A 72,089-nucleotide genomic window follows, 5' to 3' on the forward strand; every position below is an offset into this window, starting at 1 on the left:
TTTACACAGTGATAACAAAGCAAATGTTGCTTACTGCTGTTCAAAGTTTAGAATCAGTTATAGACAAAACATTGCATATGTATTTATAGCTACAGAACAGAGTGTAGTTGTCGTTAACCTCAATGTCATAAAACTAAAGAAAGCAAAAGTGAAGCTGACAGAGGCTGGGTGGAAGAAGAGAAAACAAAAGGTGGGTGTGATAATGGTTTCATCTTACATATAGGGGAGACAAGAGCTATTTTTTTTTTAAGCTGATAAAACAAGACATGGGAGTTTATCTCAAATTATAAAGACTTCCAGTAGAATAACTAAAGATAATATAACTACTAAAAAGGGAGAGAAGGAAGAGTAGCTTAAGTAAAGTCCTTATCTTTCAAAGGGAGGGGTATATATGTCTACAACTGATACAGTGAGAAATACTGACATAGGAATATTATTCAGAGTTATAAAGAATACTACCTGGAAAACAAAACAAAATGAATTGCCCCAGAAAAGTAATACTGGGATGAGTGGTGAAGGAATGGCAGAGAGGGCTGTGACATTTCATTATAAGTCCTCTCAACTGGTTAATTTTTTTAACTAAATAGCATAAGAGATTTGCACAGAACGTGAACCATTAACAAGCTGAATGCTTAACCATGTTTTTAATAGTTTTTTTGTTTTTGATGAGATTTCCTAATAAATGTCATTACACTTAAAATCCTTTCATAATTTGTATAGAAGCTACACAAATTGGTTCTCTTTCATATTCAATCTCTACTGAATACTAACTTTTGTCCATTTTCCTATAATCTAGTGTATCTATAATCTTGTATAAAAAAATCTCTCATTTGCTATATTATGAAACAAGGATGGGATGTTTATGAAGCAGACAGTAACAAAGTTCTGGTCCAGTTTTTGTGCCTACAAACTCTAAGGGAAAACCATAAAAAGACTCATAGAATAGATTGCATAAACAAATATATATTGAGTACATATTAACTCCCAGGTACAAGGCTAGCTAATAATATACTGTATCAAGACAAGGCCAGGAGCATTACTCTTATTATCACTTTATCTGAAATTTTAGAAAATGTGTTCATTTAGTGCAGGATTTCTCAACTTTGGCACTATTGACATGTTGGACTACACAATTTGTTGTTGAGTGTCTGTCCTGTGCTTTGTAGATATTTAGCAGCATCCCTGGTTTCTACCATTAGAGGTCAATAATATGTCCTCCCCTCTCCCCTTCTTCCAATACTCACAACCAAAACTGTCTCCAGATTTTGTACCTGGTTAAGAATCATTGGGTGTGATCATATTTTTAAAGAACTAAAATTTAATTTTAGAGATACTACTACTGTGTCAACCTTATTTCTTTTGTGATGAATTTGTCTTACATATTGTCTCATTACATTTGACTTGAGAAATATAGCCACAATGGACTTTGATTCTTAGATGAGATAAATGTAATCTTTAACACTGCAGTTGAGCGGCATTTTCAACTAACTTATGAATAGCAAAACAAATATGACTTGCTATTTTTAGCTTAGGGAGTCTATCTTAAACCATACATGCTGGTACAACTGTGAAATCTAAGCTTTTAGGATTTCTCCTGAGTTAACCAGATGGCATGCTTATGGTCTGCCTACAAAATCTTTCCTTTCTTTTCAAATAAGCTATTTTTCACTTTCCACTTTAAGATCATATGCTTTTAGATTCTTTCCAAGTGAGAAAAAAAGTCCAGGCTACATTAGACACTAAAGTAAATTATCATAAGTCCTGAGATTCCTGGGACTTAGAAATCCAAATGTCACCTATCTCCATGTATTTTACCCTCACCTTGTTGTATCTTCATGTAACCTTAGCTTCTAATCTATCCTTACAGTAACAGCAAATGCATATATACTCCTTATTTGCCAGGCATCATTCTAAGCTCCTTCACATTTATTTAAATTGCTTTTCACTTTATTGAGGCATAACTGATATACAAAACTGCACATATTTAAAGTATATGATTCGGTAAGTTTGCACATGCATACAACCGTGAAACCATCACCACAATCAAAGCAATAAACATATCTATCGAAGTAAAATGTTTTATTTTGACTTAATTTCAGACAGAAAAACTACAAGAATAGTACAAAGAGCTACTGGATATCTTTCACCAAGATTCAGCGGTTGTTCCCACCTTACTACATTTGATTCTCTCTTCCCTCCTCTATATGTATGTGTGTCTATAGTATGTAATTTTTTCCTCAACCACTTCAGAATATTACATTATGCCATTTTACCTCTAAATACCTCAGTGTAGTGTTTTTCCTAAAACCAAGGAAATTGACATTATTATGACATTATCTAATTTACATTCAGACCTCACCATTTGTCCTAAAAATGTCCTTTAAACCAGAAGAAAATCCAAGATGAATATGTGCATTCAATTGCTATGCTTCTTTGTCATCCTTTAGTCTGGCACAGTCTCAGTCTTTCTCTGCAGAGAATGACATTGACATTTTGGACAACTAAAGGCCACTGGTGTTGTGGACTGTTCCTGTTTGAATTTGTGTGATAATTCCTCATGAAAGAGATTCAGGCTATGCAATGTGGCAAGACCACCACAGAAGTGATGGTGAGTTCTTGTCAGTGCTTCAAAAGATATATGATACTGGTTTTTCCCAATGTGAGTGATACTATCTTTGACATTGGTTAAGGCATGATCAGCCAGATTTCCCCACTGTGTTTTGTAGTTAATAGGTATCTTGTAGAGAGATACTGAGATTATGTAAATATTTTTTCTCAAACTTTCACCCACCAGTTTTAGCACCCATAATTATTACTGTGATGATTGCCAAATAACGATTTTCTAATTTTATCATCTCTTCTACATGGCTTTCTACTTAAAAAAAATAAACTCTTTACCTATCTACCTATGTATCTACCTATCTATATGTCTGTCTAGTTCTATCAGTGTGGTCCTACTCTTTACTCAATTAGTTATATTCCTTTGCTTTCTTTCATTTTTATTTTGATGTCAGACTGTTAGATTCGGCCAAATCAGAGCTCCTTCAAACACGTTTCTGTGATTGACATAGCTCAAAAAGATGTCTCAGCCCTGGAATCAAGTCTTGGTTGTTTTGAATGGTATTTAAAAGCATCTGCATGCTGTGTGTTTATTGCTATTGGGCTCTGTGAGCAGACAAATGGGAATTGGATGTATTTATAGACATTTATGGAGAAGGCAATGGCAACCCACTCCAGTACTCTTGCCTGGAAAATCCCATGGATGGAGGAGCCTGGTAGGCTGCAGTCCATGGAGTTGCTAGGAGTCGGACACAACTGAGAGACTTCACTTTCCCTTTTCACTTTCATGCGTTGGAGAAGGAAATGGCAACCCACTCCAGTGTTCTTGCCTGGAGAATCCCAAGGATGGGGGAGCCTGGTGGGCTGCCATCTATGGGGTCGCACAGAGTCGGACATGACTGAAGCAACTTAGCAGCAGCAGCAGCAGCATAGACATTTATACATACATATCTGTGTGCATATACATACATGTATACATATACCTTATTGCACTTTATTGTGCTTCACAGATAATACATCAAATTGAAAACTGAATCAATAATACATCAAATTTGAAAGTTTGTGGGAACACTGCAGCAAGCAAATCTATCACCATCATTTTTCCAAAACCATTTGTTTACTTCATGTCTCTGTGCCACATTTTGATAATTCTCATAACATTCCAAATACTTCCATTATTATTGTATTTGTTATGGTGATATTTGATCAGTGATCTTTGATGTTACTATTGTAAAATTATTACAACTTGCTGAAGACTCGAATGATGATTAGCATTTCTTCCAAGAAAGTATTTTTAAATTAAAGTATGTGTATTGTTTAGAGACATAATACTATTGCACACAATAGGCTGCATTATAGGGTAAACATAACTTTTATATGCACTGGGACACAAAAAAATTTGTGTGGATCGCTTTATTGCAGTCTTCACTTTATTGTGGTGGTCTAGAATCAAACTTGCAGTATTCCCAAGGTCTGTATTAATTCCCAATGTCTGTATTAATATTTATTCATTGTTACAATCCTATGAAGCATCTACAACTTTTATGATTTTCATTCTACAGCTAAAGAAACTAAGGCACAGAAAACATTAAATAACTTGCTAAGGATCTTCCAGTCAAGTTAGAATGCTGAGATCGGAACTTAGGCAGTCTGGTTGCAGGCTTACCCTCTAAGCATAACTATTCAAAGACAAAAGTTTTTCCTCTTTTGCGGAAAACACAATGCCAAGGAAATTGACATTATTATGACATTATCTAATTTACATTCAGACCTCACCATTTGCCCTAAAAATGTCCTTTAAATCAGAAGAAAATCCAAGATGAATATGTGCATTCAATTGCTATGCTTCTTTGTCATTCTTCAGTCTGGCAGTTTCAGTCTTTCTCAGGGTTGAGAAGAAAGTTTATCCAACATGGTCTAAAATTTTTACTGAGTTCTTTGACTTTAATGTCATATCCCATTTATTACTTGGGGAAAAGTAAAGGATGTCCTACTCATCTGGGAATCAAATCCGAGCAATAGACTTGACACACAATTGCTTCTTCACTCAGAAAACTAAAGGTGTGCAACTGCTTCCTATGCGTGGTTCTCTTTCCTAAAGCTGAGTCTAGCCCTTCAAGAATTTTTAGACCTTCATGGAAACAGGCTTCTGGTGAGCCTACCCAGCTATCCAGTGGATGTGATCAGACTTCCTTTCAGGCTAAGATGAGGTTCCACCTCCTGCTACTTATTCACATTTTAAAGTACTCATGCAAACCAAGGAAATTAGTGTGTTATTTCAACAGAGGATGAAGATGACTGTGGGGCTTTTCCTTTTATATGGTCAAAGGAAATTTATTACTTTAAAAGTAATCAAGAAATACCTCATGGTGGGATACTGGAACGTTTTAAAAACCTATCCAGAGAAAACTGCTTTGCTCAAGATTATGTTGCTCTGAAGGAAGCAAAAATTCTGCGAATGACTTTAAAAAAGACAAATTTAAGACTGTAATGATACCAGTATCAATTTATCCTTGGAAGATTTTGTAAAAGCAACAAGAAGGTTGAATATAAATTTAACATATACATTATGTCTAATTTTGGGAGTGGTATCATGAAAATTTTAAAAATTCATGTGATACCAAGGCCAGTGATTCTTAAAGGAAATACAAAAGTATAGGGAAGCTTTTATAAATATATTCTAACAAAGTAAGTGCCAGTGATTCCATAAAGCAGCCAAAGTGCCATGAATGGAGCTCGCAGATGAACTCAGACAAACTCAAAACTCAAGGATGAATAAAAAATACAAGATAAACCCTCAGGATACTGTAGTAGGGCACACCACGAATGATCTCTGTATAGATGTATACATACCTTGAAACTGGACACATTGCAGGTGAGTGGGGATATGTTGAATTATCTACTAAATATTGCTTGGACAATAAGTTATCTATATAGAAAATAATATTTGTTCCTACTTCACACCATAAGCAAAAATAATTACCAGGACAATTAAAGCCCTCGTATGAAAAGCAGAAATTTTACACAGAGGTATGCTGAGGTTAGGGAGAATATCCTTCTGACTTAAGGACAGAAGAGCTGTTTGTTGTTGGTTTTTTTCTTTAAACAAAATTAAAGCATACATGCAAGAAAATGACATTTGATCAGGTTAAACTTCAGAAACTGTACATCTTTAAAACATTCCCAAAGTAAAAAAAAAAAACAAGCTGAAGATTGGAAGACTATTTGCAAATGCAAATGAATGACAAGGAATTAAGTTTCTTGAATACATAAAGAACTTGCACAAATTAACACAAGAAAGACAACCCAATACTGTAAAATAGTAACATCGAGAATGATGACATGGTATTAACACATAAGAGTTTTACAGAAAGCTGAATAGTCAACAAATATATGGAAAGATGCTCCACTTCAGTGGTAATCAGGGATGTTCAAACCATGATCAGGTACAATTAGATTGGAAGGTTAAGAATTCTGAGAATGAAAACACAAAATATTCTGAGAATGTTAAACATTAATGAAGATGGGAAGCAAGAGAAAAGTTCTAAGAGATTATGGTGCTGTATTCACTTTGGAGAGCAATATGGCAGCTTATATTGAGCTAGAAGATGCATGGCCCTGTCAGTCAGTTCAGTTGTTCAGTCGTGTCCAATTCATTGCGACCCCATGGACTGCAGCATGCCAAGCTTCCCTGTCCATCACCAACTCCTGGAGTCTACTCAAACTCACATCCATTGCGTCGGTGATGCCATCCAACCATCTCATTCTTTGTCGTCCCCTTCACCAGCCTTCAATATTTCCCAGAATCAGGGACTTTTCAAATGAGTTGGTCTTCACATCAGGTGGCCAAAGTACTGGAGTTTCAGCTTCAGCATCAGGACTGATTTCCTTTAAGATGGATGGGTTGGATCTCCTTGTAGTCCATGGGACTCTCAAGAGTCTTCAACACCACAGTTCAAAAGCATCAATTCTTCGGTGCTCAGCCTTCTTTATAGTCCAATTCTCACATCCATACATGACTACTGGAAAAACCACAGGTTTGACTAGATGGACCTTTGTTGGCAAAGTAATGTCTCTGCTTTTTAATATGCTGTCTAGGTTGGTCATAGTTTTTCTTCCAAGGAGCAAGCATCTTTTAATTTCATGGCTGCAGTCACCATCTGTAGTGATCTTGGACCCCCCCCCAAAATAAAGCCTCTCACTGTTTCCATTCTTTCCCCATCTATTTGCCATGAAGTGATGGGACTGAATGCCATCATCTTAGTTTTCTGAATGTTGAGCTTTAAGCCAACTTTTTCACTCTCCTCTTTCACTTTCATCAAGAGGTTCTTTACTAGTTCTTCACTTTCTGCCAGAAGGGTGGTGTCATCTGCATATCTGAAGTTATTGTTATTTCTCCTGGCAATCTTGATTCCAGCTTGTGCTTCCTCCAGCCTGGAATTTCACATGATGTACTCTGCATATAAGTGAAATAAGCAGGGTGACTGACATTATATAGCCTTGATGTACTCCTTTTCTGACTTGGAACCAGTCTCTGTTGTTCTATGTCCAGTTCTAACTGTTACTTCTTGACCTACATACAGATTTCTCAGGAGCCAGCTCAGGTGGTCTGGTATTCCCATCTCTCGGAGAATTTTCCAAAGTCTGTTGTGATCCACACAGTCAAAAGATTTGGTGTAGTCAATAAAGCAAAAGTAGATATTTTCCTGGAATTCTCTTGCTTTTCCAATGATTCAAGTGATGTTGGCAATTTGATCTCTGGTTCCTCTGCCTTTTCTAAAACCAGCTTGAACATCTGGAAGTTCACAGTTCATGTACTGTTGAAGCCTGGCTTGGAGAATTTTGAGCGTTACTTTACTAGCATGTGAGATGAGTGCAATTGTGTGGTAGTTTGAGCATTCTTTGGCATTGCCTTTCTTTGGGATTGGAATGAAAACTGACCTTTTCCAGTCCTGTGGCCACTGCTGAGTTTTCCAAATTTGCTGGCATATTGAGTGCAGCACTTTCATAGCATCATCTTTCAGGATTTGAAATAGCTCAACTGGAATTCCATCACCTCCACTAGCTCTGTTCGTAGTGATGCTTCCTAAGGCCCACTTGACTTCACATTCCAGGATGTCTGGCTCTAGGTGAGTGATCACACCATCGTGGTTATCTAGGTCATGAAGATCTTTTTTGTATAGTTCTTCTGTGTATTCTTGCCACTTCTTAATATTTCCTGCTTCTGTTAGGTCCATATCATTTCTGTCCTTTATTAAGCCCATCTTTGCATGAAATCTTACCTTGGTATCTCTAATTTTCTTGAAGAGATCTCTAGTCTTTCCCACTGTGCCCTAGGACCTCCTAATTCTACTCCTAGTTAAAAATTTCCTTTAGAAAAATGTTACATGCACAATGCACTGGGAGAAAGAATGTGCATAGCACATTGTAATAGCAAATATTTGGCAACAACCTAAAGGCCCCATCCACCGGAGAATGGGAAATAAATACTGTATGGTATATTCAGTTGAACAAATTCTCTAAGCTGGGGAAATGAGTAAAATTTACAGCTATCTGAATCTCCACATATGGAGGATGCAAAAGAATATATAAATGCTCCATTGACATAAAAATTTTAAACATACAAGGAAATCCTACATATACTGCTTAAGAATACACACACATACACACGTAGTTAAATTATAAGAAAAGACACGGAAATCAAAAATCACCAAATTTAGGAGTTGGCATTTTTGTTGGGATGAAATAAATTATTCATTTTATTTAAGTTCTTTAACACAGGGGCTGATTTTATTAATCTTCATTCTTTTTATTAGTTTGAAATGTTTTGTAGTATATTTAAAGATGAATCACCTTGGTCTTATTTTCCTGACTGTAGACACACCATGATAGAAACGTAGTTCATCATGATAAAAATGTATTACTCCTTTTCCAATCAAGCTTTTTTTTTAAAAAAAGAATTTTTTATTTTAATTGGAAGCTAATTACTTTACAATATTGCAGTGGTTTTTTGCCATACATTGACATCAATCAGCCATGGGTGTACATGTGTTTCCCATCCTGAACCTCCCTCCCACCTCCTTCCCCACCCATCCCTCAGGGTCATCCCAGTGCACCAGCCCTGAGCACCCTGTCTCTTGCATGGAACCTGGACTGGTGATCCATTTCATGTATGATAATATACATGTTTGAATGTTATTCTCTCAAATCATCCCACCCTCACCTTCTCCCACGAAGTCCAAAAGTCTGTTCTTTACACCTGTGTCTCTTTCGCTGTCTCGCATATAGGATCATCATTACCATCTTTCTAAATTCCATATATATGCATTAATATACTGTATTGGTGTTTTTCTTTCTGACTTTCTTCACTCTGTATAACAGGTTCCAGTTTCATCTATCTTATTAGAACTGACTCAAATGCATTCATTTTTATAGCTGAGTAATATTCTATTGTGTATATGTACCACAGCTCTCTTATCCATTCATCTGCTGATGGACATCTAGGTTGCTTCCATGTCCTAGCTATTGTTATCAGTGCTGCGATCAACATTGAGGTACACGTCTCTATCGTTTCCTCGCTGTGTATGCCCAGCAGTGATTGCTGGGTCATATGGCAGTTCTATTTCCAGTTTTTAAAGGAATCTCCACACTGCTCTCCATAGTGGCTATACTAGTTTGCATTCCCACCAACAGTGTAAGAGGGTTCCTTTTTCTCTGCTTCCTCTCCAGCATTTGTTTGTAGCCTTTTTGATAGTAGCCATTCTGACCAGAATGAGATGGTACCTCATTGTGGTTTCGATTTGCATGTCTCTGATAATGAGTGATGTTGAGCATTTTTTCATATGTTAGCCATCTGTATGTCTTCTTTGGAGAAATGTCCGTTTAGTTCTTTGGCCCGTTTTTTTGATTGGGTCGTTTATTTTTCTGGTATTGAGCTGCATGAGCTGCTTGTGTATTTTTCAGATTATCAGTTGCTTCATTTGCTATTTTTCCCTCCCATTCTGAAGGCTGTCTTTTCACCTTATAGTTTCCTTCATTGTGCAAAGCTTTTTATGTTTAATTAGGTTCCATTTGCTTATTTTTGCTTTTATTTCCATTACTCTAGGAGGTGGGTCACAGAGGATCTTGCTGTGATTTATGTCAGTGTTTTGCTTATGTTTTCCTATAGGAGTTTTCTAGTTTCTGGTCTTAACTTTAGATCTTTAATCCAGTTTATTTTTGTGTATGGTGTTAGAAAGTGTTCTAGTTTCATTCTTTTCCAGGTGGTTGACCAGTTTTCCCAGCACCACTTGTTAGAGAGATGGTCTTTTCTCCATTGTGTCTTTTTGCCTCATCTGTCAAAAATAAGGTGTCCATAGGTGCATGGATTTATCGCTGGGCTATTTTGTTAGGTTGATCTATATTTGTCTTTGTGCCAGTACAATACTGTCTTGATGACTGTAGCTTTGCAGCAGTCTGAAGTCAGGCAGGTTGATTTCTCCAGTTCCAGTCTTCTCAAGATTGCTTTGGCTATTCGAGGTTTTTTGTATTTCTATACAAATTGTGAAATTGTTTGTTCTAGGTCTGTGAAAAATACTGTTGGTAGCCTGACAGGGACTGCATTGAATCTGAAGATTGCTTTGGGTAGTATACTTGTTTCCATAATATTGATTCTTCCAAGTCTTCCAAACCATGAACATGGCATATTTCTCCATCTATTTGTGTTCTCTTTCATCAGTGTTCTATAATTTTCTATATATAGTTATTTCATTATATAGATTTATTCCTAAGTGTTTTATTCTTTTCATCGCAGTGATGAATGGGATTGTTTTCTTAATTTGTTTTCTCATTATCAGTGTGTAGGAAAGGATTTCTGTGTATTAACTTTATATCCTGAAACTTTATTATATTCATTGATTAGCTCTAGTAATTTTCTGGTGGTGTCTTTAGGGTCTTCTATGTATAAGATCATGTCATCTGCAAACAGATGATCATGTCATCTACCTCTTTTTTTTCCAATCTGATTCCTTTTCTTCTCTGATTGCTGTAGCTAAAACTTCCAAAACTATGTTGAATAGTAATGGTGAGAGTTGGCACCCTTGTCTTGTTCCTGACTTTAGGGGAAATGCTTTCAATTTTTCACCACTGAGGATGTTTGTTTGCATTTATCATATACGGCTTTTATCATGTTGAGGTATTCCAATCAAGCCTTTATGTTCTAGAATGTGGACTCTTCTGCACTAGGGTGTGTGCAGGAAGTGGGGAGGGTCTGTTGTGGCTCCTTTGGTGGCTGTCACGGAAAAAAAAATTCTTCCAGGGTTTTGTTGCAAAGGAATTAATCTGGGTTGGGAAGATCTCCTGGAGAAGGAAATGGCAACCCACTTCAATATTCTTGCCTGGAAAATCCCATAGACGGAGGAGCCTGGTAGGCTACAGTCCATGGGGTCACAGAGTCAGACACGACTGAGTGACTTCACTTTCACTTTCAAGAATTGAAGAAGGATGTGGGAGATACTGGTACTGGGATGGAAAAGAAGCAGTCTGATTAGAGAAAATGGAGGTGTCCTGGGGACTAGGTTTGGGGGATTTTCTTAAGACATTTAGATGAATCTCTCTTGGGTAGTCATACCAGGATGGTCAAGGCTAGTGTAACTGCAGGGACCTTGAGAGCAAAGCATAAGTCTATGTTGTGTCAGCCTATGATTAGAACGGAAATGGCAGTGAGGGCATCTCAGTGGCCCTCACAGAGCAACAGGGCCTACTAGAGAAAGGTATGCCATCCCCAGCCAGCAACAGCATCCTCTAGAAGGTGTGGAAACAATGAAGCACACCCAACCTTGGCATGAGGTAAGGCCAAGGGTTCTTTCAGGATTCAATGAAGGGGTTAGGGAACCCAGTTTCTGACCCACATTGGAAGTTCTTTAGCTAGCCCTGAGGAATCTCAGGTTAGATTTAACTTATTTTAGAAAAACAGAAAAATGTGATGTTTCTTGTAACTGAAAGATTACACATTAATGTCAGAAAGCTACCACACAGAATAAGCAAAGGCTAGAGACTATTAGGAACAGGTCCAAATTCAAAGAAGAGTGTTCGTTGTCAGTAGATAATTTGAAGCAAACAGCTAGGAGTCTCTTTTTCCCTTCTTCTCAAGGGAAAAAAACAACCTTCAAACTAATGGGCCAAAACAATGTAAAACAAGGAAACTCAGGTTCCCCAATAAGTGAGTAACAGAAGCATTAGATGAACCAACTTGGGTCATCAGTGTGATTCAGCTTCCAAGAAAGCAAACCCCAGAGCAGACTGCACTGTCAGCTTGGAGGGTCAGATCATCAGAGGGAGAAAAATCCCACCGACTGCCAATTAGACCACAGCCAGATTTGAGGAGCAGCCCGAAACTACTCATAAGTGAGTGAAATTAGCTTTCAGGTAACCATCTTTTTTTTTTTTTTTTTTCCACTGTGCAGCACATGGGATCTCAGTTCCCCAACCAGGGACGGAAACTGCGCCCTCTATATTAGAAGTATGGAGGATTAACCATTGGACTTCAAGGGAAGTCCCAGGTAACCATATACTGTAACAAGTTGTTTATATATATGACAACTCATCTACAGAAAACCTTTCATTCCTTATGCTTTAAAACTAAGTATTATAAAACTATTTTCTCTTATATAGGTTTCTGAAATTCAATGAGCACTAAAGTATACTTAGAATAAGATTACACAACATTTATTACATAAAATGTCCGTGTTTTAAGACTATGTATAAGGAACAAAAAATAAAGTGTATTAGGTTTCTCCAGAGAAACAGAAAATAGGAAGTGTGTGTTTGTATATATTTTGCTCTTAATAAAAATAGATGCCAGAGTGTTCTCTAGTCCCTTCAGCCACGTGAAGGTACAATGTGAAGTCTGACACCAAGAAACAACAGTTCTTAGGGACAAACACTTTAAAAAGCATACCTATGGTCCTAAGAAACCCAGAGTCTAGGGATACTTACTAACTGCAAAAAACTGAATACATCTTAATGACCTCTGAGAAAGGGCTAACTTATATTGTAAATTCTACGATTCTAATGGCAGCAATAATAAAATTCCTCTACAAATATTTTTCTTTTAAAATGTGAGGCCTAAATTCTCATTGACATATACATTTATATATATATATATATATATATATATATATTTAAGTAGATTTATTAAAAGGAATTAGCTCACAAGCCTATAAAGGCTGACAAGTCCCAAGATATGGAGGGTAAGCAGGCGAGTTGGAGACCCAGGGAAGACAAAGGTGCACCTCCAGTCCAAAGGCTAGCAGGCTCAATCGAGGAGTTGTGAATCGAAGGTCAGGAAAAAAAGATGTCCTAACCAGAGGCAGTTGGGCAGGAGGAATTCTTACGGTGGCCAGGGTGAAGAGCGGCAGCCCTTTTGCCCTCCTCAGGCCTTTAAGTCCACCCACCTTGCTGTGTTAAGTCGCTTCAGTCGTGTCCATCTCTTTGTGACACTATGGACTGTGGACTGCCAGGCTCCTCTGTCCATGAGATTCTCCAGGCAAGAATACTGAGTGGGTTGCCATGCCCTCCTCCAGGGGATCTTCCCAACCCAGGGGTTGAGCCTGAGTCTCTTGCGTTGCAGGCGGATTCTTTACCACTGGGCCATCAGGGAAGCACCCCACCCACCTTAGGGAAGGCAATCTATTTACTCAGTCTGTATTTAAACGTTAATCTCATCGAAAAAACATTCTCACAGAAACACCCTAGTATCTGGGCTCCTCGTGGCCCAGACAAGTTTACATATAAAGTTAACCATCACAGAAGGGAATACATCAATATGTTATCAATTAATTGGGCAGTAATACTTTCACTTGCACTGTCCTTCTATGTTGTTATTTCAAATAGCATATTTCTATATTTTAATTATTTTAAAAAATTTTACTGAGTTATAATTAACAATCAAGAGACTTCTCTGGTGGTCCAGGGTTAAGAATCTGCCTTCTAAGGCAGGAGATGTGGGTTCAATCCCTGGTCAGGGAACTAAGATGCTACAGGGCAACTAAGTCCACACACACTACTACTAAGCCAAGTAGAGAGAAGCCCACAATGCCACAGAAACGATTCTACCTGACAAAACTAAGACTTGATGCAACCAAAAAGACATAAATATTAAAAAACAATTAACAATCAGTATCATATATATTTCCATATTTCAAATAATCTCTGCTTCTTTTTCATGTTTTTAGCTTCAAGCACGTTTAGTTACTGTCAAATTAATTTATAAACCTCAATTAATAAAACACTGCTCTCTGGAGAACCTAAATAAAGAACTGATATCTTCACTAAATAATTCTAGTAAGGACAAGTTTCTAAAAATATTTTCATATTCTAAATGTTTGTTCTGGTATCAAAATCTCTAATGAAGAAAATATACAAGGCTTGATAAAATTTCCGAATTACTTTTGTAGTTCTAGCACTACAGGTTGCTACTGAAACCAGAATATAATTCCAATTCTCATTATCACCATTTATCACAAATTCTAAGCTCTTCGGGTATTTCTCAGAAAATTTTTACATTTGCTATCACACATTTATCACAAAATTACATTTCACTGGGGAAATACTTAAAAATGATTCATTTATTTACATATTTATATCATTTGGAGATATTTTAGTGTCTTTGGGCCAAATTAAAACATCTGGAAATCTAAAACTTTGGCTAAATTTCCAGATTTTTTCCCCAAGCTTTCCACAGTACTGGCTGTTCAAAACCCAGTAAAGTTTCTATATAGTTCTTATTGGAATTATTTTCCTTGAACATCTGTAATAAATTTTGGTATCTCCCCCCAGATAATACCTTTAGGTCCACAGCATTTTAAGTTATGATATTTTGCCTAAGTAAATTATGAAGACACTTTCATGTGTAACAACTGCAGCTGTGCAGTAATGACTGAATTTTTTCTCTTCTGTTTTTGTCAGATATGTTTTACAAGTGAGACCATAAATCTAAATTCCAACAAGTCTGCATTAATTATGTTTTATTAATAATGTTTTACTGGAGAAGGAAATGGCAACCTACTCCAGTGTTCTTGCCTGGAGAATCCCAGGGACAGGGTAGCCTGGTGGGCTGCTGGCTATGGGGTCACACATAGTTGGACCCAACTGAAGCAACTTAGCAGCAGTGGCAATACTTAACAACATAGCAGATGATGTTAACAATTTGAAGGGTATTTAAAAACATTTTTTATTTGAGCAATTGAAACTCTTAGATAAAAATTTTAGAACATCACTTGCAATAAATCATGTTTTCATTTCAGAAATGAAAATCACTTATTTTATATTAATTCTTAGGCAATATCAAAAGATGTTTCAGGATGTTTTCAAGAAACATTTCAAGCTATAGTTCATTATCATGTTCTTCCACAGTTTTAGAATATGAACACTTACAGCATTTAAAAGGAATGTTAAGAAGCTTATCAACATTTTGCTAACACTCATTCTGGGTGTTTTTTCTCCCTCCAATTCACAACTGTATACTCAAACACAATAACTTCACAGAAAGGTATAAATGTTACATATGTATAGTTTGATAAATTTTCATAAACTGCACACACACACAATTAGCACCCAAATAAAGAAATAGATCATAGAACATACCAGCATCCCAAAGTCTCAATTCCCATACCTTCTTTCAGTTATTTCCTTCCCACTTAAGAGTAACCAACATCCTGTTTTTGTACTTCATATAAACAGAATCACAAAGTATGTATTCTTTTGTGCCTGGTTTCTTTTGTTAAACATTAGCTATTTGAGATAATCCATAATCTTACACATGGTTATACATCTTTCAATATTATTGTATTCTATTGTGTGACAACACCATAATTTGTAAATCCGGGTTGTTTCCAAGTCTGCATATTAGTAATGTCACTGCTGTGGACACTCATTGCTTAGACCAATATGGTAGGTACTAGCCAAATGCAAAGTCAGCTCCTCAGTTGCACTAAGCATGTTTCAAATGGTCAGTAGCTACATGGCTAGCAGCTACTGTATGGATAGCATAGAATAGAGCACTTTCATCACTGCAGCAAGCTCCACTGCATAGTGCTGAATCCACAAGTTGGTGAACATATGAAAATGCTGGGTCAGAAGCTATGCGTATGTTCCACATTAACAGAAGATAGCATCAAATAGTTTTAGAGTGTCCATTACTATTTTGTTACAAGTTCTTCTATTTTAAAATATTAAAACACTGTATTTACTTTTCACCTAATAATCATAATACACTAAATAGGAAAACCACAACAGGCACTGTTAGAACATGGAATGATTCACAGGTAATGAACACGGCAGGAACATTATTTACCATAACACAGTTCAAGTTAACAGATGTTCCAAATGTTTCTCAGATGTCATTACAACAAAAGGTCCATTATCAACGGCTGTCAAAAAAGAACTAATGGACTTATATCTATTGATTTCAGTGCTACTGCAGTTAGAGTAAATTCATCTACCACTGGTATAAATTTCAGTATTTTAACTCAGACAGACATGCTGGTGTCTATCAGCTAAACCTCACATCTCCTCATAATCCCAACCAATTAACACCAAATATTACCAATCCTCTCAAGTTTTGGCAAACGGAGGCCAATGTTGTTTAAACTGTATTTAACCACGAATGAATTTGTGCACCTGTACATATATATGTTGGTCTTTATCATTTCTCCCCTCTTGAGTTGCTCATTTATATTCCTTGTCCATTTTAAACTATCAATTTATAAATTCTTTTACTATTACACATTATATACTATGATTGCTCATGTATATCCTTTGCTCACTCAAAGTTACTAATTTCCACGTTATTTTTATATTAAGGAAATTAGCCCTCTGTACACATAAGTATTAAAAATATTTTCCTCCAAATAGTAGTTTATCTTTTTCCTATAAAATTGTTTTAAATGCTAGGTAGTCAAGTTTAATTTTTTTTAGATTTTGTGTTTTACGTCATGTTTGAAAGCCTTATCTTCTCAAATAGCATATGAAAAGTCAGTTTTTCTCCTGCCTATTTAAAAAAATACTTGATGTATCTGTATCTTACATACTCCAGCCTAAGAAGTAGAACCATCCTTGCATTTTTTAAAGTGGCCTATAATGTTTTTGTTAGACACTGCTAGTTACCTACCTGGCACCGTTCTTCCTTACTAACAGACGTGACTTTGTTTAGGGCAGTAAACATGCCCAGCTTAAAATACTTTACCAGACTCTCTTACAGCAAGGGGTGGCCAAGTGTTTCTGTTCTCTGCTGGGATGTAAGAGGAAGTCACTGAATGTGGCTTCCAGAGAGATTTTTAAAGGCAACTTTGACTGACATGCTCCATTTGGCCTCTTAACCTTCCCTTTCTTCCTGATTGGAATCTAGATGTACTACCTAGAGGTGAAACAGCTATCTTGAGACAACATGGATGAAAGCCACCAACCAAAAAAAATAGCAGAGTACAAAGATAAAAGGAACCTGAGTTCCTGGCGACATTAAGTTGCTGTTAGTCCTAGATTATACACCCTTGGATTGCTTATGTGAGAAAAAGAAACTCTTTGTTTACTGAAGGATCATAGGGTACAATTATCCAGTATGACCATACTGATCATAGGACTGTTTCTTGCAAACAAATACATTTCTATCTGATGCATTATCTCATGTACACCAATTTGGCATGCGACCTTTCTCATACTTTCTGTATATAATTGAGTATATTTCTGGAAACCTTCGTTTCACTGATCTAAATAAATTCAGTTTAATAGCTTTTATTGAATATGGGACACTTTTATATGCTTTATATTAACTAGCTCACTTAAGCCTCACAACAGCCGTTTGAACCTTCACTATTTAATATTAATGTGTAGTACTTGTAAACCTAACGCTAATGGTAGATTTTTTTTTTTAATGAAATGGAAAAAGATCAAAAAGGAAAGAGAAAGATGTTTCAATTATCTATATAACGGACTGCAGCAGAAGGCAACCATCTATGCTACCCTCTATCTGGCAACACTGGTGTTCCACACTGTAATGGAAAAAGCAGCAGACGGACGGTTTGAAGACATAAACTCTTATTCCAATTCTGTTGGTCAAGGTTGTTTGACAACCCTTCCTTAGACTTTAGTTTCCTCATCTGTACAATGAGGTATGATTACACTCAGTAGATGATCACTAAAGCTTTCCCTAACTTTAATAATCTATGAAAAACTAATAATTAAGCTGTTGGTTTTGAAATTCACTGGATCCAAATCTGAATTTGGGATTCAATGACCAGGCTGCTGTATTCATTCAACAAAGTACTGGGAATACATTAACAAACATGTCAGAAAATGTCCCTGCCCCAGTGGAGCTTACATAATAGTGGAACACTTAAAAAAAAGAAATCTAGACACTTACCAAGTGGTAGTACTACAAATGAAATAAGCAATGATGTAATAAAGATTTAACTGGGGCATACAGCCGGAGAGTTACAAGATTCAGGGAAGATTCCTCTGCAGTATGGTTATGAAGTCTGTAGAACATGAAGATAGTTATGGCATAATACATGAAAAAGAGTAAAATGTGAAGTGGCAATTTAACTACTTTAAAACAATTACAAAAATTAAGGATGCCCTGTAACACACATACAGAAAAGCACATAAACCATAGAGCTTAATTATTAAGTCCTCCTTAAGATTTTTTCCGAATACAACTCTTCTCCCTCCTCAATAAGGGTAAAGCATTAAAACATTTTGGTGGTCACTTTCCTGCACATGGCACTAATTATTTTCATTGCATAAAATCCCACTGTATACTTGTACCTATTTTATGTTGATGGACATGCTATGTCCAATTTTTTGCTATTACCAATCATATTACTATGCTCCTGTTTTTGTGGCATATGTACATGCATTTCTGTTGGGGATATATCAAGAGTAGGACTACAGACCTTGGCCTTGGTATTAAAAGCACCATTATATCTAATCAAAAGCTCTGACGAATACTAACTTCCGCCAAATGAGTTTTCATTTCCTTCTACTCACCTGCTATTCCCTCTGTCTGTATTAGTGTTCCCTTCCTTCTTTGCTTAGTTAACTTTTACTTACCCGAGGATTTCAGCTTAAACATCATTGCCTCCGGAAGGCTTTTCTTGTCTAATTCCTCTGTCATATACTGTCTTATTACCACAAGCCCCTCTTTCATTTGTTGCAACTGTTTTTACAATTTGTTAAACTAATTGTTTTCTCTCTCAAAAATACTGGCTCATTAGGGTGCCGTGTGTGGTCTCTGTTGTGCATCAGAGACCACACAAGTGCATTTATTCCTAAACCTAGGGCAGAACCTGGCACATAGAAAGGGGTCAATAAACACTTGATGGATATCTGTTCTCTTCTCACATTCACGGTACCCAATTCAAATGCCAGTTCTTCTGAATGCTTCATTCCTGAAGCTACAACCAGTACCATTCTTTGAAAATAAATCTATATTAGGCAAAAGTTTCCTAGGTCTCATTTAGCAAAAAAATTGAGTATGAAGCACTTAGCATGTAGGCCCATCATCAACAACAAAAATATTTTCACTGTTTTCTAGGGCGACTCTACAGTTATCAGAGTGTAATTTAGCATAAGGATTACAAAACATATGGGTTGTTTCATTATCAAATGCTACACACAATTTAAGTGATATTTATACAGCAACTGATTAATTTTCACAAAAGTAGAAAGAATCACTATAAAATCAAGAAAAATGTAGAATTTCAATCATTTATCACTGAGCATTTATGAAGAGCAGCAATCTTTTATACCAGCTTTTCCTCTTTATTACCAGATGACAAATTTCTCCCATAATCAGTCACTCATTGTAATTTCATTTGATCCTGTCTAAATACTTTGGTAAGCTGTTTTTACTTGCTTGGTTTTTAATAAAAATTGCTCTGTGGCAACTATTATAGAAAAACTAGTGCCTCCATTCTTGATAAATCAAATTTACTTATATTCCAAGTATTAATTTAACAAGCTTATTACAGGTAGGAGAGTGTACTTTCCCTGCCCCATAAGCATTAATAATCTTTATATACTCGAATTACAAGTTAAATTCAAAATATTTCATTTAAATGTTTTTCATATTAATATCTAACTTAAATCTCAGTGACAGTATTAGTATATCACTGAACTGTTCAGAAAGGATGTTTAAAGAATTTTTTCCAAGCATTTGCAAGTTGTAAACTAAACACCTTCAAAGTAAAAACTTATAGATATCTTGCTGAAAGTCAGAAAAGTTGAAACCAGGGTAATCACCAATACAGAATGTAAAATAGGGAGTTATTTTACTAATGCCATCTTAATCATTCCAACATTCTTTACCTAAATTAACCTCCAAGGTGTAACTTCAGCATATCGAGGGAATTCAAATGAGCAACCTAACCCTGTAAAGTGTCTGACTCTTTGCAAGTCCATGGACAGCAGCCTGCTAGGCTCCATGGTCCACAAATACTCCAAGCAAGAATACTGGATGGGTAGCCATTCCCTCCTCCAGGGGATCTTCCCAACCCAGGGATCGGACACGAGTCTCTGGCACTACAGACAGATTCTTTACCAACAGGGAAGCTCCAACCTAACCCTAAGCTTTATGTTTAATAATATACACTTTGCACAGGGAATATTCTCTTAACCATTTCTCTTTAGACAACTATACCCACTAAGACATAGCAGAACCTAAAACTGTCATAAAGTATATTGAAAGTCTGTTATAAAGAAAATGTATTTCACAAACAGAACTTTCTTCAGAACTATAATGATTTCTAGTGAAAAGATATAAGAATGTCAATATTGAGTAATGTAAAAATCATATTTTAGAATTTATTTAAAAAGTGACAGCAGATTCTCAAACACACAAACTACTGTCAGATTATACAAAACAGGAACAGAACACTTGTAATTCTGTTTCTAAAGGGAAATTACCACGTGGTACTAGGTAAAGCCCAAGATGTAACACAAGGGTTCAATTAAAGAAACTTTTTATGAAAGAGGATAGTAACTTATTTTATGTGACTAAAATATCAGAGAAGAGAGAATCTGAGGATGATTTTTAGCTCTATTAAGACTTATTTCTGACTGCCATGAATTGTATTAACTCAAGTCTAAATCCTGTAATAGGGCCTTTTAAACACTCTGAGACTCTACAGTTCTCCATGATGTGTGGTGTTCTCCTTTGCAGCAAAGAACAAAACAAGAAACCCCACTTGTATATTATATATATAAAACAAAACTTTGTGGAAGTAAGACATTTTAACAAAAATTATCAAATGTGTCACAATTTCCTAAAACTTAACACTAGCTAAAATACATATTACTGAAAAGGTAAAAGGTAAGTAACAATCATCTTAAAATATTCAGTTTGTTGAATTTGAAAAACATTATTTTTATTAGTTTGTAGAAGGATTATTTTATTCAATGTTTTACTACATCAGAATTTTTTAAATTAACTAAATTTTAAACAATATATAAACAAAAATATCTATCTCACATTTTAAGTCAATGTAAATTTTCACTAATTTAGAAATATATTAATATTTAGGGAATTTTTGGAAACAGATTATATATAAAATTGCCTTACAGACCTTAGAAATTAGCAAGTTTAGTAATGGTTCATAAAACTTTATAAATCTTCCTAGACTGTATTTTAATATAAACAAAATTATATATATAGATTTTGATTTATAATCAATTTAAAACAGAAATAAATGTCTCTAATTCTTTTTTTTTTTGAGGATTAACATTCATCAGGATTACTACGACGGGAAACACTTTAAACACTTATACACACATAAAACTAGGAGAGATCATCTGGGTAATTCTGTTTTAAAAGTACTAATGAACTAATAATTAGACTGGAAATCATTATTTTAAATCAATATGACATAAAATATTTTTATATATAAATTCAAGCAGAGGACATTAGGGTCAACTTACCATTATCAGCTGTAACAGTACTGTATCTTGTACACATTTACAAACCATGTTTCAAACTGACAATCCTTTTTAAGTGCTTTGCTCATTAGCCCATGAAGACAGTGGCTGAGCTTGAAACATTATGAAACATTATAAATTGTTTTTATATATACCTTAAACTGGACTAGTCCCAAGATTAAATGCTATTATTTTTAAATACTTTTTTGGAACATAAGTACTTCATTTTATCTTACATCAATAATAAACAAGATTCATACAAGTGAATTTTTCATTCACATCTTAAAAAAATGGTAGCTTAAAAAAAAATTTAAACCACCTTTGGATGGAGTTGGTCCTAAAATCACTTGACTTACTACTTAGTAAAATTCTACTGCCTGGTACAGACCCCCAAGCTTTTAGGAGAAGATTCCAGGGTCAGCGCTATGAACATCAAATATAATATTCAACCAAAACAAAGTATTGCTCTCAGAAATCCCTACAGTATGATAAACATTTACTTTGTAGTTACTGCTTCTGTAGCTATAGATCCTTCCTTACTATTCCAAATTATTTTAGGTTTTAGAAGTTTTATCCCTCTGTTGCTTCTAGTCTGTTTTCCTAAGCTTGTTTAAATTATCAGCATCATGTAATTTTCCCACATTATTCTGGCCCAAAGATAGCTCTATACTTCTCACTTCTGCAGCTTAAAGTTTTTTTTTTTTTTTTTTTCTATTTTAGGGGGAGAGGAGAAAAGAATGAGAGATGGGCTTGATATCTTGTTAACTTGTAGGCTTTTTTCAGAGTTGCTGGATATTTCCTGACACATTAGAGTGCTCAAGGAATATATCCCAAGAGGTGGCCACATTATCATATTGAAGACAGCAGTTAATTCTTCCAGTTGAGACCAGAAAGGACAATATAATAATTTGCTAATAGTTCTTAGGCATTTGGTATTTTATGGATTTCAAATATTTCACCTACTTTACAAACTAGCTGGAATTTCTTAGCATCTCTCACCAAATATTGTATGTTTGTTAAAGAGTACCTGATACTTGTTAAAATATCAGGTAATACAAGACAAGGTGTTATAAAACAAAACACACAGCTGGGAAGCATTTTATTTTTTTCTACTTCATATAACATTGCTCGGGACCACAAGACTCTAAAGGTCTCTTTTCAGCAAATTTTACGGCTTAGAAGTGCCACTTAAAATATTTATTGATGCTATAAATAATATTGTTTTTCTACATACTGACAGTTTTAATAAATGCCATATCCGTCATCAAATGCCATAAGCAGAAACTTTAAATCAGATATTTAGACATTCAAAAGTGGTTTGTAAAAAATAGCACACTCAAACAAACCGAATCTACATCAGCAATTGTTATAATTAGTTTTAGTTGTTATTATTGAGAATTCTGATGTATGGCAGAAACCAGCACAATATTGTAAAGCAAATATCTTGCAATAAAAAAGTAAAAAAAAAAAAAAAAAAAGAATTCTTAACAAGGACATATTGCCAGAAGCATGTACGAGACTTTAAAATTTATACATAATTTAAGAGCAAATTTAATTTCATAAATAAAAACATTAAAGGCCAAATTAAAGAAAGTGTAAGCATCGGATTTAAAATATCTTAATTTTTAGGCTATTCAGAAATATATTTTGTGAATAAGAATTACTTCATAAATATATATGTATAAATATAAATATATATCTACAGGATCTGCAATGCAGGAGAAAACTCTTTAAAGGAAAAAATTGCACTTTTAGATGATCAGAATGTTATTATATTTACCCTTCAAGTGAAATATAATTACCATTCCAGGTGCTTTTGGCACAGATTTTTAGGTGAATATTGACACAATCTGAAAAACACAATGCTTTTATATTTTATTCACTGGAATATGAAGAATCAAACAGAATTCAGAATTCTGACCAAAAATATTCAGATAACTCCAATTGCTTAAATACACAAAAAAACTGTTTTAAAAAGACCTGAAACTGCCTTTACATCTGAACATGTAAAATTTTACCGTCAACAGGGTTTTTTTAATATCCTCAAGCAAGAATTTCCAGCCTACACAGAAATGTAACATTGTCTTTTTCTACTTATATATGATTTAGATCACACCCCAGTATATAAGGACAAAAAATAAATGTATAATAAAAAGATTGGATAAATCAGGAGAGGCTTTTTGGTCTTGAATTCTTCACCCACTAACAATGAAGCAGCACTGTAGGCAGCCCAAAACACACCAAAGAGCTTAAAAAAAAAAAAAAAAGACAAAAGGCAGCATATTAGCAAGTCAATTAACATTTTAAGTGTCATAGAGTAAAAATAACATTTGCAGTATTTTTTTTAAAAAACAACCCTGGCAACCAATTAGAGAAACAGCAAAATTTATTGAGAATGTTGAAACCTTATTAAGAATATTCATCCTTGCTCTGTTTCTTGACATCTGGAAATGACTCAGGTTTTACGTTATCAAACTTGTCTAATTATAAGAATCACCTGGGGTGACTATTAGCTTCCTGGGATTCATTCTAGTTCTACTGAATCAGAATCTCTAACAGAAGAAGGGTCTAATTATAAGTCATTTTAACAACTGTCTTGGAAGACAAGGCAACTTTTGGAAAAACTATTACTGGGATGAGATGCTGAAAGATATTTGTTTCCTAAGAAAACTAACTGATTCTGTAGAATATATTCTTTTTTTCCAAGAGGTAGAAAAACAGATTAAGTGAAAATTTCACACAATCTTACAAGTATCGAGTCATTTTCCCAGGACTAGGTAGAAATATAGTGTTACAAGGGAAGGAGGAAAAATGTAACATTTTGGTTTAGAGTATTCTGACTATGCACCTACTTAATTTTAAATTACATCCACTAGAAATTTATGTAATACTTCTTAGTGTAGTCACTGAAGGCATTATATAAAATAAAATAAGAGAGTAACTTCAAGGATAGAAATCAGGGAAATTATGATAGAAACACTTGCCACAGAGAAGGGTTTCTGAACCTTGCACTAATCAAATTTCTGGGCTGGATGATTGTTGTGGGAAGTTGTGCTGTGCACTGTAGGATGTTTGGCAGTACCCCTGGCTTCTAGACACTCTATACTAGTGCCACCCCACCTCCCCCATCTGTGACACACAAAAATGTCTCCAGATATTGCCAAATGTCCCTGGGGGGCAAAACTGCCATCAGTTGAGAACCACTGTTACAGAGGTAAAAAATAAATACTGGAAGATTGACTGAAAATTATTTGAGATGATCCAATTTTCTACTGCACTTTTAAAACTAAATGCAAACAAAAAATATAAGATATTGTAATCTTACAAAAAAGTATAGAGAAATAAATAAAATTATAATCAAATTCCATTTGTACATGATGATTAAATGTTTGTTGTGAATAAATGGTTAAGATTGGGAAAATTACAGAGATTTAATGTTAAAAAAAATTAGTGCTTGTAAACTGCTTTCCAATGCTATAAAGGATAAGAGTTCTTATGATTTATTTCATTCTTTCATTATTATTTCTCAACAGACTTTGAACTAAAACAAGAAACATGCAAAACAGATCACTACACAAAGATTAAAGTGATTAGGGAAAGAAATGTGGCAAAGAAATATCTAAAGTTCACAAAATTTTTATCCTAAAATTTTAATGATTTTATAAAAGACTCTTCTATGTTATAACACATTCACTTGTTGTATAAAGAATATTAAAGACCAATTTTCAGTTGAACTCAATGACTAAAAATAACCAGAGGACACAGTTTTAGCAGTTTTGGGAATAGTCTCAGAAGCATTCAAACAATCTTTAACCCAAGTAAAACAACACACAGGCAGTGATCCTGAATGACTCAGTAAAGTGGTATGTTCACTAAGACTAAATAATTAAATGCCAGCATGGGTGGGGCTAGCTTCTGCACTGCAAGACTTTCAACCTAAGCACTAATAATGATATTTTTTTAAAAATTAGGGTTAGAGGAATGAAAGTGTTTCTTGGTTTCTAGAGTGTTCCAACAGTTGAAACATACAAAGATGTTCTCAAAATATTCGTTTAATATTTATAATAATAACAGCTACTGTTTGAGTGCCTACTGTATGTCAACCACTATACTAGTGATTATTTATTCTTCAAAATCTTCATAACAAATCCGAAAAAGTAGTTGCTAAGTTTACTCTAAGAGGAGAGTAAGAAAAGATAGCTCCCCAAGGCGGACAGCAAGAGGCAAAACCAGGATTTGAATTCAGGAATTTAGAATTCAGTTCTAAAATCCGACTCTTCTCAATATCCAAGGCTTATATGTCAGTGTTAGCCTGGAGTTACTCAATTCTACAAGGATTAATTTCTTTTACACTGGAATTAGTAATAAACTTTAAGTGAAACCAAAAGTCATAAAGTAACTCTACTTAAGTGAGTCTACTTAAATACTCTTAGTATTTAAATACTCTAATATGGAGACTACATAATGGTAGTTCTAGTATTGAAAGTAGTGGTCTTAGGAAGTTCTATTTTCCATAAAGAAAAAAGATTACATTCACTGTGTAATATACATACATGTACGAAAGTAGTCATTTATTTTTTCCAAAGTGGTTCAAAATTAATAAATGCCAACATTTGCTTTATCATTATTCATTAAGTGTTTAATATTAACACTAAATGTTTAAAGTGGGTCCACTGTTAATAAGTTTAACACAGCATAAAGAAGTCCTGATTTCTGCAACACAGAAAAATCAGTTTATTAGAACTACGTATATCTTACTTGACCAGTAATTTACTATTCAAATAGGAGTACAATTATTAAATAAACATCCAATGGAATTTCAAATAAATATAAATTCATCTTATAAGTACAGAAAAGAAATTTTTAACATTAAATTAAAAATTTTGAGTGTAATATCCTGAGGCCTGATTTGCTCTTTGTTCTTTATTCCACCCTAGATATACATTATAATTTCTGGCAATTAAAAGGGGAAAGTATTTGGTAAAATCAGTGAGTAAGGTTACTGTTTCAAAATACTACTAACTGCTTGATATAAAGTTATAGATTATAAGATTCTTTAACCATAAAGCTAGTACAGTCAGCTCTTATTACCTGTGGGTTTTGCATCTACGGATTCAACCAACTGTGGACTGAAAATATTTGGGGGAAAAAAAATTCCAGAAAGTTTCAAAAAGCCAAACCTGAGTATGCTGGACTACAGACAACAATTTTTATTGTATTAGGTATTATAAGTAATCTGGAGATGATTTAAAGTAGATGGAAGGATTTGCATAGGTAATATGTAAATACTACATAATTTTATACTGGGGACTTGAACATCTGAAGGTTTTTGTGTCTGTGGTGGTGGTGGTGGGGGCAATCCTTGAACCAATCTCCCATGGATATGCAGGGGCAGTTGTAGACTGTCCTGACTGGAAAACAGTAAACTACTTTTTATAACACACACTACTTACTTTTATAAGTGTAGACACGACTTCAAATGATCCAACCACCAAAAGTATAGGGGCTATTACAATGAGAGGAAGTAATGAATATCCTATAACTCCAAGAACTTGGCCATACGCAACCTGTGAATTTTCAAAATTTTAAATAAATATCATAGAAATCAAGTTACTTATTTTAACCACTATTAAACATCATATATACTTTGTTGTATTTACATAAGCATGAGAATTAAGAAAATCATAAAAGTATCATGTAGTAGTAGTAATACTATCCCCATTATGAAGAAACTGATTCTCAGGTCTTTGTTCAGGAAAGACACAGCTAGCTGGTTAGAGTTCAAATAAGATCTAAGATCTAGATCTTTTCACTTCCTCAAATAGTCTTTTTTTTTCCTCCAATTTATTTACTTTTTAGTTGAAGGATAATTGCTTTACAGAATTTTGTTGTTTTTTGTCAAACTTCAACATGAATCAGCCATAGGTATACATATGTCCCCTCCATCCTGAACTTCCCTCCCATCTTCCTCCCCATCCCACCCCTCTAGGTTAATAGAGTCCCTGTCTGAATCAACAACAATCTTAAATTACCAAAACAATTAATGATACCTGTCTTCATATAAAAATTGTATATTTTATCTAGAATATAAGAAATAATACACAAACGTCATTTTAAGTCCCTGTTAAAATTATTTTAAATTTCCATAAGCAGAGTAAAAAAGTTACACAGATAAATGTTACTCTAAACTTATTCAAGAGTTGTAGATTAAGATGGTGAACTGAACATATATCTAATACCATTCCTTCTCGAAACTCCACTAAAAGGGAAGAAAAAAAGAAACTCCTTTTTGTAAGAGGCATAAACAAGAGGCGAGAAGTTGGAACAACAGGAACTTAATTTTGGAAACTGGAAAGTAGAAGAACAAGAGCTAAGAATCAGATTTGGAGACCGTCCCCCGAAGTGTGAGAAAAAGGCTCAAGAGTTCGACATTTAGCATTCAGTGTTCATGCTGCTGCTGTTGCTGAGTCGCTTCAGTCGTGTCTGACTCTGTGCGACCCCATAGACGGCAGCCCACCAGGCTCCCCCATCCCTGGGATTCTCCAGGCAAGAACACTGGAGTGGGTTGCCATTTCCTTCTCCAATGCATGAAAGTGAAAAGTGAAAGTGAAGTCGCTCAGTCGTATCCGACACTTCGCGATCCCATGGACTGCAGCCTACCAAGGCTCCTCCGTCCATGGGATTTTCCAGGCAAGAGTACTGGAGTCAGTGTTCATACAGTAAGCCTAATATAAGTCAGCACCTGTATGATAACTGTGCCTGACATCCCTTCTGCTTTACTCTCTCCCCAAACAGCTGAATTCCAGAGTGCTACAATTCCTAGGTATACAGTAATTCATAAACTCTAAGTTAATGGGGCAGTGATTCTCAAGGTGTGGCCCATGGTATTCTGGGGATCCAGGAGACTCTTTTAAAAGACTGGACATCAAAACTATTTTTTATAATAGTGATAAAACATTATTTGCCTTTTTAAATTAGGTTGACATTGATACTAATAGAACAAAAGCAATGGGTAAAACATCAAGCTGCTTTATTATGCCAAGGTGGTATGAACTGTATTAATAGTAACTATGTTCTTTACTACCATACACAGAAAAGAAAGAAAAACACCCTCCTGTTTCACATAAAAACGTCCTTAATGAAGCAGTTAAAACGACTGATTTTATTAAGCCTCAACCTTTGAATATGACTTTTAATATTCTGTGTAACAAAATGCAAAGTACACAGAAAGCATTTCTTCTACCTTGATTGAATGGTTATCCCAAGGAAAGCCCGTGTACAACTGCTTAAGTGAAGAGTTGAATTAGATGCTTTATCCATGGAACACCATTCTTACGTGAAAGAACAAATGAAAAACTATAAGTATTCACAGTTAGGTACTGATAGGCAACATGACTGAAAATGAATGAAATGAGCCTGTTGCTTCAAGAAAAACAACTCACAGTATTTCTTTCAAATTACTAAATGCTCTCTCAAGCAAAAAGTATAATTTTGGTAAACTTACATCCAACACTGTAATGTTGACATTTTCTGCTGAGATAGGTGATATTAATGAATGTGGTTTTCTGATATCGTAGAATAAAACGTGTCAACATTTGGAAGTTCTGCAAACCTCACTGAATGAGTGTTTTCTAGATGACTATGCATGGGTAAAAGATCCATTCAAAATGAATTTCAATGAAACAGAATATAAAAAGTTCACTAATATGGTTTGAGATTCCTCACAAGAAAACTTTAAGAAACTATTTCCTGTTGAGGGCACCCAAAGCTGGTGCTCTGGGAATACCCAGAGGAACAGGGTTGGGAGGGAGGTGGGGGGGGGGTGTGTTTAGGATAGGAGGGACACATGTAGAACTGTGGCTGATTCATGTTGACGTATGGCAAAAACTATCACAATACTGTAAAGTAATTATCCTTCAATTAAAATTAATTAATTGAAAAAAGTGATGGTATAGGTCAGACAACATGTCTGATTTTTGGCAAATTATAAATATTAACGAGACAAAAAAAAATCTATTATATTATCTCTTGAGTGTTAATGTAGTATCAGAATAGAAAAACCACAATCATCCAAAAAAATGTGTTAAAATATCCTTCCTTTTCAAATTATATACCTGTATGAGGATGTATTTTTTCTATATACTTTATCCAAAGCGATATATCCTATAACAATTGAATGCAGAAAGCAGATATCAGGATCCAGATTCCACTAACCCAGATATTAAAGCTACTTGCAAGAATGTATAACAATGCCTTTTCCTCAATTTGTTTTTAAAAAGTCTTCTTTAAAATGCATATTTATGTTAAAATGTATTTGATTTGCTTTTAGTTTTAAATGAATAAACACACATTAAAATTTTTTTATTTTTAATTTCTAACATGATAATTTTGTTTGCTTTAACTTTTTTGGTCACAAAATGAGGCATGTTTATTCCCTGACCAGGGACTGAACTCACACCCCCTGCAGTGGAAGTGTGGCATCTTAACAACTAGACCACCAGGGAAGTCCCCATGATAAACACTGGCAAACACAACCTACATTAAGCTCTATGGTTCAGTTCAGTTCAGTCGCTTAGTCGTGTCCGACTCTTTGAGACCCCACAGACTGCAGCATGCAAGGCCTCCCTGTCCATCACCAACTCTCAGAGCTTACCCAAATTCATGTCCACTGAGTTGGTGATGCCATCCAACCATCTCATCCTCTGTCATCCCCTTCTCTGGCCTTCAATCTTTCAAAGCATCAGGGTCTTTTCAAATGAGTCAGCTCTTTGTATCAGGTGGCCAAAGTACCAGAGTTTCAGCTTCAACATCAGTCCTTCCAATGAATATTCAGGACTGATCTCCTTTAGGATGGACTGGTTGGGTCTCCTTGCAGTCCAGGGGACCCTCAAGAGTCTTCTCCAACACCACAGTTCAAAAGCATCAATTCTTTGGCAGTCAGCTTTCTTTACAGTCCAACTCTCACATCCATACATGACTACTGGAAAAACCATAGCCTTGACTAGACAGATCTTTGTTGGCAAAGTAACGGCTCTGCTTTTTAATATGCTGTCTAGGTTGGTCAAAACTTTCCTTTCAAGGAGTAAGCATCCTTTAATTTCATGGCTGCAGTCACCATCTGCAGTAGTTATTTTGGAGCCCAAAACAAGAAAGTCTGCCACTGTTTCCCCATCTATTTGTCATGAAGTAATGGGACCGGATGCCATGATCTTAGTTTTCTGAATGTCGAGCTTTAAGCCAACTTTATCACTCTCCTCTTTTAATTTCATCAAGAGGCTCTTTAGTTCTTCTTCACTTTCTGCCATAAGGGTGGTATCATCTGCATATCTGAGATTATTGATATTTCTTCCAGCAATCTTCATTCCAGCTTGTGTTTCATGCAGCCCAGCATTTCTCATGATGTACTCTGAATATAAGTTAAATAAGCAGGGTGACAACATACAGCCTTGACGTATTCCTTTTCCTATTTGGACCCAGTCTGTTGTTCCATCTCCAGTTCTAACTGTTGCTTCCTGACCTGCATACAGGTTTCTTAAGAGGTCTGGTAATCCCATCTCTTTCAGAATTTTCCACAGTTTGTTGTGATCCATACAGTCAAAGGCTTTGGCATAGTCAATAAAGCAGAAATAGATGTTCTTCTGGAACTCTCAGGCTTTTTCGATGATCCAGCGGATGTCGGCAATTTGATCTCTGGTTCCTCTGCCTTTTCTAAAACCAGCTTGAACATCTGGAAGTAAATGGTTCAAGTACTGTTGAAGCCTGGCTTAGAGAATTTTGAGCATTACTTTCCTAGCATGTGCTGCTGCTGCTGCTGCTGCTAAGCTGCTTCAGTCATGTCTGACTCTGTGCGACCCCATAGACGGCAGCCCACTAGCGTGTGAGATGAGTGCAATTATGCAGTAGTGTGAGCATTCTTCAGCACTGCTTTTCTTTGGGATTGGAGTGAAAACTGACCTTTTCCAGTCCTGTGGCCACTGCCGAGTTTCCAAATTTGCTGCCATATTGAGTGCAGCACTTTCACAGCATCATCTTTCAGGATTTGAAATAGCTCAACTGGAATTCCATCACCTCCACTATCTTTGCTCCTAGTGATGCTTCCTAAGGCCCATTTGACCTCACATTCCAGGATGTCTGGCTCTAGGTGCGTGATCACACCATCATGATTATCTGGGTCATGAAGATCCTCTTCATACAGTTCTTCTGTGTATTCTTGCCACCTCTTCTCAATATCTTCTGCTTCTGTTAGGTCCATACCATTTCTGTCATTTATTGACCTCATCTTTGTATGAAATTTTCCCTTGGAATATCTAATTTTCTTGAAGAGATCTAGTCTTTTCCATTCTGTTATTTTCCTCTAATTCTTTCTATTGATCACTAAGGCTTTCTTATCTCTCCTTGCTATTCTTTGGAACTCTGCATTCAAATGGGTATATATTTCCTTTTTGCTTCTCTTCTTTTCACAGCTATTTCTAGGACTTCCTCAGACAGCCATTTTGGTTTTTTGCATTTCTTTTTCTTGGGAAAGGTCTTGATCCCTGTTTCCTGAACAATGTCACGAAACTCCGTCATAGTTCATCAGGCACTCTGTCTATCAGATTTGGACCCTTAAATCTATTTCTCACTTCCACCATATAATCGTAAGGGATTTGATTTAGGGCATACCTGAATGGTCTAGTGGTTTTCTCTACCTTCTTCAGTTTAAGTCTGAATTTGGCAATAAGCTCTATGGACCTGAGATCAAAAGTTTGAGGACTAAATAGAGAATAAATTGTATGCTTCCCTATAAAGCTCTAAGTTATTTATAAATGATGGGATTTTTTCTTTCCTCTTTCTCATAACATTTAGAGTATACATAATACTAATATATAGGTCACCTTGAAAGAAGCAGCATAAATTCAAAGCAGTTCTGGGGCAACAAACAATTATAATGAACATAGTTACTAATAGTATCTGCAATATCAAAAATAAAGCTTACCATAAAAAACAAAGACTATTTTCAAAATTAACTACTTACTTCTCCACCAAGAACTCTAGCCAGTAAGAAAATCGTTAGTGAACCAAATATCCAAATGGTTATAATCCATGAGACCACCTTAAGAGAAAAAAATTCATGCAATTAATATCTGTGTTACCAAATAAGCTGAAAATTTCCCATGAGCTCAATTCTCTACCATATAAGGTATTTTGGTATCACTGACTTTAGGTCATAGGCAGTTTGGGTTCCCAGGTTATCTTCCCAAAACCGAATAAGAATATAATATATAATTTTACATCCAAACTGAAAATTTGGCAATGATCAGTTACTTAAAGAAACCTCAGTATTTTAAGATCTATGATAAAAGATGACTGCAAAAAGAGAGCAAAGTGTTGACTCTCAACTCCCGCTTTACAGCATTCTACATGGTAAATTTATCTGTGAAACAAGTTACTAATCTCAGGAGGTCTCTAAAATTTACATTAATTACACATTTATCCAAGTAATAGAATGTGGGCAACACCTCAGACAATTTTAACTCTTGAGACTTGACATAATAATGATACATGCATAAATGTCCAAGTTCTATCTGCTTGAGGGGGTCTAGAAATAAAGATACCCGGTAGCAACGTAAGAAGACTAACTGCCCAGTTATGGTGCATGATGTGTGTCCTTAGTCGTGTCAGATTCTTTGCGACCCCATGGACTTGTAGCCCATCAGGCTCTACCGCCCACTGGATTTTCCAGACATGAGTTGCCATTTCCTTTTCCAGGGGATCTTCCCGACACAGGGACCGAACCCACGTCTCTTACATCTCCTGCACTGGCAGGTGGATTCTTTACCACTAATGCCATCTGGGAAACCCAGACACTTACTGGTTTCTAAATATTCCCCTATAAAAGGAACTAGGATTCCCTAGGGAAATGACTGATTCCAGGACTGGGACAGGGAAAATGAAAGATGAGTCCAGAATCCACTGTGGAGTCAAGAAGAAAGTAAGCACTCAAAAAAGGATGGGAATATGTCAAAAGGATACCAAAGCTAACCTGAAGGAGCTTCCAGTAGCTAAAACTACAACAATCTAAGCAATAAAATACATGATTATACTGGATTGTAGTCCATAATCATAAGGGATTTGATTTAGGTTGTACCTAGAGTGCCTGACGAACTATGGATAGACGTTCGTGACACTGTACAGGAGACAGGGATCAAGACCATCCCCATGGAAAAGACATGCAAAAAAGCAAAATGGCTGTCTGAGGAGGCCTTACAAATAGCTGTGAAAAGAAGAGGCGAAAAGCAAAGGAGAAAAGGAAAGATATAAGCATCTGAATGCAGAGTTCCAAAGAATACCAAGGAGAGATAAGAAAGCCTTCCTCAGTGATCAATGCAAAGAATTAGAGGAAAACAACAGAATGGGAAAGACTAGAGATCTCTTCAAGAAAATTAGAGATACCAAGGGAACATTTCATGCAAGGATGGGCTTGATAAAGGACAGAAATGGTATGGACCTAACAGAAGTAGAAGATATTAAGAAGAGGTGGCAAGAATACTCAGAAGAACTGTACAAAAAAGAGTTTCATGACCCAGATAATCACGATGGTGAGCCAGACATCCTGGAATGTGAAGTCAAGTGGGCCTTAGAAAGCATCACTACAAACAAAGCTAGTGGAGGTGATGGAATTCCAGTTGAGCTATTTCAAATCCTGAAAGATGATGCTATGAAAGTGCTGCACTCAATATGTCAGCAAATTTGGAAAACTCAGCAGTGGCCACAGGACTGGAAAAGGTCAGTTTTCATTCCAATCCCAAAGAAAGGCAATGCCAAAGAATGCTCAAACTACCACACAATTGCACTTATATCACGTTAGGAAAGTAATGCTCAAAATTCTCCAAGCCAGGCTTCAGCAATACGTGAACCATGAACTTTCAGATGTTCAAGCTGGTTTTAGAAAAGGCAGAGGAACCAGAGATCAAATTGCCAACATCCGCTGCATCACTGAAAAAGCAAGAGAGTTCCAGAAAAACATTTATTTCTGCTTTACTGACTATGCCAAACCTTTGACTGTATGGATCACAGTAAACTGTGGAAAATTCTGAAAGAGACGGGGATACCAGACCACCTGACCTGCCTCTTGAGAAACCTATACGCAGCTCAGGAAGCAACAGTTAGAACTGGACATGGAACAACAGACTGGGTCCAAACAGGAAAAGAAAGGAGTGCGTCAAGGCTGTATGGGGTCGCACAGAGTCAGACACGACTGAAGCGACTTAGCAGCAGCAGCAGCAGCAAGGCTGTATATTGTCATCCTGTTTATTTAACTTATATGCAGAGTACATCATGAGAAACGCTGGGCTGGATGAAGCACAAGCTGGAATCAAGATTGCCAGGAGAAATAACAGTAACTTCAGATATGCAGATGACACCACCCTTGTGGCATAAAGTGAAGAGGAACTAAAAAATGCCTCTTGATGAAAGTGAAAGAGGAGAGTGAAAAAGTTGGCTTAAAGCTAAACATTTAGAAAACTAAGATCATGGCATCTGGTCCCATCACTTCATGGCAAATAGATGGGGAAACAGTGAAAACAGTGGCTGACTTTATTTTGGGGAGCTCCAAAATCACTGCAGATGGTGACTGCAGCCATGAAATTAAAGGACGCTTACTCCTTGGAAGGAAAGTTATGACCAACCTAGATAGCATATTCAAAAGCAGAGACATTACTTTGCCAATAAAGGTCCGTCTAGTCAAGCCTATGGTTTTTCCAGTGGTCATGTATGAATATGAGAGTTGGACTGTGAAGAAGGCTGAGCACCGAAGAATTGATGCGTTTGAACTGTGGTGTTGGAGAAGACTCTTGAGAGTCCCTTGGACTGCAAGGAGATCCAACCAATCCATTCTGAAGGAGATCAGTCCTGGGTGTTCTTTGGAAGGAATGATGCTAAAGCTGAAACTCCAGTACTTTGGCCACCTCATGGGAAGAGTTGACTCACTGGAAAAGACTCTGATGCTGGGAGGGATTGGGGGCAGGAGGAGAAGGAGATGACATGGATGAGATGGCTGGATGGCATCACCGACTCGATGGATGGTGAATTTGAGTGAACTCTGGGAGTTGGTGATGGACAAGGAGGCCTGGTGTGCTGCAATTCATGGGGTCGCAAAGAGTCGGACACACGACTGAGCGACTGAACTGATCTGAATTGAACTGATAGTCCACAAAGTAAAGTAAGTATCTGTCTATACTAACAAAGATAAGTAAGTAATGACAAAGAAAGAATAGCTGTTCCAAAGAGAATACTAATAAATCCATGTGGAAGAAAGGAGGAAAATCATATTCAGTAAACAATATAGTAATAATTATTGAAAGAAGAGCCATCACTAGAAGCTAAAATTAGTGGGCTAAAATTTGATGAGAAACAGAGTGCTTGCCTAGTCACAAAGTATCTCCACAAGACATTTATTATATTAAAAAGGGAAAAATAGCAACTTTACAGTGGAGGAATTGGGCAGATACCACCCCCTTGCCTTACCAAGTGATCAACAATAATAGCACTAGGAATAAGACATATCAGCATCATGTAATGCCTAATAGTATGTAGAGAAGGGCACAATGTCACTTCTTTGATATTCCTGCCAGGAATGTACTACCTCAATCCAGCATGAGAAAATATTAAACAAATTCAAGTTAAGAAACATTCTATGGAGGTAAGAATTTTCTGTTTTTAGCCTTAGAACCCTGCATTCAAATGAAAGATTATATAGCTAAAATTCACTTAGAGATGCTCTGCATGAAGGGTTGGTGGTAGGCAAGAGACCAGAACCTCCATTCAACTTCTTCAATGGTGCTTGTCTGCAACATAATACTTGATATAAATTGATTCAAGGTAAATATTAATAGGACTAGTGTTACATAACATTAAGGATTCTGCTATGGAGAGAATACTCAATTATCGAGTAAGCACAAATTTAATCACAAATGTCCTTTAGGAAAGGAGGCAGAAGGATATCTGACTACAGCAGTGAAGACAATGTGACAATGGAGATTGCAGTGATGCAACCAGAAGTCAAGCAACGCTGCAGCCTCTGACTTGGAAAGAGGCAAGCAACAGACTGTCCTGGAGCCTCCAGAGGAACTAGCCCTGCGGACATTTTGATTCTAGCCCTTTAACACTCAGCTTGGATTTCTGACTTTGAGAACTGTCAAAGAATAAATCTGCATTATGTCACTAAACTTACAGAAATGTATTATAGAACAAAAGGAAACTAATTTATTTCCAAATCACTCTGTGATAAAGAATTATTTTTTACTCCCCTAAAGCCTTAAACTAAAGATGAGGGAGTGATGTGTATATACTGTGTTTTGATGATACAGATAAGGCCTCTGAGAATGGGACATGGTAAAAATGAATACTGATGGAATTCCTGTCATCATTAAAAAGTTTATTTTAAAAAACAGAACTAAAAATGAATAAAAGGTAAAAACATGAGTATTGTTTTTTTTCAATTATTTATTCTTATGGAAAACCAGAAAGGGCATGGGCAGCTGCGAACAGTCCCAACCACTTACCCATTTGCCATATAAATACTAATACTTTTCATGTGAATGATGATGTAGAACAGTTTGCAAGCCATTAATCCAAGGAACCTCCCACTTATTTAAGAACAGTTGTAGGGATGGAAAAGTGAGAAATAATGGGTAAAGCTATAGCATTTTTCAAACATAATGAAGTACTACAGTTAATATTTGTTATTTTAAATTTTAAAACTCTAAACTATTTAGAATTTGTGTAAAGGAAGATGTACTTACCCTAAACTGTCCATATAATGATATCATGGAAAAGAAAAGAACAACAGCCAGAGGACCCCAGAAGTCAGGATTGTCTCTCACCACTTGTCTATTAAAACCAAGTGATGGCATTGGCATCAAAACACATCGAATTTTGTAGTAAATATCCTTTAGATCAATATCCAATTCTTCCCTATAATTTTAAAATGAGAATTCTTAGAAGGCACATACTTTTGAATATTGAGCCAGTTGTAGAAGAATTTAAGAAAAGTTTAAATATAACAGTAGTCTCCACAGGTCAACAAAACATTTGCATTTGAAGTACATTTCCAAGATGTACATTTTCAACATCTCTAAAGTTGGGATACATCTGACAATAGCTGGTGTCTTAACAATTGTTGTCAGTCTGGCGTGAGGACAAGTGCTTCCAAGATCTGCTTTTCCTTTTGCCAGTCTCCTCCAGGCACTACCAATTTGAGACTTTAAATAAAATTCTTCTCTTGAGAATTTTTGGAACCATAGTCTGCAAGTCTATATTCTCATAGGAACTTTTTCTTCCAACACTTCACCCAGTGCCAAACAGACAAGCAAACTTCCTTGCTTTCCCTTTTTGCATGGTTGATCATTTCTCCTTTATCCTTACAATAAGGAGATAAGATAGCCCTTTAATGTTCTAGCTTTATGCTGTCTTAGCCACTTTTTCTCTTTTATTAATAAATGTAAAATAACTGCATCTTATAATCTATAACATCTTAGATTTGATGAAATTCAGTATATTAACATTAAGAAACAGAATGTTCTTAGTACTTGATCTACCAATAATTACTACAGAGAATAACCTGGTAATGCCTTGATTTTACAATGCTATAGGTTGTTCTTAGGGGAGAAGGAAATAGCAACCCACTCCAGTATTCTTGTCAAGAGAATCCCATGGGCAGAGGAGCCTGGTGGGCTGCTATCCAATGGGTCGCACAGAGTCGGACACAACTGAAGCAACTTAGCATGCATGCATATATTGGAGAGGTAAATGGCAAACCACTCCAGTATTCTTGCCTGGAGAACTCCAGGGATAGAGGAGCCTGGCGAGCTGCGTCTGTGGGGTAGCAGAGAGTCAGACACGACTGAAGCAACTTAGCAGCAGCAGCAGGTTCTTCTTTTCAAACTGTTAAATTCTTCACTTTTCCCCCCTAAGTGATACATATGCATGCTATTGATTCTTTACATGTGCTAAGTTGCTTCAGTCGTGTCTGACTCTGCGACCCTATGGACTATAGCCCGCCAGGCTCCTCCGTCCATGGGGATTCTCCAGGCAAGAAAACTAGAGTGAGTTGCCATGCCCTCCTCCAGGGGATCTTCCCAACCTAGGGATTGAATGTCTCTTACATCTCCTGCAACTGGCAGGGGAGTTCTTTACTACTAGCGTCACCTGGGAGCTCAAGGGATACATAATCGCTTAAAAATCTTCAAGTACTATGAAGAAGGTGAAACTATCCCTGTAGTCCTCCCAGGGGTAGCTTGAGAACTGCTATACAGGAGAGAGTTTGGAGAGGTAATCTTTTGGGAATTCTTAGTTTGTCTTAAACGTAATTTTCAATGAGTTAAAAATATTATTCATTATTCCAGTTTTACTAATTACAGGTGACCTTGAACAGTGTGGGGATTATGGGTGCCACCCTCCATCAAAGATACATGTATAATTGTGACTCCCCCAAAACTTAACTGCTAATAGCCTACTGTTGACCAGAAGACTTAGCAATTACATAAAAAGTTGATTAACACATATTCTGCACATCTATATTTTATGCATTCATGATATTTCTAGGCTACACAGTTCACCTGCGAGTTTTTTTTGCACTACTGCAAATCTGAAAAAAATTTTCCAGTACAAGTGCTGAAAATAATCCATGTATAAGTAGACCTACACAGTTCAAACCTCAGTAGTTCAAAGGTCAAATGTACTAGCAAAACTGAAAATAGCTGAAACTTTTGACCAAAAAGGTTAAGGTTTTCCATACCTGTCTTAAATAATATGAAAGAATATAATCATTTCACAGACCAGCTCTAAAATCCAAAAAATATATATTATTTTTACATACAAGAGTGGCTTGTTATCTTCAGGGTCATCATCTTCAACTTCCAAAAGCCAGCCATATCCTCTTTGTCTCAGAAATGTTGTGGCTGTAGATTCTTTGATAAAATCTCCACCAAGGTTTAACTTGACATCTGGGGGTGCTATTGAACCACTGAGATCTTAGGAGAAAAGATGACAAAACTCTAAATCAAGGTAAAATGTGTGGATCTTAACCAACATAAGCAAATATTCAACTAAAAATTGTCATTTGAAGATCTCTAAGTATGAACACCTGCTAGTGCATGTAATTTTCATATTTTATAGTTGCTAGTATTAAAAACAAGACAACAAACACAAAATGGGAGTCACTTATGCTAAGTCCCGTGTCATCAAAGCAAAAATGAATTACAGTTTTGGCTTCTCCCAGAAACAGAATCTTAAAACTAGGGAGTCAGAAATCACCTGGTCATCGTGAGTGAGGTAATCTGCTTGAAAGACACTGCAATCTCCTAAAGGAAAGTGACTTTGCCATAACTAACCCACTTCCAGCTAATACAACTTCCTTTCCCTGCTTCCTTCTGCTTAAAGTCTTTCATTTCGTACAGCCCCTCAAAGCTCCCTTCCATCTGCTAAATGGGATGCTGCCCAATTCATGAATCACTGAATAAACCAATAAAATCTTTAGAAGTTACTCAGTTCAATTTATTTTTTCACCAATAGATACATTCACTTTTATTTTTACAAAAAATGAAAATCAGAGTAGTGAAGACATATGAAAGATTTCACATCTAATTAGCTAACCTTGTACCAGAATCTAGACTTGTTAATGGTAACTTTAAATTTTAAATGGAAGATATAGAAAAATAAATATATTATAGGATATCATTTTTTTTGTTGTTGTTTGGTACATTGGTTGGTTTGGTTTGGGCCACACCTCAAGGCTTGTAGGATCTTAGTTCCCCTACCAGAGATTGAACCCTGACTCTGGAAGCAAAAGCATCAAGTCCTAATCACTGGACTACCAGGGAATTCCCAACAGGATATCATTTTGAATTTCCATCATTATGTACATTATGTGCTTCAGAACAAAGTGACTACATACATTCTTTTTAAAGGCACTGCATATTTATATATGTAAACCAACAGATATTATTATTTGCTAAAGGAAAACCACAGATAATTTCTCCTACTTTTTCATGTACTTCTTTTCTTTTTTTTTAAATCATCAACTATCTATGCTAAGTACTTTATATATTAATGCTTAGTTCTGGATAAATCTAAGTAGTAAGAGTTCCCTGATATTTCAGCTAACTTTTTTTCTTTATATAATTACATCCTTTATCTTTAGTTTTGGCAATTTGGGTAAATTCTAAAAAGCAGTCAAGAGATCCTGTTTATCTACATAACAAAATAAATCCACTCACAGTCTGTACCAGTGCCTCAGAGGTTACAGATAATCACAGCAGTACATGTATCACATGTTCTGGTCAAAAAAAAAAATGGGACTAGGGAAGGACTTGCCTGGGGTCATAAAGGAACTAACTGAAAAACACATTTGTAGGACCAAACATCATGCACTAGTAAACAATCATCAATGCTGCTACCTAGTCACAAGACTGGAGTGGTCCATCAAAAAACAATTTTGGCAATAGCAAGCCAGAACACTCAACACAGACTCTCCTTCCCTGGAGACCATTTACAGTAAAAAGAAGAGCTTAATTTTGCACATCACCTTAAATTTTCTAGGTTAGCTTTTGAAAAATGCTATTTTAAAAATCTGACTTAAAACTTTAATCACTGAGGGGCTCAATTATGGGAATAGTGTGGGGATCATGGGTGCCACCTTCCGTCAAAGATACATGTATAATTTTGACTCCCCCGAAACTTAACCTCTAACAGCCTACTGTTGACCAAAAGACTTAACGATTACATAAAAAGGTGATTAACACATATTCTGTACATCTACATATATTTTATGCATTCATGATATTTCTGGTTCTGACAATTCCTGCAATTATCTGGTTCTGACAACTCCTGCAATTAATCATAATAAAGTTTGTATTCTGAAGCTAAGTTCTAACTTAGCTACTAATTAATACAGCAAATTATTAACGCTTCTGGTCTCCAGTTTCCTATTCAAAGTTCTTTCCATGTTTAACACTATATGACTCTAAGAAGCTTTTAAATGGGAGTTTATTCAGCTAGAGATAAAACCCAAGTACTTTTGAATGCACTGTCCTTCCCTGCTTATGCTTAAAAAATAGTCTCTGTAGATGCTGCCATAGAATCTTTTGATTAAAATACTCTTTCAAAATTACTTTCTGCTTCATCTTACTCTGAGATGAAGATGAAAGAGTTGAAATTTAACTAAAATTCTACTTCCAACAGGTACAAAGAGTGTTTTGTTTTGTTTTTTGCTTTAACAAGAAGATGATTTAGATCAGGAAGTCATTAGTACAACAGTGACATGAAAGGTTTTGGAATTATGAGACAGGAAAGGACCTTAACAACTGTTTCCTGGCCTCTTGGAAAGACTGCACTTAAAGTCCTTTTCTAAACCAAAAAAAAAAAGCTATATAAATCCTAGAGCTAAGGAGTGCTGTGAGAAACAATTGTATATGCTTAGTAGTTTTTCATAGCATGGATGCACAGCCTCAAAAAGGCACCTTTAGCTTACAATTTGGTAGTGTTTTCCATTCTAGGCAATGTAGAAAAACATCATGGACACATACAGGACAATGCTAGAAACAGCAGTTTGACACATCACTCAGTTCTCCCAAGATACAAGTAGATGTGAGTACAAAAAAAGCAACAGAAAAGTTAAAAATAAAAAACTCAGTAGTTATCCTAAAACATGAGCAAGCTAGCACATAAAATACATCGGAAAACAATGAGAAATATTCCAAATTGCTCCAGGAGCACAGCTGTCTTGCATTAAACCAGAACAGAAAGAAGCTAGCTTGATCAACTCCAGCATAGGTATCCAGAATTACAGGGCTTCCTAGGTGGTGCTAGTGGTAAAGAATCTGCCTGCCAATGCAGGATACACAGGGACACGGGTTCGGGAAGACCCCCTGAAGTAGGCAATGGCACCCCACTCCAGTATTCTTGTCTGGAAAATTCCATGGGCATAGGAGCCTGAAAGACTACAGCCTATGGGGCTGCAAAGAGTTGGACTCCACTGAATGACTGAGCACATCTACCAGAATTATAATGCACTCATTTAAAATTAATTCTTTCTTTGTTGTTATTTAGTCCCTAAGTCATGCCTGACTCTTTGCAACCCCATGGACTGTAGACCATCAGGCTCCTCTGTCCATGGGATTTCCCACCCAAGAATACTGGAGTGGGTGCCATTTCCTTCTCCAGAGGATATTCCCAGCCCAGGGATCAAACTTGCTTGGAAGGCAGATTCTTTACCAGTGAGCCACCTGGGAAGCCCCAATTCTCTCTTACTACACTATAACATTCTTGTCATTTTCTAAGTAAAAAAACAACAAGGATAATAATAAATATAAGTGGATTTAAGAGGAAATAATCTTTGAAAGAAATCTCAAAAAAGTTTCCTTTGCTTGTCTGGGCTCAGAGTGAAGAAGAATATCAATACGTTTCAAATTTTATTGAAAGCCACCTGGAAAAATGGCAGAACAAAATTTAATGGTACTTCTCCCTCCTTTTCAATTCAATTCAAGTTGGGTTGAGGAATCCTTTCTCTGAACCTTCTACTCAGCCTGAGAACTTTACTTTGAAGAATTTGGTCAGTGTAGTATGATGGTATATTCAGGATGAAATTTACTGCTGATCTGCCCCAAAGTTCTAATTTTATGAAAGAAGAGTAGACTGCAATGAACATGAATATTTTGTTGGTACTTGCCAACTTCTTATATATGTGAATAAGCATTTTCTTACTTAACAAGCAACAAGATCAAGAACAAAAAAATTACTCCATTTTATTTGAATGAAAATGAAATGAAATCCATGTGAGCTTAAATCTAAACCAGAATGGACTATCTGTGCAGCAAAATAAAACAAGCACATGTTTCACACTTAAGGGATAAATTCCACTGTTTCATTTTAGTTATAAAAACATTTTAATGCACATATAGTTCAATGAAAGAGCTCAAGAAACCAACCAAGTACATAATGGTTTTATAATAGCAATGGCAGCCCACTCCAGTATTTTTGCCTGGAGAATCCCAGGGATAGAGGAGCCTAGTGGCCTGCCCGTCTATAGGGTCGCACAGAGTCGGACACGACTGAAGCGACTTAGCAGCAGCAGCAGCAGCAGACTTCCCAAGTAGCTCAGTGCTAAAGAATCTGCCTGTAATGCAGGAGAAAGGTTCAATCCCTGGTTAGGAAGATGCCCTGGAGAAGGAAATGGGAACCACTCCATTACTCCTGCCTTGGAAATCCCACAGACAGAAAGGCTGGCAGGCTACAGGCCATGGGGTGGCAAACAGTTGGGCACAACTTAGAAACAACAGCAACAATAGACCTATATTGGAGCTTGATTATATTACTCCATAAGAAAAAATTTTAAAGCCTTGTATAAAATTATGTCCTAGGTAATATTTTCATTCATATCATTTTGGTTTACAATTTTAGTAGCTTTACTATTTGAGGCAAGAGTACTGGAGTGGGTTGCCATTTCCTTCTCGAGGGAATATTCCCCACCCAGGGATTGAACCTGGGTCTCGCACATCGCAGGCAGGTGCTTTACTGTCTGAGCCATCAGGGAAGCTCTTACTGTTTGATACTATTAGTTAATTTTCATATTGCACATAATATTAATTAAAAGAAATTAAATCTCCTGAACCTACCTTTAGAAAAATTAAATTTCATGTTGGCAAACCAGCTGTTGCTGTTCAATCACTCAGCTGTATCCAACTCTTTGTGACCCCAGAGAAAGACTGTACCCAAGTACTGCATTTCAGACTCTCTTTGTTGACTATGAGGGCTACTCCATTTCTTCTAAGGGATTCTTGCCCATAGTAGTAGACATAATGGTCATCTGAATTAAACTCACCCATTCCAGTCCATTTTAGTTCACTGATTCCTAAAATGTCAATATTCATGCTTACCATCTCCTGTTTGACCAATTCATTCATGAACCTAACACTCTGGGTTCCTATGCAATACTGTTCTTTATAGCATCAGACTTTACTTTCACCACCAAACACATCCAAAACTGGGCGTTGCTTCTGCTTTGGCTCAGACTCTTTATTCCCTCTAGAGCCATTTCTCCACTCTTCTCCAGTAGCATACTGGGCACCTACTAACCTGGGGGGCTCATCTTCCAGTGTCATATCAGCCTTTTCATACTGCTCATGGGGTTCTCAAGGCAAAAATGCCGACGTGGTTTGCCATTCATTCCCTTCTCCACTGTACCACGTTTCCGTTAGATAAATCAATTAGCTAACAGAAATGTATTTCACTTGCTTTATGCATCTTTTATCTCCTACTCTGGAATAATCATAGCTCCACAGGAAGTAAGGTCTGATGTGCCCGTCACCCTGTTTTTCCCCCAATGGCACCATTACATCACTATCAAAACCAGGACACTGACACCGAAGCAGTCAATACAATTTATTCAGATTTTACCAGTTTAAAGCGCACTTATTTGTGTTTCTATATGTATTTGTTGTTGCTGTTTAGTTGATAAGTCACATCCAACTTTTTTGCAAGTCAGACTTTCACCACCAGGCTCCTTTGTCCATGGGATTTCCCAGGCAAGAATCTAGAGTGGGTTGCCATTTTCTTTTCCAGGGGATATTCCCGACCCAGGGATCAAACCCACGTCACTAGCACTGGCAGGCAGAGTCTTTACCACTGAGCCACCAGGGAAGCCCTGTACGTGCGTACAGTTCTATGCAATTTTACCGCATTTTAGATTTGTCTGCTGCTGCTGCTAAGTCACTTCAGTCGTGTCCGACTCTGTGCGACCCCATAGATGGCAGCCCACCAGGCTCCCCCATCCCTGGGATTCTCCAGGCAAGAACGCCGGAGTGGGTTGCCATTTCCTGCTCCAATGCATGAAAGTGAAAAGTGAAAGGGAAGTCACTCAGTCGTGTCTGACTCTTTGCGACCCCACAGACTGCAGCCTACCAGGCGCCTCCGTCCATGAGTTTCCAGGCAAGAGTACTGGAGTGGGGTGCCATCGCCTTCTCCGTAGATTTGTCTAGTACCTTACAAATTTAAAACTTATGAAAATAAACATGAATTTTTTTAAAAGGTAAATCTTGCATAACTACCTTTTTTCCCTCCCCAAGAAAGGTTGAGTCATTTTCAAACAGGAAAGGAAAGCTAATTCTTGCACCCATTATATATCATATACTGTGTTTCATGAGCATACTGTATAAAGGATATTTGTGATAATACCTACATGGATATAATGTTTTTAAAAATAGGAAAGTAGGAAATTTTTTAAAAGGTAAAACTAAAGATTCCTCTATCAACACCACTAAATTGTATTAGAGATGATATCTTTTCTGGAGAGGGGGAATATCAGACAAAGTAGGCTAAATAGTTACCTTAACAGATTAACAGAAAATTGCTGTTTACTCAAAAAGAGCATATTAATACAAAAATTACTGCATCATATGTCTGCAAATTACTGATCACAATCATGTCCTAAGAGCTGTATTGTTTTTATATAGGAGGGTCTTAGTCTGTTTAGGCTGCTATAACGAAATACCATAGACTGTGGCTTGTAAACAACAGAAATTTGTTTCTCACAATCCTGGAGGTTGGAAGGCTAAACAAGGTGTCAGCATGTTCAGTAAGGGCTCTCTTCTAGCTGGCTGACTTCTCCTTGTGCATCCACATGGCAGAAGTGGGTAGGGAGCTCTAGAATCTTTTTTACAAGAGCACAAATCTCATTCATGAGAGCTCCATCCTCATGATCTCAGTACCTCCCAAAGGCTCCACTTCCTAACTTCATCACTGGGCATTAGAATTTAAACATATGAATTTGGGGGGACACAACTATTCAGACCATAATGGGGTAGAAACGTTGAGGAGGTTGAGCTCAAAAGGCAATATACTGAGCCCAGTTCTCTTCTGTAGACTTTAATCAACTGTCAGTTTAACATGTCAGCTTCACACTGTAGCTATTTCAAAAGCATCTAAAACTCAATATTCCAAAAGTGAATTCTGGATAATGTCTTCCTCTAGCTTCTTATTTCAGTGAATAGTACCACTATCCTATCCAGCATTGTAAACCAGAAAGAAGTCTAATTATCCTTGACAGTTTCCTTCATTCACATGCTTCCTGCACCATTCAACCACCACTAAATTCTATCACTTTTATCTCTAAATATTTTTTGAACCTGCCCACTTTTCTCCATTTCTACCACCAGCACCAATCTAGTGCAAACGATCATCTCCTGCCTGCATGACTATAATGGTCTGCTAACTGCTTTCCCTAATTATTCTTCTTTCAATCCATTCTCACTACAGTCAGGACGACCTTTCTTGAATGCAAATCTTTCACTCTCTAAAATCCTTTGGTGGCCTCCCATTGCTTTTTCAGCTAAATCTAATAATCTCCACATGCCCTATCCACTTCTTCAGAACAATTTTCTGTCTCCCGCCCCACCGTGACCCTATGTTCCAGGCATATTAAGCCGCTCAGTTTTCTGAATGAACGAAGATCCCTTTAACCTTAGGGACTCTGTATCTGGTTGTTTCCTCCAACTTCAGATAATTAAATGCAACCCATTCTTCAATTCTATGGTATACTTATTTAGTAAATTTTCCATGATTTCCCTGACTAGATAACATTCCTTTCATAGTCCCCTTGGCTTTTCCTCCACAGCACTTATTGTTTATAATAATATATTTGTGTGATTATTTGGTTAATGTCTCTAAGTTCTCTGATGGGAGAAGCTAAGTGTGTTTCTTGTCCTTTTGTTTTGAACACGTTAACTCCAATACCTGTTACAGAGCCTGGTCCATAGTAAGCAGCCAACAAATGTGTGCAGGTTGGATGAATTAATTAATGGGAGGGCACATAGCAGCACAGATCTTGAAAGAAAGTAATAAGAATGTTGAAGTTGCAAGCTCAGTTTCAAAACTGAAAGTTAAAGGAAAGAAGACTTTTGTCATTCTGCAGTGTATTTTGGTAACACTGTAACCTGCAATAACATGAAAAATAAACCATGTATCTAATGAACTGGAATGTATTAAATTTTCAATAGAAGCTATATTAAGAAAAGACATTAGGGCTTTCCTGGTGGCTCAGTGGTAAAGAATCTGCCTGCCAAAGCAGGAAATGGGTTTGATCTCTGGTCCAAGAAGATCCCACGTGCTGTGGAGCAACTCAGCCCATGTGTCACAACTACTGAGCCCACTTGCTGCAACTACTGAAGCTTGTGCGCCCTTGAGCCCACGCCCCACCAAGAGAAGCCACTGCGACAAGAAGCCCATGCACCATAACCAGAAAGTAGCCCCTGCTCACTGCAACTAAAGCCCCTGCAGCAACAAAAACCCAGCACAGGCACGAAAAAAAAATTTTTAAGGAAGAGACATTAGAGGGTTTTAATAAAGCAGATATACAAAATTATATTTGCACTCTGTAAACACATCCTTGAAGCAGGAAATGGCAACTTATTCCAGTATTCTTGTCTGGGAAATTCCATGAACAGAGGAGTCTGGCAGGCTACAGTCCATGGGGTCGAACAGAGTCAGACATGACTTAGCGACTAAACAACAACAATAAACATAATTTTAGCTAGACTATGGAGGACTGATTTAAGGGGGGAGAGGTTGAGGAGGAAGTATTGTCAGTAAAGAACAGAGAAGAGAAACGGAAAGGACTTGAACTAAGGCAATGGAGCTATTCTGCAATAACTGGATGATCAACGGACTATGAGAAGGTGAAAGAGAGACTGGAGACAAGTTTCTGGACTTTGGCAAGAGGAACTGTATCACAAACATTAACTCATTTTCTCTTTAGTACTTGCCTCATTTTCAACATTGGTTAGGTAATCCACCGATAAATATTTATGGCTTACTTATTTCTATAAGCCCTGAGAGTGATATAAAGAAGTAAGATACTTCGAAGAGTTTAAAACCCAATTGATCATATATCCAAACAATGGACTACTATTCAGCCAGAAAAGGAATGAGTTACACATACTGTAACATGAACAAAGATTGAAAGGATTAAGCTGAGTGAAAAAAAAAAAGACACAAAGGTCACATATTGTATTATTCTATTTACATGAAATATCAACAATAGGCAAATCTCTAGAGTCAGAAAGTACATTAGGAGAAAAAAAAAGAAAGTAGATTAGTGGTTACCAGGGACTGGAACACAGGGAGGGAAAGGAGTAACTGAAAATGAGTACAGGGTTTCTTTTTAGAGAGTTGAAAATGATACAAAATCCTACTAGTACTGTAAAACACACTCTTCCCTAGGTAAAAGACAAGGCCTACTGCCAACAGATCATAGGTGCCAGAGGAGTAAAGAGGCCTAAGTTATCAAAGAGGGGGTCAGGAGGGCTATGTGGAAGCAGACCCTGAATCTGGCATGAGGTAAGTGGATGAGCAGAGAAGGAATAAGAAATCATTCCAAAGATGGGAGAAAATATTTCCAGGGCTTAATCTCCAAAACATACAAACAGCTCACACAACTCAACAACAAAAAAACAAACAACCCAACTGAAAAATGGGCAGAAGACCTTAATTGACATTTCTCCAAAGAAGACATGCAGATGGCCAGCAGGCACATGAAAAGATGCTCAACATCACTAATTATTAGAGAAATACAAATCAGAAATACAATGACATACCACCTCACGCTGGTCAGAATGGCCATCATTAAAAGTCCACAAATAACAAATGCTGGGGAGGGTGTGGAGATAAGGTTACCCTCCTATACTGCTTGTAGGAATGTAACCTGGTGCAGCTACTATGTGAAGCTTCCTCAGAAAACTAAAAACAGAATTACTCTATGATCCAGCAGTCTCATTCCTGGGCACATATCGGACAAAACTATAATTGAAGAAGATTCACACACCCGTATGTTCATGGCAGCACTACTCACAATAGCCAAAACACGGTAACGACCGAAACGTCCGTCAGCAGAGGCGTGGATCAAGAAGTGGTATGCATATAAGATGGAATACTGCACAACCATAAAAAAGCCCGCAGTAATGCCATCTGCAGCAACATGGGTGCAACTAGAGATTATCATACTAAATGACGTCAGTCAGAAAGAGAAAGACAAACACCATACATTATCACTCACATGTGGAATCTGAAACATGGCACAAATGAAGCTATCTACAAAACAGAAACTGACTCACTGACAGAGAGAAGAGGCTTTCAGTTGCCAAGAAGGCAGCAGTGAGAGAGGCAAGGACAGGGAGTTTGGGATCAGCATATATAAACTATTATATATAGGATGGATCAGCAACAAGGTCCTATATATAGCACAGGGAACTATATTCAGTCTTCTGTGCTAAACCATCATGGAAAAGAATACTTAAAAAAGAATGTCCACATGTGTCTGAGTCACTGTGCTGTGCAGGAGAGACTGGCAGAGCACCGTAAACCAAATCACACTTCAGTAAAAACTAAAATTAAAAAGCTATCATTCCAAGGAAAACAAAGGGCAGAGACAAAGGCATGGACAACCAAGGCTAACGAAAGGCCCAGTTTTAAAGACTCTGGGAATTACCTTTCCCGTTTGGGAAACACTGTTGAGGATCCACCTGTAGATGATAGGAAACAAGTACAGATCCAGCAAAGTAGTAAGGACTACTGGATGCTGAGGAAGTAGGAAGAACAGAGATAGTTTAGCTGTGAAAGCAATGAAAAGCAGGAGTAGTCGAGTTAATTAAGAATTCTGTCAATTAGGAGGGGACCTGTGGAGTCATGACAGAGACGGAAGAAACAAGAGTAGAAATACAAATTTTAAAAAATGCTACAGAGAAAAACAAAGAGCAAGAAAAGCTCCAAAATAAGCAATAAGATATGGGAATAAAAGCATACAGAGGCTTATCCTAGAAAAAGAAGAAACTTTTCCTTTAAGATTTGGAAGAAAGATGGATGTTTTGATATAAATACAAAGATATTTAGGGGTAGCAAAACATGAGGGCAGAAAAATGGTTACTGGTGGGTTAGACCATCCCTCTTGCTAAGCTGTCTCGTTCATCCCCTTTCCAATCACGTGCTGGACTTCTGTCCAATTTGTGTTGGCTTCAGTTCTAGTAGCACAACAGCCTTATCGTAATCAAAAAGTATAATGTAGTCATCAAACATTTATTAAATTCCTGCTATGAACCAGGTGCTGTGCTAGGCAGTGGGTATGATACTGGTAGACAGTAAAACACAGCTTCTAACTCCAAGGAGCTCAAGCTATAAATCAGCGTTGTTTCAGGTCTGTGAAGATCGGGAGGTATAAAATACACAGACTCTTGCGCTCAGTCATGTCTGACTCTTTGCGGCCCAATGGGCTGTAGCCTGTCAGACTTCTCTGTCCATGGAATTTTCCAGGCAAGTATCCTGGAGTGGGCTGCCATTTCCTACTCCAGGGCATTGTCTCAGCCCAGGGATCAAACCCTTGGCATCTCCTTCATTGGCAGGCAGATTTTTTTTTACCACTGAGCCACCTGGGAAGCAATATACAGGGCCTGCCTCAGCCAATTACTGCCTTTGCAATAATCACAAGGCTGTGATCAATGAAGAGGTTAAAATTGAAAGGAAAAAACAAAAAACAAAAAAAAGCCCAGGCTTAAATTGAAGAAAGCAGGGAAGACCACTAGGCCAATCAAAGTGAAAGTGAAGTCGCTCAGTCATGTCCAACTCTTTGCGACCCCATGGACTGTAGCCTACCAGGCTTCTCCATCCATGGGATTTTCCAGGCAAGGGTACTGGAGTGGGGTGCTATTTCCGCCAATCAGGTATGACCTAAATCAAATCCCTTATGATTATACAGTGGTGATTAATAGATTCAAGGGATGAGATTTGAGAGACAGTGTCTGAAGAACTATGGACAGAGGTGCGTTACACTGTACAGGAGGCAGTGACCAAAACCATCCCAAAGAAAAACAAATCCAAGAAGGCAAAGTGGTTGTCTGAGGAGGCTTTACACACAGCTGAGGAAAGAAGAGAAGCAAAAAGCAAGGGACAAATGGAAAGATATACCCAACTGAATGCAGAGTTCCAGAGAACAGCAAGGAGAGATAAAAAGGCCTCCTTAAATGAACAATGCAAAGAAATAGAGGAAAACAACAGAATAGGAAAGACTACAGATCTCTTCAAGAAAACTGGATACACCAAGGAAACATTTCATGCAGGGATGAGCATGATAAAGGACAGAAACGGTAACGACCTAACAGAAGCAGAAGAGATTAAAAAGAAGTGACAAGAACACACAGAAAAATTATACAAAAAGGTCTTTTTGCAATTTTTTAAGGAATCTCCACACTGTTCTCCATAGTGGCTGTACTAGTTTGCATTCCCACCAACAGTGTAGGAGGGTTCCCTTTTCTCCACACCCTCTCCAGCATTTACTGCTTGCAGATTTTTGGATCGCAGCCATTCTGACTGGTGTGAAGTGGTACCTCATTGTGGTTTTGATTTGCATTTCTCTGATAATGAGTGATGTTGAGCATCTTTTCATGTGTTTGTTAGCCATCCGTATGTCTTCTTTGGAGAAATGTCTATTTAGTTCTTTGGCCCATTTTTTGATTGGGTCGTTTATTTTTCTGGAATTGAGCTGCATAAGTTGCTTGTATATTTTTGAGATTAGTTGTTTGTCAGTTGCTTCATTTGCTATTATTTTCTCCCATTCAGAAGGCTGTCTTTTCACCTTGCGTATATTTTCCTTTGTTGTGCAGAAGCTTTTAATTTTAATTAGATCCCATTTGTTTATTTTTGCTTTTATTTCCAGAATTCTGGGAGGTGGATCATAGAGGATCCTGCTGTGATTTATGTCTGAGAGTGTTTTGCCTATGTTCTCCTCTAGGAGTTTTATAGTTTCTGGTCTTACATTTAGATCTTTAATCCATTTTGAGTTTATTTTTGTGTGCGGTGTTAGAAAGTGATCTAGTTTCATTCTTTTACAAGTGGTTGACCAGTTTTCCCAGAACCACTTGCAAAAATTGCAAATAGAACTACCTTATGACCCAGCAATCCCACTGCTGGGCATACACACTGAGGAAACCAGAATTGAAAGAGACACATGTACCCCAATGTTCATCGCAGCACTGTTTATAATAGCCAGGACATGGAAACAACCTAGATGTCCATCAGCAGATGAATGGATAAGAAAGCTTTGGTACATGTACACAATGGAGTATTACTCAGCCGTTAAAAAGAATTCATTTGAATCAGTTCTGATGAGATGGATGAAACTGGAGCCGATTCTACAGAGTGAAGTAAGCCAGAAAGAAAAACACCAATACAGTATACTAACACATATATATGGAATTTAGAAAGATAGCAATGACGACCCTGTATGCAAGACAGGAAAAAAGACACAGCGGTGTATAACGGACTTTTGGACTCAGAGGGAGAGGGAGAGGGTGGGATGATTTGGGAGAATGGCATTCTATCATGTATACTATCATGTAAGAATTGAATCGCCAGTCTATGTCTGATGCAGGATACAGCATGCTTGGGGCTGGTGCATGGGAATGACCCACAGAGATGTTATGGGGAGGGAGGTGGGAGGGGGGTTCATGTTTGGGAACACATGTAAGAATTAAAGATTTTAAAATTTAAAAAAAAAAAAAAAAAAAAGGTCTTAATGACCCAGATAATACGATGGTGTGGTCACTCACTTAGAGCCTGATATCCAGGAGTCAGAAGTCAAGTGGCCCTTAGGTAGCATTACTACAAACAAGGCTAGTGGAAGGGACAGAATTCCAGCTAAGCTATTTAAAAATCCTAAAAGATGACACTGTTAAAGTGCCGCACTCAATATGCCAGTAAATTTGGAAAATTCAGCAATGGCACAGGACTGGAAAAGGTCAGTTTTCATTCCAATCCCAAAGAAGGGCACTGTCAAATAATGCACAAACTACCAGATAATTGTGCTCATTTCGCATGCTAGTAAGGTTATACTCCAAATCGTTCAAGCTAGGCTTCAGCAGTACATGAACTGAGAACTTCCAGATGTACAAGCTGAATTTAGAAAAGCCAAAGGAACCAGAGATCAAACTGCCAACATCCTCTGGATCATACAAAAAGCAAGGGAATTCCAGAAAAACATCTACTTCTGCTTCATTAACTACGATAAAGCCTTTGTGTGGATCACAACAAACTGGAAAATTCTTAAGAGATGGGAATACCAGACCATCTTATCTGCCTCCTGAGAAACCTGTATACAAGTCAAGAAGCAACAGTTAGAATTGGACATGGAACAACAAACTGGTTCAAGATTGGGAAAGGAGTATGTCAAGGCTATATACTGTCACCTTGCCTATTTAACTTATATGTAGAGTGCATCATTTGAAACGCCAGGTTGGATGAATCACAAGCCTGGATCAAGACTGCTGGGAGAAATACCAATAAGCTCAGATATGCACATGACACCATCTTACTGGCAGAAAGGGAAGAGGAATTAAAGACCCGCGATCAAAGTGAAAGAGGAGAGGGAAAAGGCTGGATTAAAATTCAACATTCAAAAAAACCAAGATCATGGCATCTGGTCCCATCACTTCATGGCTAATAGATGGGGAAAAAACAGAAACAGTGAGAGACTTTATTTTCTTGGGCTCCACAATCACTGTGGATGGTGAATGTAACCATGAAATTAAAAGACACTTGCTCTGTGGAGAAAAGCTATGACAAACTTAGCATATTAAAAAGCAGAGACATCACTTTGCTGACAAAGGTCTATATAATCAAAGCTATGGTTTCTCCAGAAGTCATGTACGGATGTGAGAGATGGATCATAAAGAAGGCTGAGTGCCAAAGAACTGATGCTTTTGAACTGTGGTGTTGGAGAAGACTCTTTAAAGTCCCTTAGACAGCAGGGAGATCAAACCAGTCAAGCCTGAAGGAAATCAACCCCGAATTTTCACTTGAAGGACTGATGCTGAAGCTGAAGCTTCAATACTTTGGCCACCGGACACAAAGAGCCTACTCACTGAAAAAGACCCTGAGGCTGGGAAAGACTGAGGGCAGGAGGAGAAGGGGGCAACAGAGGATAAGATGGTTGGATGGCATCACCAACTCAATGGACATGAATCTGAGCAAACTACAGGGGATAGTGAAAGACAGGGAAGCCTGGTGTGCTGCAGCAAGGTCTCAAAGAGTCAGACACGATTTGGTGACTGAACAACAACATCACAGCTTTTAAAGAATGTTCTTCCCTCTTTTCAACCTGAAGAACTTTTCCTTTAAACTGTACCTCATCTTTCGCTGAAGACCTCCTGATCCCTTCCTGCACCTAACCACTTCTACCTTTCAACCTCCTTTTTATAGTATTTATTATATATGATGAATTTTTGAAAATCCCTTTCTTATTAAGCCATTTTTTTGGTGTTAGGGGCTTCTTCATATGCAGTCCCTCGCATACAGACATACTCCCTTCATTGTACATAAAAAAACATTACTTATCTTTCAAAATTTGGCAAAATATTACCTCTCTTAAATTGCCCCTGATCTTTCAGCTATAAAAAATGTCTTCCTCTCCTGACTGATCTTTCATAATATTCTAAATCAGAGCTTCTCAAGCTTTAATGTGCTACATGAATCACTGAAGGATGATCTTCTCAAAATGTATATTACAATTAAGCAGATTATTCTGCATTACTAGCGCCCAGCAATGCCAATGTTGCTGATCTGTGGAAATGTAACAAGCAAAGAATCATTGATTTGTGTGATAAAAAATAAAGTCAAAGGGTTGCTTTAAAGACTTCTATATAATATTTTACAGTATAACAGTATCATTGTTGCTGTTCAGTCGCTAAGCACTTCTGACTCTTTTGTGACCCTATGGACCTGCCAGGCTCCTCTACATTCTTGCATTTATACACACGCATTTCATTACTGCTTTTGGATGTAGGTTTACACCACAGACTTGAATATTCAGTCTGGATTTCATTATTCACTTATTTATTCATTTACTGGCCATACATAGCCTATGCTCTTATAACTTGTACTTATGGACCCTGCTTTTATACACATTACCTTAAGCAGTTTTCACAATATTCTTATAAGTGTGCTTTTCATTTTACTTAATGTAAGTTTACAGGAGCTATGTAATTTGGCCAATATCACAGAGCTACTGTCAGAGTCAGAACTTTAACTGAAGTCTTCCGGTTCTAAATCCAGTAAGTTCTTAGCTATACCATCCAGATGTGCTAAGTTTTGTAGACAAAAATGTCAATGTCATATGAGACAAAAGAAAGCAGAAATCATTTATTCCTTCAACCAACAATTATGTTGTGATGTTTATATTCTGGGTTCTGTGCTAAGTACTGGATACAGAAAAGATTAGGGAAGTTTCTGAGTAACAGCTAAGCAAAGTTTCACCAAGGAAGGAATATTTGGTTTCATCCTGGTATAAGGAAGAGAAACCTCATTCTAAGCATGAGGACCAGGATACACACATATATGGATACAAACATCAAAGCACATTTTAGAACAAAGAACATGTACAGTTAGTAACAATAAGTATTAAGAGACCTGAGCAGAATCTAGGACAGTATACATGAAAACATCTATAAGCTGTAAACATTCGTGTTTAGACAAAAAACATAAAAACAGAAAAGCAAGAATTTACATGGCATGCTTAGGAACCAGAGAAAAGACTTGGCGTCACAGCGTGAATGTTTATGTTAGAGAACAACAGAAAATAATTGTGGGGCCAGCTGATAATGAAATGCAAAGCAGCAACAACACCGCTAACAAGTACTGAGCATTTCACTCTGCCAGATGTACTAACTGCTTTGCATCTGCAAAATGTTTGAGCACTTGGCTACCATCATTCTCATTTCAAGTATATGAAAGCTGAGGTTAAGAGAGATAGTAATTTGCCCAATATCACATGGACAGTAATTGGTAACGACACAACGGAAATCCAGGATTATATACTTTATATACAATATCCACCTTACAAAAATATGTGAAAGCTGCATCATGATTTAGTGTAAAGAAATCTGAGGAGACAGACTAGCTCTCAATTCCAGATCCTTCATGTGGAGGTTATTGAACTTTTCTAAGCCTCAGGTTCACTAAAACTCAGGCGTTTGCTTATAGTCTGCATATTCCAACTGTATAAGATTATACACATGAGAATTTTATACACATATCTATCTTTGCCTATGTTTCCCTAGATATACAGGGAGTCTATACAATCTCGGAGGATATGTGGACAAGTTTGAATAAACCTTATGGATTTTACTTATTCCAGGTTTCTTGGTTTTATGTATGGAGTCAATGGATTAGTTTGCTATATTATTATCAGATTTCTTCAGTGTATTTAAGAAAGGCAATTTCTGGGGGAAGAAAGGATATGAAAACTATAAACACAGATACATGAGTTTGAACAAGCAGGCTGTGATACTAAATGACATAGTTTTTTCCTTAAAGTCTGGCAAATTAAGGTCACTTATTTCTCCCCAAACACTAGGCTACCAAATGTAGATGTAACAAATTAAACTATTTTGGGTGGCCATATTTCACCAAATTTCGGTATTACATTTAAATGTATCAGCTATGTTCTCTATGACAAAATTTTTGTTTTACATTTTAAATTATAGCCAAAATTACAGTACTTAAAAAAAAATAACACTCATAAAACAAAAACGAGGAAAGCAAAACAGAAAAAGGAAAAGCAAGTTGTATTAATTAAATATTACAAAACTAGTCTTCTCAGGAAACACACTATGTCCTTCTCGAAGATGAAGTTTCTACAATTAAGAAAATTTTATTTTTTTCATATTGAACAGGTAAGTCTCGTCACTGGAAAATTACTGGTTAACAAAGTCTAACGAAAGGAGCAGAGAAAGATTTCTGTTACAAAGAGTTTGGTAAAGTACACAGAAAAGGAGGAAAACAAATTCTCCCCTACTGTAGAAAAATCTCTCTAGCTTCCTCAAAACAGTATCTGGCGAAAATCTACAGAACCTACTGGGAACACTAGGCTGGATTACAAGAAGTTTCAAACACATCTGGGTTTACTTCTCTGAACATTGTCAAATACCATGAAATAGGAGGAAATCTACGGACGTAGGCAAAATACTAGATTCCATAAAACCCACGAACTCCTCGAGGGAGGTGAGTACTTGCAACGCCTCATCTACGCAAAAGTTATGTACTGATGAACAACAGAGCAACACAGCCCTCCTTCCTCATTCTCGTTCTCTGACAGCGGTCCCGGCCAATCTAACCATCCGTTTCTGAGTCACAGCAAGTCATTTTAGAAACAAAATTTTGGGGTCCCGTGGGTGCACTCGAGGTGGGGGAGTCCGCCAAATAAACCTGACACCAGATGGTGTGGGGAAAGCCAGAAGCCGACCGAGTCACTTGGAAAGCTCCCCACGCCCCACCCTCGGCCACTCGGCCCTCTCGGAAGGCCCGGCAAACGCACAGGCTCGAGTCACCCGTAGGTCAGCTTCCTGTCCGTACCCACCAGGCCACAGTCACCTCGGCATCAGAAAGACCCTGTCGTGTCCGCCCGGCGTCCCCCGGGGTGACGGGCCCTTCGGGGGCCCAGTCTCACCTTCCGCGTCTGCTGAGGAGACAAAGGTGAAGTCCCCGTTAGTGGGGGTATACGCCGGGGGCGGGCCCGGCGGCTGCATCTCGTGGCCCCTTCGAGCCCGCGGCGGAGGAGGAGGCTGCGGCTGGGCCCAGGCCCCAAGGCCGCCGCGCCGCCGACCCGCACCCGCGCCCTACGGTGGGACCCGCGAACCGGGAGATGCAGGCTGGGAGCAAGGCCGGAGACGAACGCAGCTAGCCACGAAGCTATCCCCAAAGGTCCCCACCGAAGTGTCCTCGGCGGCGACCGCCCAGGAACCACGACGCCGGCGCCCTGACAGGACCATAACAGTGACAGCGCCGATGTGATTGGCTCTTTGTAATCTGCTCTTCCATTGGCTCCAGGAGAAAGGTTCTGATTGGCTCTCCCTCTTGTTGATTGCGGAAGTTTACCCGGGACAGGAAGTTCATCTGTAATTCATGGAAAACTGGCGTCTCACTTTTTTCATTTGTTTCCGTCAAGTCTCCTGCCTTTCGGCTTTTCTTTATATTCTCTACTTCTGTTAAATGGGCGGAGTAAAAATTTTGAGAATTGGGAGTGTTTTTACAGATCAGCCCTGGAATATCCCTAGATTCCCTTTCCTTTAGATATTAATTTTATCTCCCTCTCTTTTTTATTAACGTTTTAATTTTGTATTGGGGTATAGCCAATTAACAGTGTTGTGGTAGTTTCAGGCGAACAACAAAGGGATTCAGCCATACACATACATGTATCCATTCTCCCCCAGTATCTTGACTTAAATTGTATATGGTCCTTAAGACTTAACTTTTCTCATCTGTGAAATGAAGGGCTGGATTGGATACTTAAAAAAAAAAAAAAGTTGTAAATTTCCACTCAAACATTAGGGCTCTGGTCTACCACATTCCTCAGTGAGTGAGGCAATTGAAGCCTGGAAAGGTAAGGAAGGAGACAATCACAAGAGCACCTAAATCTTCTGAATTCTAGTCCAGTGCTGTTTTCACAAGGTCTTGTCTGCTGACAAACTTGTTCAGTTGCTAAGTCATGCCCAACTCTTAAAACCCCATCAATTGCAGCATGGCCAGGCGCCCCTGTTCTTCACTATCTCCCAGTGTTTGCTCAAATTCATGTCCATTGAGTCCATGATGCTGTCTAACCATCTCATTCTCTGCCACCCCTTTCACTTTTTGCCTTCAATCTTTCCCAGCATCAGGGTCTTTTCCAATGAGTCCACTTTTCCCATCAGGTGGCTAGGTATTGGAGCTTAAGCATCAGTCCTTCCAATGAATAGTCAGGGTTGACTTCTTTTAGGCATGACTGGTTTGATCTTGCTGTCCAAGGGACACTCAAGAGTTCTGCAGCACCACAGTTCAAAAGCATCAATTCTTTGGTGCTCAGCCTTCTTTATGATCCAACTCTCACATCTGTACATGACTTCTGGAAAAAACATAGCTTTGACTGTATAGACCTTTGTCAGCAAAGTGATGTCTCTGCTTTTTAATATACTGTCTAGGTTTGTCATAACTTTTCTTCCAAGGAGCAAGTGTCTTTTAATTTTGTGGCTGCAGTCACTGTCTACAGTAATTTTGGAACCCAAAAAAACTCCAATACTTTGGCCACCTAATGTGAAGAATCTGACTCATTAGAAAAGACCCTGATAGAAAGATTGAAGGCAGCAGGAGATGGGGACGATAGAGGATGAGATGGTTGAATGGCATCACCAACTCGATGGATATGAGTTTGAGCAAGCTCTAGGAGTTGGTGATTGACAGGGAAGCCTGGCATGCTGCAGTTCATGGGGTCACAAAGAGTCACACATGACTAAGTGACTGAACTGAACTGAAGAAAATAAAATCTGCTTCCACTTTTTCCTCATCTATTTGCCATGAAGTGATGGAACCAGATGCCATGATGTTTGTTTTTTGAATGTTGAATTTTAAACCAGCTTTTTCACTTTCCTCTTTCACTTTTGTCAAGAGGATCTTTAGTTCCTCTTCACTTTCTGCCATAAGGGTGGTGTCATCTGCATATCTGAGCTTGCTGATATTTCTCCTGGCAATCTTGATTCCAGCTTGTGAGCCATCCAGACTGGCATTTTGCATGATGTACCCTGCATATATAAGTTAAATAAGCAGGGTAATAATACACAGCTGTGATGTACTCCATTACCAATTTTGAACCAGTTCATTGGTCCATGTCTGGTTTTAACTGTTGCTTCTTGACCTGCATACAGGTATCTCAGGAGGCAGGTCAGGTCGTCTGGTATTCCCATCTCTTATGAATTTTCCACATTTTGTTGTGATCCACACAGTCAAAGACTTTAACATAGCCAATGAAGTAGTAGTAGATGTTTTTCTGGAATTCTCTTGCTTTTTGTATGATCCAATAGATGTTGGACATCACCAGATGGTTAACACTGAAATCAGATTGATTATATTCTTTGCAGCCAAAGATGGAGAAGCTCTATACAGTCAACAAAAACAAGACCAGGAGCTGACTGTGGCTCAGATCATGAACTCCTTATTACCAAATTCAGACTCAAATTGAAGAAAATAGGGAAAACCACTAGACCATTCAGATATGACCTACATCAAATCCCTTATGAATATATAGTGGAAGTGAGAAATAGATTTAAGGGACTAGATCTGATAGATAGAGTGCCTGATGAACTATGGAATGAGGTTCATGACATTGTACAGGAGACAGGGATCAAGACCATCCCCATGGAAAAGAAATGCAAAACAGCAAAATGGCTGTCTGGGGAGGCCTTACAAATAGCTGTGAAAAGAAGAGAGGCGAAAAGCAAAGGAGAAAAGGAAAGATATAAGCATCTGAATGCAGAGTTCCAAAGAATAGCAAGAAGCGATAAGAAAGCCTTTTTCAGCAATCATTGCAAAGAAATAGAGGAAAAGAACAGAATGGGAAAGACTAGAGATCTCTTTAAGAAAATTAGAGATACCAAGGGAACATTTCATGCAAAGATGGGCTCTATAAAGGACAGAAATGGTATGGACCTAACAGAAGCAGAAGATATTAAGAAGAGGTGGCAAGAATACACGGAAGAACTGTACAAAAAAGATCTTCATGACCCAGATAATCATGATGATGTGATCACTAATCTAGAGCCAGACATCCTGGAATGTGAAGTCAAGTGGGCCTTAGAAAGCATCACTACGAACAAAGCTAGTGGAGGTGATGGAATTCCAATTGAGCTGTTTCAAATCCTGAAAGATGACGCTGTGAAAGTGCTGCACTCAATATGCCAGCAAATTTGGGAAACTCAGCAGTGGCCACAGGACTGGAAAAGGTCAGTTTTCATTCCAATCCCAAAGAAAGGCAATGCCAAAGAATGCTCAAACTACCGCACAATTGCACTCATCTTACATGCTAGTAAAGTATGCTCAAAATTCCCCAAGCCAGGCTTCAGCAATATGTGAACCGTGAACTCCCTGATGTTCAAGGTGGTTTTAGAAAAGGCAGAGGAACCAGAGATCAAATTGCCAACATCAGCTGGATCATGGAAAAAGCAAGAGAGTTCCAGAAACACATCTATTTCTGCTTTCTTGACTATGCCAAAGCCTTTGACTGTGTGGATCACAATAAACTGTGGGAAATTCTTCAAGAGATGGGAATACCAGATCACCTGACCTGCCTCTTGATAAATCTGTATCCAGGTCAGGAAGCAATAGTTAGAACTGGACATGGAACAACAGACTGGTTCCAAATAGGAAAAGGAGTACGTCAAAGCTGTATATTGTCACCCTGCTTATTTAACTTATATGCAGAGTACATCATGAGAAACGCTGGACTGGAAGAAACACAAGCTGGAATCAAGATTGCCAGGAGAAATATCAATCACCTCAGATATGCAGATGACACCACCCTTATGGCAGAAAGTGAAGAGGAGCTAAAAAGCCTCTTGATGAAAGTGAAAGAGGAGAGCGAAAAAGTTGGCTTAAAGCTCAGCATTTAGAAAAGGGAGATCATGGCATCCGGTCCCATCACTTCATGGGAAATAGATGGGGAAACAGTGTCAGATTTTATTTTGGGGGGCTCCAAAATCATTGCCAGTGGTGACTGCAACCATGAAATTAAAAGACGCTTACTCCTTGGAAGAAAAGTGATGACCAACCTAGATAGTATATTCCAAAGCAGAGACATTACTTTGCCGACTAAGGTCCGTCTAGTCAAGGCTATGGTTTTTCCTGTGGTCATGTATGGATGTGAGAGTTGGACTGTGAAGAAGGCTGAGCACCGAAGAATTGATGCTTTTGAAGTGTGGTGTTGGAGAAGACTCTTGAGAGTCCCTTGGACTGCAAGGAGATCCAACCAGTCCATTCTGAAGGAGATCAGCCCTGGGATTTCTTTGGAAGGAATGATGCTAAAGCTGAAGCTCCAGTACTTTGGCCACCTCATGCAAAGAGTTGACTCATTGGAAAAGACTCTGATTCTGGGAGGGATTGGGGGCAGGAGAAGAAGGGGACGACCGAGGATGAGATGGCTGGATGGCATCACGGACTCGATGGATGTGAGTCTGAGTGAACTCTGGGAGTTGGTGATGGACAGGGAGGCCTGGTGTGCTACGATTCATGGGGTTGCCAAGAGTTGGACACGACTGAGTGACTGAACTGAACTGAACAGATGTTGCCAATTTGATCTCTGGTTCTTCTGCTTTTTCTAAATCCAGCTGTACATCTGAAAATTCTTGGCTCACGTACTGAAGAAGCCAAGCTTGAAGGATTTTGATCATTAGCTTGTTAGCATGTGAAATCAGTGCAATTGTAGCTTGAACACTCTTTGGCATTGCCTTTCTTTGTCGTTAGAATGAAAACTAACCTTTTCCAGTCCTGTGCCATTGCTGAATTTTCCAAATTTGGTGGCATTTTGAGTGCAGCACTTTAACAGCATCATCTTTTAGGATTTGAAATAGCTCAGCTGGAATTTCATCACCTCCACTAGTCTCGTTTGTAGTAATGCTTCCTAAGGCCCACTTGAATTTCACACTCCAGGATGTCTGGCTCTAGGTGAGTGATCACACCATCGTGATCTGGGTCATGAAGATCTTTCTTGTACAGTTCTTCTGTGTATTCTTGCCAGCTCTTCTTAATCTCTTCTGTGTCTGTTAGATCCTTGCTGTTCTGTCCTTTATTGTGCTCATCTTTGTAAGAAATGTTTCCTTGGCATCTCCAATTTTCTTGAGGGGACCTGTAGAAGACTACAGATCTTGTTGTTTCCCCCTATTTCTTGGCACTGTTTTTTAAAGAAGGGCTTCTTATCTCTCCTTTCTAATCTCTGGAACTCTTTATCCAGTTGGGTATATCTTTCTCTCTCTCCTTTGCTTTTCACTCCTCTTCTTTTCTCAGCCATTTGTAAGACCTTGTTTGATAAACCATTTTGCCTTTCTGCCTTTCTTTTTCGTTGGGGTGGTTTTGGTCACTGCCTCCTGTACAATGTTACAAATCTCTCTCCATTGTTCTTCAGGCACTCTATCCAAGCCACATTAATGTGATGTCCAATTTTTGAGAGAAGTTTTGAGGGTATAATGAGGACAGAGTTTGAGAGAGATAAATGATAGGTCAGCAGTAGAACACTGGGAAGTCATGGCCATAAAGTGTAAAAGGAAATACTGAAAAATTTCTCACAGGCGGTAACAATTAACTTGGTACTTAAAGGGTGTATAAAAATTTTTGACCAAAGAGGTATGTGGGGCTGGCAGCCTGGGTCACCACATTTCAAAGATCTGGAAACTAGAAGTCATTTACTTTGCTTGGAGCTTAGGTTACATGAGAGAGGATGGCTACAGATGTGACTGCATGAATAGGTAAAGAAGAAATAATGAACAATATTGCATGCTAAAAAATGTTTTATGAAAGTGTTGGAGGAGCCCTTAAAGGAATTAGAGCAAAGGAGTGACATATTAGATATTCTTGTTAGAATAATTACTAAGATATCCACAGTAGTGGATGTTTTGATTTGGGGAGCAGAGACTTGTATTAGATTTTAGCAGAAATATAATGTCTTGGACTAAGGTTGCAGATTGGGAATGGGGAAGAAGAAATACTGAGACATATTAAGGATTAAGAATCTGCAAGGGATTCCTGGTGGTGCAGTGGATAGGAATCCACGGCTGGTGCGGGGAACACAGATTCAATCCCTGGCCTGGGAGGACTCCACGTGCCTCAGGGCAGCTAAGCCTGTGCACCACAGCCACTGAGCCTGTGTGCCATAGTGTCTGAAACCCGAGTATCCTAGAGCCCATGCTCTGCAATGAGAGAAGCTGCTGTAGCGAGAAACCAGTGCATCACAACTAGAGAATAGCCCCTGCTCTCTGTGACTTGAGAAAGCCTGTGCACAGCAACCAAAACTCAGCGATGAATACATAAATATGTTAAAAAGTATGCATTTGAAAAAATAGCCACCTCTTTCAGTCTACGAAGATTGGCTGTGTCATGGCAGTCCTTCGCTGATTAGCTGGCTGTGCTCTGAGCCTAGGGTCTTCACAACGTGCCCCTCTCAGCATGGAATCCCCACTCTCATTCTTACCAAGATTAAATAGATTTTTCTTAAATGAATGTTTCTCCATTTGTTGTGTACCTTGAGGACAATTTCTAGAGACTTTAAATAATTGGTTTTTCAAATAATTTTCTCCAACTAAACTGTGTTGTTGTTGGGGTGACAGTGCTGAACTCTTTAGTCCACTTTGCCATAATTTTGTGCCCATCCTTTTAAGTTCTCTGTACCCTTAAAGTCTAGATATATCTTTTTGTAAATAGCACTTTTTCCCTAGAATAACTTTTTCCTAGCTAACAACTTTTTCCCTAGCTAACAACCTTAGCTTTTAAACTTGAGCATTGAGTCCATCTACATTCATTGTAGTTACTGTGCATTGCTTTTATTGTTTTTTTCTATTTTGTTTTGTGCTATTTGTTTGCCTATTAAATTTAACTGTGTTTGGCTTCTCTTCTTTCTTTATTTTGATTATTTTCTCTCATTGTATTCTTTCATTTTACTAGTTTAGAGGTTATACTCTCTATTTATATTTTCTTATCAGTTGCAATGCACTTCTTTAAATCTTTTTTTAAAAATTGTTTATTTTTTAACTGAAGGATAATGGCTTTACAGAATTCTGTTGTTTTCTGTCAAACCTCAACACGAATCAGCCATAGGTATACATATATCCCCTCCCTCTTAAACCTCCCTCTCATCTCCCTCCCCATACCACCCCAAAATAGCAAATCAAACAATCAACAAAGGAGTAATTTCCTAAATACACATGCAATGCACTTTTAACACGTGTACTTAACTTATCAGGCTTCCCTGGTGGCTCAGACAGTAAAGAACTCAAACTTAACTTATCACAGTCTAAAGTTAACCAATATTATTACTCTCTCAAGCTAATACAAAAACTCTAAACCACAATAACTTTGATAAGCCCCAAACAACTTGGGTGTTAGTTCTAGAAGGTCTTGTAGTTCTTCATAGAACTGTTCAACTTCAGCTTCTTCAGTGTTACTGGTTGGGGCATAGACTTGGATTACGGTGATATTGAACGGTTTGCCTTGGAAATGAACAGAGATCATTCTGTCATTTTTGAGATTGCATCCATGTACTGCATTTCAGACTCTTTTGTTGACCATGATGGCTACTCCATTTCTTCTGAGGGATTCCTGCCCACAGTAGTAGATATAATGGTCATCTGAGTTAAATTCACCCATTCCGGTCCATCTTAGTTTGCTAATTCCTAGAATGTCGACGTTCACTCTTGCCATCTCCTATGTGACCACTTCCAATTTGCCTTGATTCATGGACCTAACATTCCAGGTTCCTATGCAATATTGCTCTTTACAGCATCGAATCTTGCTTCTATCACCAGTCCCATCCACAACTGGGTGTTGTTTTTGCTTTGGCTCCATCCCATCCCCTCATTCTTTCTGGAGTTATTTCTCCACTGATCTCCAGTAGCATATTGGGCATCTACCGACCTGGGGAGTTCCTCTTTCAGTGTCCTTTTTGCCTTTTCCTACTCTTCATGGGGTTCTCAAGGCAAGAATACTGAAGTGGTTTGCCCTTCCCTTCTCCAGTGGACCACGTTCTGTCAGACTCTTGCGAGTCCCTTGGACTCAAAGAGATCCACTCAGTCCATGCTAAAGGAGATCAGTCCTGAATGTTCATTGGAAGGACTGATGCTGAAGCTGAAACTCCAACACTTTGGCCACCTGATGCGAAGAGGTGACTCATTTGAAAAGACCCTGATGCTGGGAAACATTGAGGGCAGGAGGAGAAGGGGATGACAGAGGATGAGATGGTTGGATGGCATCACTGACTCAATGGACATGGATTTGGGCGGACTCCGGGAGTTGGTGATGGACAGTGAGGCCTGGCTTGCTGCAGTCCATGGGGTCGCAAAGAGCTGGACACGACTGAGCGACTAAACTGACTGAACCAATTTGGAAGCTACTTTTGTTATAGATTTTGGTTCTGCTTCATGCTACTTTGTTACTCCCCAAAACTGAGATTATGTTTTATATTGTCAGTGTTTATTTAGATTCCTTCCCGCCAATTTAATTTTCTGTAATCACCATTACTTCTTTCACCCCTGACTTTCTACTTTGTTCTGCCTGAAGTGCATCCTTTAAGATTTCCTTTATTGAAGATACAGCGGTGGAATAATATGTGTTTTTATATACAGATGTCTTTATTTTCCTTCTATTTTAAAAAATGTTTGTATTGGGAACATCATTGTGTGCGTGCTTCAGTTGTTTCCAACTCTTCAGTCGTGTCTGACTCCACAGACTGTAGTCCCATTGTCGCCTGCCCATGGGATTCTCCAGGCAAGAATACTGGCGTGGATTGCTATTTCCTCCTCCAGGTAACACCATTATGGGTCAACAGTTATTATTCCTTAGCACATATTTCTCAAAAGATATCCCCCTGTCTTTTGTTTTCTGGTTGCTATTGAGAAAACAGCTTCATTTCTTTGAAGATGTTTCCTCTGTCTTCTCTGGTTGCTTTTAATATGCCTTTGCCTTTCTAAATGCAGAGAATGGATATTGAAATGAGTATGGTATGCATTTTTTTTGTTTATATTACTTAAAACTTATTGCATAACCTGAACCTCAACACTGTGTCTTTCTTCAGTTCTTGAAATTTTTAGTGATTATCTTTTCCAATATTGTTCCTACTCTATTCTCTGTCTCCTCTCCTGAAACTCCAGTTGGATGTATAACCATAATGGATAACATTTCCATGATACTTACAGCTAATGGTTTCATTACTAAGTGCTGAGCATTATGGTAAAGCATTATATTAAATCATTTAATCCTCATGACATCCTCCTTAAGTAGATACTGTTATTTTACTCACCTGATGGATAACGACTATGAGGCAGAAAAGAGTTTATCACTTGTCAAAAATCGCAGAAATACTAAGTGGCAGGACTAAGATATGAACAGAGGTCATCTAACTCCAGAGTCTCAGCCACAGTGTTCTGAAACTGCTTTGTATTTTGCTACTCTTCAGGGTTCATTACTCTTCCTTTGATGTTTAAGGATTTCTTTGTTTTTGTTCATTTTTTTTTGCTTTTTTTTTTCCACACAGCTCTGGTTGTCAACTGAATTTGGCACCTTAGCAATCAGTTTCCAGTTGTTACAACAAAATTTAAGAGAGCAGATTTTGATGTCGTTACCCAGGTGCTGCAACACACTCAGTAATCATTTTGTCAATGAGGATATAATCCTAATAAATTATAGACATTTGTTTCTCCAGTCCAGACTTTGGGCAGCTGAGGTCAGGATATTTGTGGGCTATGATTCCTGTTTCAGGAATTTGTGTCCTGTTTTGTTTCTTTAAATAATGGGTTTGTTGACCTTCAAAAGTGGTACACATGCTATATTTAATTTGCTTATTTGACTTTCATGTTTTAAATATTGTTTAAGAGGCTAGTCTTCAGACTAAAAAACTTTAGTTGTAATGTTTATTGAAATTAACTCAAACTTAAGTGGGAAACACTAATTTTTTTGTTTTGTCTTTTAGTTTATCATTCTTTGTCTTATCTTAAAATTATTACATGCTTATTGGAGAAAATTATAAAGAAAAATCATCCTGTTATATTACCTATAGAGGTAACCACTATTAACGTCTTAAACTCTTACAATACTTTTTGAAGTATTTATATATAAGTATATATTGTATTCCATAACATTAACATTTTCTGATGTCACCATGTTTTTTCTATAACATTTTAATGTTGACTTTTATTCATTTACTGGATATATTATAATTTGTAAACTCTCTGTATTCATTGACTTTCTTTCCAAATTTTCATAATGATAAAACAGCACCATGATAAACAAACTTATAGCTGTACTTCTGTATTAATACATATTTATGAGTGTTTCCTTAGGCTATATTTTTAAAAAGAATAACTCAGATCAAAGAGTATGAATGTCTGAGGTTTTAAAATCCATATTTGTAAACTGTCTTCCAAGAGATAGTAACAAATTATACCTCCATTGACACAGTATAAGACTTTCCCTACCCTCATCCTTGTTATTAATACTGGACATAATTATTTTTAAAAACATGCCAATTTGCTGGATATAGCATATTTTGGTTTCAATTGTCTTTCTTTTTCTGACCACACCACACAGCATGAGGGATTTTAGGTCTAACCAGGGATTAAACCTTTGCCCCCTGCAGTGTAAGTGTGGAGTCTTAAGCACTGGACCACCAAGGAAGTCCTGAAACTATCGTCTTAATGATTTCAATTAAATTATGATACTTCAGGTTGATTGGAAATTAGAATCTAAAGAGTGGGTCGAAGAGACGCTTTAGATGTGAATGGAAGGGAATGTTTTCTATTTTGAACTAATACCAGTGAGAGAAGAATGTAATACAACAAACTGTAGCATAAAGGCAAATAAATCCAAAGTGCAGTGAACTTGCTCAGTCATGTCTGACTCTTTGCAACCCCATGGACTGTAGCCTACCAGGATCCTCCGTCCATTGGATTTTCCAGGCAAAATACTAGAGTGGGTTGAACCCAGGTTTCCCGCGTTGTAGGCAGATGCTTTACCGTCTGAGCCACCAGACCTCAGTCAATTGTCATTATATTTATAACCTAGGAAGCATATGTTTATCCACTTGAATGGACAATAATCCAGAAAAAATGAATTGAAAGTTTTCAAGACTTATTTAAGCATGTTTGGAGCCAGTACCTACCACTGTTAACTCATTTTTATCTTGGTAAATGACACTTTCATTCGCTGAAGCCAGAAACTTGAATGTCATTATTGACTCCTCCCTTTCACTCACCCCTCAGGTCCCATCCGGTCTTGCTTGTTCTACATCTCAAATAGAGCTTGGAAGAAATTCTGTTCATCTTCACTACTGCCACTCTTATTCAAGTTACTGTTATGTCTCACATGGAAATCTGTGAACACGTCTTAACTGCTTTTACAATGCAGCAACTAAAGTGATCTTTTAAAACAAGAACACCATCATGCCTCTCTCAGTGTAGAACCTTTTCATGGATTCCCAGTGTATTTAAGATAAAATCCAAGCTCTTTTACCTTCTCCTGCATACCTCACTAGTCTCATCTCTTGTACTCTCGCACTTGCAGTCAATCACCCTGGACTTTTTCCAATTCTCCGTGCTTGCTCTTCTCTCTCCGGAAAGTTCTTCCTTGGCATTTTCAGGGCTGCTTCCATCCATTCTTGAAAACTCAGCTTAAATATCACCTTCCTAGGTTCCTTGACTGCCATATTAGTCCCAATGATAGTACCCTGGCTATTTCTAGAACTTATCACAAATATGTCATTATGCTATTTATCTGCTCATTTAAATAATTTATTTATTTGCCTGGTCTTTGTTGTGGTATATGAACTCTTAGTTGTGGCTTGTGGGACCTTGTTCCCTGACCAGGGATTGAACTCAGGCCCCCTGCATTGGGAGATCAAATCTTAGCCACTGAACCACCACCAGGGAGGTCCTTGTTCATTTATTTTTTAAGAGGGCGAATAAATGAAAGTGTAAATGAATGAAAAAACCAATTTAGATACCACTTTTCATCCATAAGATGGCTATAACAAAAAAGACAATAGCAAGTGTTGACGAAGATGTAGAGGAATTAGAACCATCGTAACACCACTCTCGTTATTTAAAGAAAATAGTGCCACTACTTTGGAAAACAGTCTGTCAATTTCTCAAACGGGTAAACATAGATGTACTGTATGATTTAGCAGTTTTACTCCTAGGTATATACCCAAGAGAAATGGAAACTTATGTCCACACAAAAACTTGTTCACAAACATTTATAGCACCATTATGCATAATAGCCAAAAGTGGAAATAGTCTAAATGTTTATCAGTTGATGAATGGATGAACTGGTATATCCATACAATGGAATATTATTTGGTAATAAAAAGTAATGAGTTAATGCTACAACATAGATGAATCTTGAAAATACTAAGAGAAAGAAACCAGTCACAAAAGAGTGCGTACTATGATTCCATTTATATGAAATATCCAGAATAAGGAAGTCTCTAGAGACAGAAAGTAGGGCTAAGGCTAGAGGGTATAGGGGTTAGGGATGACGGCTAAAGAGCACAGGTTTTCCTTTTGGTGTAATGAAAATGTTCTAAAACTGACTGTATGTATGTTGCATAAATGGGTATACAACATTAAGAGTTACTAAAAGCTAGTGAATTGTACACTTTAAATAAGCAAAGTGGAAAGTATTTGAATTATAGCTCAATAAAAGCAGTGTAAAAAGATAAGTGAGTGACCTTGTGCAGAAAATGACTAATATCCAATCTGTAGTTTATTTGTGTGTGGTGGTAGTTGCTCAGTCATGTTCAACTCTTTTGCAACCCCACAGACTGTAGCCTGCCAGGCTCCTCTATCCATGACATTCTCCGGGCAAGAATACTAGTAGAGTGGGTTGCCATTCCCTTCTCTAGGGTATCTTCCTGACAAGGGATCGAACCCAGGTCTCCTGCATTGTGGGTGGATTCTTTACCATCTGAGCCACCAGGGAAGCCTGGTTTATTTTTAGCAGTTACTAAAAGACTGAACTTCAGCTTTAATATATTTCTGTTTAAATCTTATTCTGCCACTTGTTGGTTATATGACACTGGGGAAGTTACTCCTCTGTAAATTGAGGGTGAGAACCATGTCATAGGTGGGGGGTAAATGACATAACCTGTATAAAACAATTAGCAGAGTGGTTGGCACTTAGTAAACACTCAGTATGTGTCATGGTAAAAAATATTCAGCAAACTAGGAACAAAAAGGTAGCTCCTCATTCTGATAAAGGACATATGCGGTAGACAGAATAATGCCCCCTCAAAGAATCAGACATGACTTAGCGCCCAAACAACCACCAACAACAAAGATGTCCACATTCTAATACCCACAGCCTGTGAACACATTATGTCATGTGGCAAAGGAAAATTGAGATTGCAGATGGAATCTTTGCCATCTTGTGGTAACAAACTTAAATGTGACAGAAAAACACAAAACCTGAAAGAAACAAATGGTGAATTGAACTTCATAAAAAGTTAAAAAGGTTGAAGATTTTGTTAAGTCAATGAAAAAACACACCACAAACTGGGAGAAAATATTCACAATCCATATATCTGACAAATGATTTGCCTCTAGAATAATTTAAAAATTGTTACAGCTCGTCATTGAAAACATGGACAAAAGATTTGAACAGATGTTTTACCAAAGAAGATATTCTTTTGATCAATAAGCATATTAAAAGTACCCAACATTGTTAATCACAATGGAAATGTAAACTATAACCACAATGAGATGCTACTGCAGGCTCATTAGACAGCTACATTGAAAAAGACTGATATGGGACTTCCCTGGTGGTCCAGCGGTTAAGAATTTGCCTTCCAATGCAGGAGACACAGGTTCAATCCCTGGCTGGGGAACTATTAACAAGATCCTACACACTGCAAGGCAACAAAGCCCACATGCCCTAGAGAGCGTGCATCGAAATTAGAGAAGCCTGCGCGCTGCTGTGAAATTAGAGAAGCCTGCGCGCTGCTGTGAAGATTCTGT

At 37.7% G+C, this 72,089-nt stretch overlaps 1 protein-coding gene across 3 annotated transcripts; it reads right to left on the reverse strand.

The window, feature by feature from the left end:
• Window positions 1–17,974: 17,974 nt before the first annotated feature.
• YIPF4 (Yip1 domain family member 4) lies at window positions 17,975–58,166 on the reverse strand. 3 transcript variants are annotated; one of them, XM_068981376.1, is made up of 6 exons: window positions 58,025–58,166; window positions 39,365–39,518; window positions 37,290–37,461; window positions 32,522–32,599; window positions 26,961–27,074; window positions 17,975–18,071 (listed from the first exon to the last, which is right to left on the reverse strand). In XM_068981376.1, exons 1-6 carry the CDS (start codon window positions 58,101–58,103, stop codon window positions 18,063–18,065), a joined length of 606 nt encoding a protein of 201 aa, XP_068837477.1. In that variant the 5' UTR covers window positions 58,104–58,166; the 3' UTR covers window positions 17,975–18,062. The 3 variants fall into 3 exon arrangements, with proteins under 3 accessions (XP_068837477.1, XP_068837461.1, XP_068837468.1); XM_068981360.1 differs by lacking the exon at window positions 17,975–18,071 and adding an exon at window positions 23,102–23,755; XM_068981367.1 differs by lacking the exon at window positions 17,975–18,071 and adding an exon at window positions 26,106–26,220.
• Window positions 58,167–72,089: the final 13,923 nt, after the last annotated feature.

This window comes from Capricornis sumatraensis, chromosome 1, assembly GCF_032405125.1.
Source record: "Capricornis sumatraensis isolate serow.1 chromosome 1, serow.2, whole genome shotgun sequence".
NCBI classification, from domain to species: domain Eukaryota; kingdom Metazoa; phylum Chordata; class Mammalia; order Artiodactyla; family Bovidae; genus Capricornis; species Capricornis sumatraensis.

What these genes read in the sequence shown, in the direction of transcription:
- YIPF4 (XM_068981360.1), bottom strand. Translation starts at nt 58,103, where the DNA reads ATGCAGCCGCCGGGCCCGCCCCCGGCGTATACCCCCACTAACGGGGAC. An exon ending in GAAGATAACAAGCCACTCTT is followed by an intron (nt 37,462 to 39,364) that starts GTATGTAAAAAT and finishes TTAAAATTATAG; the next exon opens with GGAAGAATTGGATATTGATC. An exon ending in CATTATATGGACAGTTTAGG is followed by an intron (nt 32,600 to 37,289) that starts GTAAGTACATCT and finishes TTTTCTCTTAAG; the next exon opens with GTGGTCTCATGGATTATAAC.